Source organism: Salvia splendens, chromosome 5 (assembly GCF_004379255.2).
Source record: "Salvia splendens isolate huo1 chromosome 5, SspV2, whole genome shotgun sequence".
NCBI lineage: Eukaryota > Viridiplantae > Streptophyta > Magnoliopsida > Lamiales > Lamiaceae > Salvia > Salvia splendens.
In genome coordinates, this window is record NC_056036.1 from 12,345,738 (window position 1) to 12,400,848 (window position 55,111).

General features: G+C 38.5%; 2 protein-coding genes across 2 annotated transcripts; one reads left to right on the forward strand and one right to left on the reverse strand.

The window, feature by feature from the left end:
• Positions 1-23,064: 23,064 nt before the first annotated feature.
• Positions 23,065-24,069, reverse strand: LOC121803107 (lectin CPL-like). Its single transcript, XM_042202811.1, has one exon. The coding sequence runs from the start codon at positions 24,033-24,035 to the stop codon at positions 23,211-23,213; it is 825 nt and encodes a 274-aa protein (XP_042058745.1). The 5' UTR covers positions 24,036-24,069; the 3' UTR covers positions 23,065-23,210.
• Positions 24,070-26,204: 2,135 nt separating this feature from the next.
• LOC121803504 (protein SIEVE ELEMENT OCCLUSION B-like) lies at positions 26,205-27,312 on the forward strand. Its single transcript, XM_042203155.1, has 3 exons — positions 26,205-26,444; positions 26,519-26,623; positions 26,861-27,312. The coding sequence occupies exons 1-3, from the start codon at positions 26,250-26,252 to the stop codon at positions 27,137-27,139; spliced, it is 579 nt and encodes a 192-aa protein (XP_042059089.1). The 5' UTR covers positions 26,205-26,249; the 3' UTR covers positions 27,140-27,312.
• Positions 27,313-55,111: the final 27,799 nt, after the last annotated feature.

Genomic DNA, 55,111 nt, shown 5'->3' on the forward strand with positions numbered 1-55,111 from the left:
ACCCTTCACCCTTCCTAGTCAGTAGAGTACCATCTTAATTTCCCGTCTAGGTAGGAACTCAACCCAAGGGAGATGGCTGCCAACGTAGATGATGATCCAGAGATCGGAACGCTGAACGCGCATACTGAGGGAGAACCACCGCAAGCTATAGTAGTCACCCCGGGGCAGACTGCCTGTGATGCGAAGCCCCATGTAATAGCAATTCTACCTACGTACTGCGGGAAGAGCTATGAAGGCCCTTACGAGTTCCTTCATGAGTTTTGTAAGATTTGTAGGGCGCAGAGGAGGCCATCAGGGGCAACCGAGGATGACTACAGATTGAGGGCTTTGCCGTTCGTTTTGAAAAGGGGGGCAAACACTTGGTTCATGCGACTGCCTCCTAATTCCATCGAGAGTTGGGCCGACTTCAAGTCAGCTTTCCTAGGAGAATTTTTCCCGTCATCGAAGACGAGCGCGCTGAAGAGAGAGATCAGTAGTGTGAAGCAAGGGTACGATGAGCCATTGAGTGATTATTGGGCGAAGTACATGAGCCTCTTGGATGCGTGTCCCAACCATCGCATGGCGGATATAGAGGTACATCATACCTTTTATGAGGGAATGAACAAGGCAACAAATGACCTAGCAAACTCCTCTTCAGGAGGAAGCTTCACACAGTTGAGGATCAGCGAAGCTAAGAGGGTCCTAGGGAAACTTTTGAGCGCAAAGAAGGAGTACGACAATTCAAGAGATGGTTACAGCAAAGAAAGGATTGCCAGCGCCTTGTCTACTGACCAGGAGCAGAAGATAGAGCAGAAGATGGACGAATTGAAGAAGACACTCCTGAGCGCAATCGAGAAGAATGCACCACCGACTTCCCCAGCTGGGAACTACAAGGGTGCAGAACAGGGAAACCAAGGACCGAGCTATGATCAGCCTAATGACTTCGTGAATATGGAGCAAGTCAACGCTGCTGGGTATTACAATTCTAGTGGGCATTGGAACCAGGGGAGACAACGGGATGCACCATGGAGGGACCATCCGAACTTTCGATGGGGAGGTGGGGGCCAAAATCAAAACCAAGGTCCAAGTCAGAACCAATACCACTCTCACCCGAACCAGAATTTCAACCGGAGCCCAGAAAATCCAAACAACCAGTTCAACTGGTCAGGAAGGAACCAACCCCATAACCTCAAAACCAACACCCACAAAACCAGAACCAAAACCCTGTTTATGTACCACCCCACCAGAGAAACTTTCAAAATTACCAGAATCAGCCTAACCAGGGTCCGCAACATCACCAAAACCAAAACCAGTTCCAAAACCAGAACCAGATCCAATATCACCATGACCAGTACAACCCTCCTGGCCAGTATAACCAATACCCACCTAACCAGAACCAACAAAACTTCCAAAATTTCCAGCCCAACCAAAGTTCCCAGTATAACCAGCACCAAGGCCCAAATCAGTCACAATATCCCAACAGGACAAGACGATCCATGGAGGACATGATGGGAGAATTGCTCGCGTCGCAGCAAGGTATCAAGGGCGAGTTGCAATCCCAAAACGAAGTAGTGCAGGGGATGCAAAATGCCCAGAAGGAACATAAAGCGAACATGGATATGATGAACAGACAGTTGGCCCAACTGGCCAGTTCGGTGGGTGATTTGAGAGGAAATTCAGGGAAACTCCCTTCTACAGTCCATATACCCGAAAAAGAGAATGTTAGTAAGGTGACACTGAGGTCCAGCACCACCTATGAAGGACCCCAACCGAAAAAAGCTAATGGAGAACCGAGTGGGATGAAAAAAATGGGCAATACCATTTCGTTGGAAGAGCTATAGAAACCCATGCCTCGGATGCAGGATGCATTTTTCTTGGATGAAGAACCGTCGAGGAACAGTGAAACCGGAGGCATGCAGCCCAAGGTGGACTCATCTAAGGAGAAGGAACTGAAAAAGGAAACTCCAGCCCAGAATACGCCCGAGAAAGACTCCGGGAAGGCTGTTGAGGGACCGACGGAAGGAACTAAAGGGGAGAAGCCATTCCCTTTCCGTTTTGTTACCAAGAGAAAGAATGAAAACCCAGTGGACTACATGTCAATTTTTGGGAAGCTGGATGTCACCATAACATTCCTCCAAGCCGTGAAGTTACCCCCGCTTGGGAAGTTCATCAAAGAGTTCATAGCTGGGAAGGCCCAGGAGAATGGAAAAATCATGGTGGAAGGGATAGCGTCAGCAATAGTGCAGGAGAAGCTACCGACCAAGAGGGCCGATCCAGGTATGTTCACTCTACCTATAATTATAGGAGATGTAAAGGTTGAGCATGCAATGTGTGATCTGGGAGCGTCTATAAATGTCATGCCATTGTCAATCTATAACCGGTTGAAAGGAGTGAAGTTGACAAGTCCTAGGGTGTTGATCCAACTGGCTGATAGGTCATGCATAAGTCCTGAGGGTGTTTTAGAGAATGTGTTGGTTAGAGTGCATGATTTTACCTATCCCGCTGACTTTTATGTGATCAAAATGAGTGAGTCTAAGGCTAGGGAATCTAGTGGTATCTTGTTGGGGAGACCATTTTTGAGAACAACCAAAACAATAGTAGACATGGCTGAGGGGACAATTTGCATTGATTTCCATGGGGAGAAATTTACTTTTGATATCAATGAGGCCATGAAGAAGCCTATCGACTCTGAAAATTTATGCTATATTGATGTGATTGACCCCCTAGTCCAAGATTTTCTTGAGACCGAATTGTTGCAGGAGAAACTCCAAGCTTTAGATGTGTATGAGTAGGCTGACGTAGAAGCTGCTGCATGGTGTGATCTGATCAGTAGCCAAGGGTTGACTGATGAAGAAATAGAAGGAGCGATCAAGGAATTTTGCCAGAAATTGAAGTTTATAGGAGCCGCAGGGGCTCAGCTACCGGCCAGTATAGTGGAATCCTTAGGGGGAGAATTAGAAAAAGAAGGTGAAACTGAAAGAAACCCTCTACCCGAAGACACACTTCCACCCAAGTTGAGCTGAAGAAACTGCCATCGAATCTGAAGTATGCCTTCCTCGGAAAGGAGAACTCATATCCAGTGATCATCAGCAGCAGCCTTACAAAGGAACAAGATGTTAGGCTACTGACTGTGCTGAGCAAGAACAATAGAGCAATTGGATGGAGTCTTACAGATTTAGTGGGAATAAGCCTCGACGTCTGCATGCACCACATTAGGCTGGAGGGAGGAGCAAAGGCACACCGAGACGCGCCCTAACATGCGGGAGGAAATATTGAAGGAAATCCTGAAGTTGTTGTCGCTAGGGATTATCTATTCAGTGCCGGACAGCGAGTGGGTCAGCCCCATTCACATGGTCCCAAAGAAGTCGGGGATCCAAGTCGTTCAAAATGAGAGGAATGAGCTGATACCAACGAGGCTAGTCACGGGTTGGAGAATGTGCATAGACTACCGCAAGTTAAACAACGCAACCAGAAAGGACCATTTCCCTCTGCCTTTCATCGACCAAATGTTGGAGCAACTAGCTGGAAAGAAGTACTTTTGTTTTCTAGATGGGTACAGCGGATATTTCCAAATTTACGTGGATCCTGAGGACCAGGACAAGACCACCTTCACTTGCCCATTCGGAACCTATGCATACAGACGCATGCCTTTCGGCCAATGCAACGCTCCAGGTACGTTTCAACGATGTATGATGAGCATATTCTCCAATTTGATTGAGGACTGTATAGAGATATTCATGGATGACTTCACGGTCTACGGAGACTCTTTCGACTCATGCCTTCATCATTTGGACATAGTTCTAGAGCGGTGTCAAGCAAAAAGTCTGGTTTTGAATTTTGAGAAGTATCATTTTATGGTCACCGAGGGGATTGTTATAGGACACGTGGTCTCAGAGAGAGGAATCCAGATGGATCGAGCCAATGTGGATATTATATCCAAATTATCGTTCCCTACTGATCAGAAGGGGATAAGGGATTTTTTGGGGCACGCCGGATTTTATCGAAGATTTATCAAGGATTTCTCCAAGATCGCCCAACCCCTTACCCGACTTTTTCAGAATGAAGTGGAGTTCGTTTTTTATGAGCAATGCAAGGCTGCTTTCAACCTTCTCAAAGAAAAGATGATATCCGCACCTATCATACGGGCTCCTGACTGGGACTATCCTTTCGAAGTAATGTGTGACGCCAGCGACTATGCAGTGGGAGTTGTACTGGGTCAGAAGATCGATGGGAAGAGGTACGTAATTTTTTATGCATCTAAGACTCTGAATCAAGCCCAGCGGAATTACGATACCACTGAAAAGGAGATGCTGGCAGTGGTGTATTCTTTCGAGAAGTTCCGGCCATACTTGTTGGGATCCAAGGTCATCGTATATACTGACCATGCAGCGATTAAGTATCTGATTGCCAAGAAAGAATCCAAACCCCGTTTGATCCGATGGGTACTCTTGTTACAAGAATTTGATTGGGAGGTGGAAGATAAGAAAGGAGTCGAGAACAAGGTGGTAGACCATTTGAGTAGAATAGTGCAAGATGGAAACAACGAAGAGGTGCACGACAAGTTTCCAGAGGAGCATTTATGTAAGGTAATTTTTGAGGTCAGGAAAATTGACTGGGAACAAGTGATGAAGCTTACTGGCCAGTACGATACAGCAAAAGGAAAAGAAAAGGTAGGGCAAGAACCATGGTATGCAGACCTAGCCAACTACCTAGTGACTAGAGAGCTGCCAGAAGTACCGAGTATTACCAAGGCCCAAAGAATGAAGATCAAGAGTGAAGCAAAATACTACTTTTGGGACGACCCCTATCTGTGGAGAATGGGATCCGATCAAGTGATAAGGAGATGCGTTCCTGACTGGGAGCAAAGGGACGTATTGACACATTGCCACTCCTTAGCATGTGGAGGACACTTCGGTCCTAAGAAAACGGCAAGGAAGATTTTGGATAGCGGCTTTTATTGGCCAACGCTTAACAAGGACGCGTACGAGTTCTTCAGAAGTTGTGAGCGCTGTCAACTGACCGGTGGGATATCTGCAAAAGATGAGATTCCCCAAGTTCCGGTAATTGTCTGTGAGTTATTCGACACATGGGGAATTGACTTCATGGGTCCTTTTCCTTCGTCCTATGGCAATTTGTATATCCTAGTTGCAGTGGATTACGTCTCCAAGTAGGTAGAAGCCAAGGCCACAAGCACGTGTGAAGCAAGGGAGGTGGCCAAGTTTCTGAAGAGTCATATTTTCAGCCGGTTCGGAGTGCCAAGGGCGATCATATCGTACCAAGGTACACACTTCTGTAATCGCACAATTGAAGCCTTAATGAATAAATACGGTGTACACCACAGACTATCAAGCCCCTACCATCCACAAGAAAACGGTCAAGCGAAGATTTCTAACCGCGAGATAAAGAAGATTTTGGAGAAGACTGTCAACCCTTCGAGAAAAGACTGGAGTCCAAGGTTAGAGGATGCTCTATGGGCCTATCGTACAGCCTACAAGACCCCCATAGGAATGTCCCCGTACCGGATTGTTTTCGGAAAGATGTGCCACTTACCCGTTGGGATTGAGCACCGAGCATACTGGGCAGTACAGCAAGTAAATGTGGATGCTGCAGCCAGTGAAGAGGAAAGGAAGCTGCAGTTGCAGGAGTTGGAGGAACTCAGATTGGAATCGTTCGACTCAGCCATGTGGTACAAGGAGCGAACCAAATTGTGGCACGACAGGAATCTGAGGACCAAGGATCTCCATGTTGGGCAGAAGTACTACTCTTCCAGTCGAGACTGAAGCTCAAGCCTGGGAAACTCAAGTCGAAATGGACAGGGCCTTATATCATAACTGCATTCCGTTCTAATGGAGCGGTGGAAATTTCAGGGAGTCTTCCTAACTCTGAACCTTTTATCGTGAATAGACATAGGCTGAAAATATTTAGGGAGAATAGTGAGGTGGGTGTAGTGGATGAGATTCCACTACAACCACGTACTTTGGCCGCATACTGACCAGTAGGATAGGAATTTGGAATTCCACTGGGCAAATTCTTTTGAAAGTCTCCATATACTGGCCAAGCAGAGTTCCAAATTGCCTAAGAGATATGTAAATATTGTAAATACGTAGTTAATTTTCGCATGTAATATAATTTCTAAAAATCCCAAAAAATATTTTCGGGCCTTAATTATTTTGGAGTATGCATTGACCACAAGATTACTTATCTGGTGCAACTCCAATTTTATTTAAGTGCCTATTTTAACTATTTTCCGTATTAGGTAAGAATATGGGGAAATTTGAATTATGGCTTTTGCAGCTTTGCAGGTGAGGCAGCGAAAGGACGGGCATTGTCCAATCAGAAGGCAGCCCGCTCAACCGTCTCCGACACATGATAAGGGCGACCTGGAACCGCCAAATGCCGGTTGAAGTGACCTACAACTGCACTCTCTCTCCCAAATAACCATACCGTCTCCCATTCTCCCTCACAAACCCTCATTTCCATTTTCTCTCTTCCAAATTTCCTTTCCATCTCCACCAGAAATCGAACCCAACTTTCCACCACCCAATCACCATTTTCAACCATGGGAAGGAAAGCATTCACAACAAATATCAAACCCCCTTCAAACTGCAGGGAAGAGGTCCCAGAAACACAACAGCCGCGAGAAGAACCACCGTCCACCCAACCACCGCCGAACCCACAACCATCAGAGCCGGCTCCGCAAGCACCAGCGATGATCTCTTTAGATGCAATGGCGGAGTTTCTTAAGCTGCAAGATCCGACCAGAAATTGGGCGGTGGAGTTGGCAAATTTCAGCCGAATCGGAGGACAGGGAAGCGTGACCGGAGCAAGCCCGACAGTAACTGCATCAGAGACAAGCGCGCAGCCCACGGCACAGCCTCCATCTACCATGCCGACTTCCCCAACGACTCCACAAGAAAAGGAATCTCCCACTGAAGCCGCACCGTCAGAACCCTCAGAACCCTCTCCGAGCCACCAAGAGACAGAGCCCATGGATGTTAACCCTATTGCGGCCTATTACGATTCTGATCCAGAAGAAAGGAAGGAAAGACTGAGGAAGGAGAAGCAAGGCCAAGAGGGAAGAAGTGCAGCTGAGGAGACGCCGGTCGCAGAAAATGTCCATCACGAAGTGGCTAGAGGGGAGATAGATCTGAACGAATCAGCCCAGAAGCGGAACCTCATGACTGACGAGGAGTTCGATTCGATTGTGAACAGGGTGAACCAAAGAGAAGAAGGCACGGCCTCGATGGCTGAGGGTCTAAACCTCGCATTGGGGGCAGTAGGAGAGAGTGAAGAGACATGGGTAGTATGTGTACCAGAAGGCCCAGCCTACCAGCCTGGAGACCGAGCAGACGAAAGCCAAGCTAGGGAAGAAGAGATAATGCCGGAATCACCCCAGCCAGAAGCAGAGAGGGGTGATACATCTATTGAAGAACAGGAAACGGAAGCAAAGGAAGCAGAGCCGGAAATTGAAGTACCCGTCCCAGTAGCGCCTCCAGTAGTAAAACCAAAGGCCGTAAAGAGGCAGTTGATTTTGAAAGGCGATCCAAAGGCAGACCGGCCTAAACCAACAAGGGTGTCACAGAGATGCCTGGGAAAATGGGCAGCTAGCAAAGCCGAGGCAAACACAGCGGAAACTCCGGTAGAAATTGAAAGTGAAGGGGAACGGCCCACTCCCACAAAACCTGGGGAGGAGCTTCTACCTGCTACTGACCTGGAGAACGTTGATATGGAAATCGATGAAGCCCCTCAGGCACAAGGTGGCCAAGGCGAAGAAGCTGAGTCAAGTCCTACTGCCCAGGATGAGTCCTTAACTCAAGCGGAGGAGGAAGCCAGATATCAACAAGCAAGAAAGAGGAAGGGGAAGGCCCCAATTCAGAAGAAATCGGTCACCAAGAAGACTCGAGTAGTAAATACTAGTCATCAGGGAAGCTGCTCAGAGAACTCCGTCGAGCCGAAGGGAGTTGAGCGACAGCGAGTATACGGCCAGTGCCGAATCAGCCTCCGAAAGCGATGTTTCTTTGGAGGATGAGGAGTACGCCGAACAACAGCTTCTGGATGATCATCGGGAGTTAGTCCACCTACCGATAGAGAGATTAAGGTACCGGAGGTGGACAGTGGACTTCACTGACGAGATAGCGGAGGAGATGAAGCTTTTTGAATCAAAGAAGCTGCATGATGTTTTCGATAGCATGGATGATGGGAATAAGGACGTCAAATGCGGAAAGGTAATGCATTATCCCTCTTTGGATGAGTTGGGTGTCCGAGAGCAGTTTCTATCCTATTTGCAGGCATTAGGATTTGAATGGTTGTTGCCGAATGGAAACCCAGATATCTGTGTTAGGCTCGCAAAGGAATTCTTTACCACATTTCGGTTTAGGGTGACTACGGAATTGGATGTGGTTTATATAAGTTTTAGGTTGTTTGGAGGAGACATAAGTATGAGTCTGATTGAGTGGACGGTTCGGCTGGGGATGTGCAGTCTTGAGGAGGCCATATGGCCAGATCGGAGAAGTCGGGAACGGGGAATCCCCCGTAGACATGTCGATTTTGACCCATAGGAGGCTTGGGCAGAGTTAACTCATCCAGGTGCTGGGGAGTTTGTTTCAACCATTTTACGTCTAGTGCAACTCCATCTAGATTTCAACTTGTTGGGCCAGTCAAACTCAGCCATCCGTACCTCAATGACGGAGTTATATCTGCTTTGGTGTGCAAAGCATGGACAGAGATTGCATCTAGGTTTCTGGACTGCGTACCAATGCCATTTGATCGCCACCCATTCTGCCCGAAATCTCACCCTATGCAATATTTTGGGAGTATTTGTCGGGAATAACATCCTCGTCACAAAGGCTGAGGACTTATCCCATCTGACTATGGTAAGCCCCCCTGGGTTGTTTGACATACCATTCTTCGTCCGTACAAATGCCGTATACATGAGGGAAGGTGCCCCGCATTTCTACGCAATGGGACAAGAGGCTATACCAGCTGGTAGAGCTTCTGCAGGACAGAGAATGCAAGCTCAGAGGTAGGCGACTTTGGAGAGGACAGTGGCAGAGACGGGAGAGGAAAACCGACAGATGCGATCGGAGTTGACCAGGATAGCGTCCGTGATGGAGGAAATACTGAGGGAAGTAACCAAGGGAAAACAGGAAGGAGAAACCGGAACCAGGGGCCATAAAAGCCAGTATACTGAACCAAATGTGCAAGAGGAAATAGAATCAGGGAACAAGAGTGCCGAGGTGCCGGCGGAAGCCGATGAGCCGGCGAAGTCTGATGAGAACTAGTTCGAGAATGTAGAGCAACCACCGGAGAACCCACCTGCACCACCTGCACCGCGAAGGAGCAGGAGACACTGATGAACCCCCCTACTGACCAGTTAGTTTTCGTTTTAATTTTTAGTTTTTTTTTAGTTTTCCGTATTTTTGTTTGTGTTTTGGTGTTTGTTTAGGTAGTATAATTTGTGTATGTGCGCAAACCCCATTCATAACACTTAGCCTGTTCTATAGTCTAAGTGTGATAAGTAAAGAATTTGCCACTGTGACGCATGTTCTGTTGTTTTTATGTGTTCATAAGCATGTTGACTCACACTTAGCCCACTACGTGGTCTAAGTGTGAGAAGTTTATGTATATATGTGTTTTGTAATTGTTGGATTCTGCTTAGGTTTTAAACTCTCCCACTTAGCCTATTTTATAGTCTAAGTGTGAGAAGTTTTAGTTTTTAGCATGTCGTTTTGTTTGTCATGTTTGTGTGTCCACTGTACTGGCCATTACCTTTTCCACTTCACAGCCTTATCTGAGGGCAGACACTTGTGAAGTGGGAGGGGGGACGCAATGGCCAGTATGACGTATGTGTACATGCGTGGGTTGTGTTTGTGTTAGTGTTTTGTTAGGTCTAGTTTTTTTTCTTCTTTGATGTGTTGATTGGGCTTAAAACTCAACTGTCTTGAGCTGACGGTAAGGGGAATTGAGGAAGATACGACATGCTGGAAAACAGAAACCAACCCCGTTATTACCTCCTAGTCAGGATAGACGATGCAAGTATGAGAGAAAAGCCCATCCTAGAGTCAAACACGAAAGCCCTCTTAAAATGTGAGTTATAAGCTTAAAGTGGAACCACTTTCAACAATATCCAGAAAAGAAAAGAGTGGCTGCCACAGAATGATTAGGGCAAAGTGACCGCGTGTGGCAAACACTGAAGGTAGTAGGAAACCCCCCCCCCCTAAAAAAAGAAAAAAACTACCAGTAGAACCCCTTTTCCTAACCATATATACCCAGATATACGCCCCTAGCCACTGGGATTGTGTGTATGCAAGGCATGGAAAGCAACTGGCCAGAAAGGTGTGCAAGAAAGAAGAATTCAACTGGAGGGAAGATTGGGAAGCTCGAGAAGAAAAAAATGGTCAGAAATACTTGACCGCAAAAAAAGAAGGAATAAGGGTGGCGAAGCCACAAAAGAGAAAAAAAAGAAGAAGAAAGAATATGAAGAAAAATGGTCAGAAATACTTGACCACAAAAAAGACGGAATAAGGGTGGCGAAGCCACAAGGAGCTACTGACCAGTTGGAGGTTAATGCCAGAAACACAGGCCGAAAGAAGCAACAACCAAGAGCCCGAGTACACACAGTTCCCACGCACCAAATAAAGTGAAATTTTTTTTAACCTTAGAGCCTTAGGAACATCCACCCCAAACACTACAACCAATAGCCCCGTTACAAACCTTAAAGCCCTTCAGTAGCTGCACGTGAGATCTAAGTCCGAAGCATCTGTGGTCTCGCATTTAGAGAGAACAGTCCTAACATTCCCGGAGAGGTACGAGTGACTAAGTGAACCTAGTGTTTGGCCGAAAGTTTGGGCAATCTTGATGAGCGGATATACTGACTAGGAGAGAAAAGGGAGGTGCGGAATTTCAAGGATGTCTAAGGCCGGATTGCACCTGATCCCGAGGGGAGGGATGGTTGAAAATATAGCCCGATCATTGTGTTTTAGTTCTCTTGTGTTGTTTATGTGTTTTTGTGTTTTAGCCCGATCATCGTCGTAGCTTAGAGTCTAGTTTAGGATTGAGTCGGTCAGGGGAGGAACCAGGCTAGAATTCGACTTATTTCTTTTTGTTTGTTCTTCAGCTTGAGGACAAGCATGCGGTAAGTGTGAGCAGTTTGATAAGTCGTATTCTAGGCCTTGGTTACTGGTCAGTATAATGTGCATAATTGAATTATATCTGCAAAACAATTGCTTAAGTGTGCAGGTTGAGAGTTCTAGCCAGTAGACAAAGCTTCGGATACTTCAGGCAAAAAGGGCGCCAGGAGGGTGCAATACTGGCCAGGATGCATGCAAATAAAGGTTCGAGATGGAGAAGAAGGATAGCTGAGACTGGTCAACCGCAATTAAGGGCAGAGAAGTCATTTCGCAATGAGGTTTTACCCTAAAATCAAGGGCAAGCCTCCCTATAAAAGGAAGCCACTTGGGGAGATAAAAGGGGGATCTAGACACCATCATCACTCTTAGGTAGAAATCTCTCAGTAGTTCGGTTCTTCAGCCCAGTCCAGATTCTCATTCCTCACCACAGCCATGATTACCTGAGTTCCAGAAGTTCGCCGGAGTTCCAATTGTTCTCATTTCAGCCAGTGTGATCGTAGTTTAGCTGTTTCATCGCCTGGAGTGGCAAACAATCTTTAATCGCTTTCGTAGTTTATTTTCACTTGCTTTTATTACGTTGGATCTGTGAAATTTTCTCTATTTTCTGACTTGACGTATTTTGGTTGTGATCCAAACGTTTAATTGCTATGAATTTGCTTTTGATGTTTTCTTGCGTTTGATTTCCTTTCCTCCTGCCTAGATAACTTAGATTCAGCTGCATTAGTAATTTTCAAGTGTTACAAGCATGTTTTCATTCCCGATTGGTAGATCTGAGTTTATAAGTCTATTTTACGTGAGTTTCGCCACCTTGCATGTCAGTCAACCAGTAAGCATGATTTACAGTTTCACTAGTGTAATTTTTGGATTTGATGTTTAAATCGATGGATCTGAGTTGTGATTTGTTGAATCTGAAGTTGTTCATAGAGTCTGGATTGTTGTCTGCTTTTCGATCATATTGTTTTGAGAAGATGATGTCCACATCCTAGTTTTGGGACCACTTTTACTTTTTGGGTTACTTTATGTTTTTTAGCTTGTACCTTACAGATCTGTCAGCCCAGTCACCACAACTACCACTTATTCTCGGGTCTTGCGGGTTGCTGAGCGTGGTCTTCACGAAAGTCGATCACCTTGGGTAGATACCATCGGTGAGATAGTAACTCATGTGGTATGTAGTTCCGTTGATGGTGAAGTCGATCGTCGGTGCTACACCATTCATCACATCATTGAAGAGTGGTGAAGAATAGAGCAAGTTCAAGTCGTTGTTAGATCTGGCAACGCCGAAATATGTGTGCCAAATCCATAGGCGGTAGTCGGCGACTGCCTCAAGGATAAGTGTTGGGCCGTCGCCTTTGTGACCGCTTAAGTGTTGCCCCCTCCAAGCAGTCGGGCAATTCTTCCACCTCCAATGCATGCAGTCAATGCTGCCAAGCATTCCGGGAAAGCCATGGACTGATTCGTGAAGACAAAGCAACCGTTGGCAATCATCGGTGGTGGGTGCCCGAAGGAATTCATCACCGAAAGCTGTACGAACGCCCTCACAAAATTTTTTCAGACAATTGATTCCAGTGGACTCACCGACATGCAAATACTCGTCGAAGAGGTCGGACGTTTGCCCAGTAGCGAGTTGTCGGATGGCACACGTACACTTCTGCAACGCCGAGATACTTTGCCGACCGGCTGCATCTGGACCTGTTTGGAAGAATTCAACATGAGCGGACAATGTGTTGACAATACGCATAAACAAGCGCTTTGACATGCGAAAATGACACCTAAAGTAATATGCCGGAAACCGTGGCGGGTCGGCAAAATAGTCGGCAACGAGCCTTTCGTGGGCTCCCTCCCGGTCACGATGGATGTAGCGACGAGTTGAACTAGTTGGTTGAGGAGGAGGGGCGGGGGTATTCGCTGCGACATATGCTTCATAAGCGGCACGATGTTGTTCGTAGTATTCTTGTTCTTCGCGCTCCGCTTCCGCAATGAGATGAGTGAAATTCATTTGAGGTTTTGAGTGAGAGATGAAGGTGTAGATAAGTTGTATGAAAAATATGAATGAGTGATGAATGAGAGATGATTTGATGTGAAAAATGGATGATGAATATGTGTATTTATAGATGATTTTGGGGGAAAAAATACAGAAAAACAGGCAAAAAACGGGCATTTTTTTGGGATTGGGAAAATATTTTTTTTATTTTTTGGTATTATTTTTTATTTTAAAAAAAGATTTTCCAACGGAAATGCCGTTGGCCAATCACACGCTACCACGTCACCTGCTAGTTTGCACGGACGTGCTCGATGCATCGGACGCTGGCACGGACGGACGGACGCCGTCCGTCCACCGTTGCAGATGCTCTAACCTCATGACGATCCAACTATTAATATAAACAATCAAATCTAGAAATGGAGAATTTAGATTTAATTTAGATTCATATCATTTTTATGTAACTAAAATATCATTGCTGAAATATTTTTATATAGGTAGAAAAAATTACAATTAATTATATACTCCCTCTGACCCTAGTTATTAAAATCATATTCCAATTTAGGTTATCCTAAGTTATCTGAGTCATTTATCTTTATGACTAAAACAAAACATTTAATCTCACTTATTCTTTCTTACTTGCTTTCTTCTCTCTCTTACTTTATTTTTTCTCTTATATTATTTATCTCCTTTTAACATACACACATTTTTCGTTAATCACGTGTTGAAAACAAACATCTCAAATAACAAGAGACGAAGGGAGTATAACCTACAGTTTGGCCTACACGTATATTGCACTAGAGCGCATGTAAATGCACCTCTTATATCTAGACCAAGCTACTGTGTTTTATAGTTCGCCTAAATCACAAATTCTGGCACGATTGTATAATTATAGCAAAATTATCGAATGTATACTGATGCAAAAACTTGCCACAAGAATAAACGAACCGATAATGAAAACACACAAGTCTTATTTTTTTAATTCAAAATATATTGATAATGAAAACACACAAACCTTATTAAATATACTAAAAATTGAATACAAATTTCACTAAATTTAAAAGAAAAAACATTAAATATATTATGAACATTTAAAGATTACATAAAATATGTAGTACTACTAGCTAACATTATTATAAATATCATGTCATATATATAGTTTTATTTTAAGATCTTGGGTAATCACAAAAAATTCAAAATTAAACAGATATACAAAATTTAATCTAATTTTATAATAATGTAGATATTAGCCAAAATCAAATATGAGAGGAGAGGCAGTCCATGTAGCACATATTATATCAAAATATCCGTTTCAATTTTTTTTTTAAAATTAATTCCTATATAAGGGAGGAAATTACAAATGATGTCAAGAGGGCTCGAACTCGGCACCGAGTGCAATAACGTCTAAGCTCCTTGCCGTTAGGACAAAGGCTCTAGACAATATCCGTTTCAATTTTTCAATATGAACTATGTGTAGAAAAAATTATACCACTATGGAGGACTCCCTCCTATTCAAGATGTCCATCTTTCCTTTTTTGTTTTTCCTAATCAAGATGATCACTTTTCAATTTTGGAAATAACATCCTATCTCCTCATTAAAATATTCCACTACATTTTTCCTCTCCACTTTATTCCACCTAACATCTCTTCCTAAAATCCCGTGTCACTCAATAATGTGACCATCTTGAGTGGGACAGAGGGAGTATTTCATAAGAGCATCCACTACGCGGCGCGCCGGCGTCCCGCGACCCGTCCCGGAGAGACGGGTCTGTCGTGCGCCGCGTTGCAGCATCCGTCCCGTCCCGCGACCCGTCCCGGGTCCCGTGTCGACGAGACAAGCGACGGGTCGTCTCGCCACGCGCCTATGCGACGTGGCGCGACCCGGCGTCGTGCGTGACGCCCACTCGCCGGCCTGCGAGTGGGCGTCGTCACGTGCTGACACAATAAACATTTTTTTAAAAAAAATTCGAATTTTAAAAATAAATAAATAAAACTAAATTTTTTTTCAAACAGTAATAATACCATTTTTTTGTTTTTTTTTAAATTTTTTTTTTAATTTTTAAATTAATTTTTTTACTCTATAAATACCCCTACACTCATCCTTATTTCACACACATCTATTCTTCTATCATCTCAATTTCCTCTCAAATTTCCTCTCATCACAAGATGTCCGGCGAAGGCAACTACGGCGGCTCCGGCTCCGGCGGGTGGGATCTCAACGCCTTCGGCGATTGGGAGACCATGATCAACACACTGGGCGGTTCCAGTGCGTCGACGCCAGGGACCCAGGGTTCGGCGACGCCGGGGGGGTACCAACCACCCAACTTTGACGTTGATGCATATGCCCGTCCCTCCGCCCGCGGTATTCGCAGGGATTATCCCAGATCCGGGAGGATTTTCCCGTTGATCCAACGCCGGGTGTAGGCCGAGGCGGTGGAGGTGGATGAGGCGGTGTACAACCCCAGTCGGGCGAGGACGAGGAGGAGGAGGAGGAAGAAGAGCAAGAGGATCTAGGCCGGCATCCGTACAGCAACTACGAAACGCTGGCGGTGTACAACGCCTGGATCACCGTCTCGTACGATCCCATCGTCGGGAATCAACAACCCCGGAAGTGTTTCTGGGAAAAGGTCTGCGAGGTCTACCACCAGATAAAGCCGAAAGGCTCCCGCAAGTGCAAATATAAAATGCTCCGCTCTCACTTTGACCGAGTCGACCGACAGGTCAAAAATTCTGCGGCCTCTACTCGGCCGAAGCGGCGCGCTACCAAAGCGGCGCCACGGCAACCGACATTTTGACGTCCGCTTTGCGCGTCTACTACCAGGACACCCGTCAACAATTCAGATTTGTTGATGTTTGGCAGGCCGTGAAGGACGAGGAGCGGTGGGCCGGCGGTTTCCGCTCCAGCTCGGGCTCAAACTCGAAGCGCACGAAGCATACAACGAGTGGCCAATACTCGTCTGGTGGTGACACCGCTGAGGGCATCAACCCACATGAGGCTGAATCGCAGGAGTTTGCGGGTAAGGTCGGCGATGCTGGAAGATCCAGCCGTGGGCGCCGTCGGCCGCAAGGAACGAAGGCGGCGAAAGCGGCTAGAGCGAGGAAGGGCCGAGGCGAATCAAGCCAGGTTGCCTCGAGATCGGGCTCGCGGGGAGGCTCGGACACACTTATGATGGCGTACATGACCGCCACAATGGCGGACACTTCCCGCTTCTCGCACGCCCAATTCGCGGCACAACTTGGCCTTCCGACTCCCCCTCAACCTCGACCGCCTCCGGAGGATGATTAGCCGGCGTAGTAGTTTTTTTATTTTTTTTAAATTTGTATTTTAAATTATATTGTGTGTTTTTTTATGTTGTGTGTTTTTTAATAAAGTGTGTTTGTTTTAATTGAATTGGGTTGGAAAAAAAATAAAAAATTAAATTAAATGAATAGTAATTTAAGGGACGGAATAAAGGACGGTTAAGGGACGGAGGGTTGCAGGTTCCGTCCCATAGTTAAGGGATGAAGGAATAAAGTACAGTGGGGCCCTCAAATAGTAGTTTAAGGGACGATGGGGGGACGGTGGAGGGACAGCGTAGTGGATGCTCTAAATATCGCCCTTCTCGATAGTACTCCAATTATTTAGCCCAAAATAATGAAGCCCATGATGAAATCCTAAATCTAAAAACAATCGCTATTTTTTTTCCCAAAAATTTTATGCGTCCTCACTTTATCTTCTTCTCGATAAAAAGGTTATAGTCCAACCTTCAAAATTGAACCAAGTACAATTATCTTGCTCTATTCGAAACATACTCATACAAGGATGGTGCATACTCATTTAACCTGGCGCACCGCCGTCCCTCTTTGTCCACCCGCTTCCAGGATCTGCCGGGGATTCTGCCTATCGAAACGCACAACCTATACCACTTCCCGATCAATCCTCATGGATCATCAAATTGGATTGAGACAATCCGGCGATAGTGCTCGATCGATCACATTTCAAGTCCTACCCGAAGCTCTACGGTTTCTTAGACATTGGAGTAAGAGGATTGGGGAAGGAATACGATGCAGATGATTTATATAGAAATAGAACCAAAGCAATTTGGGTCGGTGCCATTGAAAATTAAAGTTGTAGCTTTAATATCTCTGAAATAATAATGCATGCGTTTCATTTAGCTCATCTTATGATTTAGTAATTGCTTATAGAGAGGGCCAAATCCTCCAAATATTATAGTTTATGGGATCATTGACTCTTTTGACTTTCCATTTCTTTGTAACCCCATTATCAGCTATAACTTAATTGTGATTAAAAGTTATAATATGCATTTAAAGTAACGACAATAGCATTTTTGTTAATTTTTCCAAAACTCCCCTTTTATATATGTATAGATGGCGCACCACACACACGCACGTATAAAATATAAAAAATTTCTACATATATATTTTGGATTTGGATGACATTTCTTTTCAATGCTTTAATAATAATATAAGGAAGAATATTTCAAGGATAAAATAGTTATGTAGATTCGAAATTAATCAATTCAGTAAAATAAATTATCGTTTATATTTTCTATATTCCATTATTACTTTTAAGTGAAAAGATAACGTAAGAATACATGAATTCGTAACTAAACAACACAAACTGATTGCATTCCAATCTCGTCTCTTAGTGAAGCTAATAAAGCTTAATTTTTGGACTTATAAACGTCCTCATTTAGAGTTTCCACAGTGGGGGCGCTGCAGCAGCCTCCAGGCGCCTATTGAACTGCGATATTATTTTTATATATTGAATCTGATATTATTTCAAAACTATCTTCTTCTTCGATCTGCCATCCTCCACATTAGTTCTTTTTTTTTCTCCATGACACTATGCATATCTTTTTTCATCCATAACACCATCCATACCTCGCTTCCTTTTCTTGTCATCGCTGCCGTCCATCCCTCCGCCGACGCTGCAGACGGTTAAAATCACACGCTTTGGCTGACAATTACTCCTCCCTCTGTTTCTTTCTCTCTCTAGCTAACAATTACTTCTCGCAAGCAGAAAGGAAGAATAGGATTCATGTTTATGAATGTGAAATTGGGAAGAGGCAGTTTCTAGCTTCAAAATTATTTTCTGTTGCATTATGTAGTATACACACACATTGTATACGTATTACGTACAGCGGCGGATCCAGAATTTTCATATTGAGAGTGCGATAAATAATTATATTGACCTGAACATGTAAAATCCAGTCGATCTTTTTTCTTTTATTATCTCAATTTTTCTATTAAGTCATTGCATTAAATAAATAAAAATTAGACTTATTACTTGAAAAAAATTTCACTATTAAGTTGGGGATTTTTAGATATTTATATAACTTATTTTAATTTATCGAAAGTTCAAAATATTTAAACTAAATATAAAATGCAATCATATTTTCGGTAGAATCTAAAATATGAGCATAATAGAAATCATAAACAATAAAGATATATTCAACCATGCCTGCTTTATTATGTTCCAACTGTGGAGTAAAGGAGAAAAAAATAATAAATAATTATATTTAATCAAATATTATTAGATACTATAAGCATAAATAAATAGACAGAAATGCACTTGCGGGATAGAGCTAAAAATGCGCCTTATGGGAATCAAACCTAGGTCACTGTTGTGAAGATGTGATGCTTTTACCACTAGGCTAGTTCCATTTAATTGTATCCGCCAGTGATTACGTATACCTTTAATTGAAAAAAGAGAGGGAAATGTTTTTGTAGTATACATACTACCCCTGTCCCAGATAATTTATCCAATTTTTGTATTTCGATCATTCCCACATAATTTGTCCCATTTCACTTTTTACCATTTTTGGTAATGGACCCCATATTCCACTAACTCATTCCTAGTCACATTTTGTTATAAAACTAATACATAAAAATATGACTCACATTCCACTAATTTTTTCAACTCACTTTTCATTACATTTCTTAAAATTCGTACCCGGTCAAAATGAGACTAATAATCCGGGATGGAGGGAGTATCTTTTTCTCATATGGCACCGGATTGCTGCGACATTGGGTAAGGATTTGACAATGACACGTATGAAGATGAAGTGGTGGTGATGGAGAAAAAAATGAAACAAGTGGGAAGAAAAGAATAATTTTGAAATAATATCAGATTCAATACTAACAACAATAATATAGCAGTGCAAGTAATTTGAAATAATATCAAATTTAAAAGGTGAAATTGTGAATGGGCCAAAATGTCCATCTCACTTCTGGGGGAATTTTCGGGAGAAAACAGTGCAAAAGTGATGCAGTATTGGACGAGTTGTATTTTTGGTTTTATTTTTTCCTAGTTAATATAATTAGTAGATGGAAAAATATTAGAAGTAATTGTTTTTCCTTCTACAAATTAGGTTTTCCTACTTTGCTTATTTTCCTTTTAGTTATTTTCCTTCTAGTTTATTTTCCATAGTTTAGGATTTCCTTTTATAGGCCTCATTGTTGATCTTTAAAGACAGACTTTGAACATTATTTTTACATTGAGTTTTTATACTCCAGAGTTCTCATCAAGTTGAGCTCTTTATCTACCAGTTCAGTCATTCTCATACTTCTCCGTACGTTTCTGCATTATTTGGTATCACGATCCAGGTTGATTATCAATGGCTGAACGTAGACATGGCGGCAGACTTGGCGATGCTCGTGGCTGCGGTCGTGGTGGGGGATGTGGAGATCTCCCAAACAAAGAGGTTGCACGACAACGTGATCTGCGCGACATGTTGGATATTTTAGTGTAATTGGATTAACTTGATTGATCAATATAATTATAACGAGACATCAAATAAGTTGGAAGTGCGGAGTTCACACTTATTTGAATTCGTTATGATTAGACGGGGGTTCGGGGGCAGCGCCCCCGAGAGCGGGGTCCAAGGGGCGGCAGCCCCTGGCGGGGTCCAAAGGGCAGAGCCCCTGGCTGGGGTCGAGCTGTGCAGAAATCTTCATCCGGAAATGGAATTTTCGATAATTGAAGGACCAAATTGCAATTTTATAACCCGCCAACAATCAGTTATTTTCGGTTGTGAAATGAAGGGATGCAACGTTTTATCCTAAACCTCTACATATTGATCGATTTCTGGTTCGAAAAGTAGAACAAGAAAAAGACATACGAAATTGTTTTACACCTGAATTGTATCCGATCAAATTTTTGATAGAACCGTCAAATATATTTGATATGAAAGTGTTTTTCACGCCTTTCAGTTGATCAGTCTGTTCACATTCTCTGTTTATCACTAACACGACATCGAGATTATGATCTGAGACAACAGGTTCGAGACCTCCAGCGCGACATCGAGATCGGTGATTTGCGACGACAGGTTCGAGACCTCCAACGACGGGAGAAGCGTCGGCGGAAATCCAAACCAATGAGGTCTGATGCGGCAGAGCCTCGTTCGATGGACGATCCATTATTCAGCGAAGTCTTCACATCATCTGATGCGGATGAACCGTCGAAGATTAGTAATAGCAATATATTTTCGATGTCAGTGTATGAAACGCCTGTATACGATGAGGATATATTGTCGATGGTGGTTTATGATAAGCCCGTATACGACGAGGATATGTTGTCGATGCCGGTGTATGATGAGCCCGTATACGACGAGGATATGTTGTCGATGCCGGTGTATGATGAGCCCGTATACGACGAGGATATGTTCTATGAGCTCCCTGTATTGATGAGCAAATCTTCGCCTCCTTCCGTAAAATTTGACGATGTTGCCGAAGATGAGGGCGTTGTTGTCTATGACGATGAGGAGTATGATGAGGCTGAAGGGGAAAAACGTCTTCTAGGGTTCATGTTTGGGAATGTTGACGGTGTTGGCGATGTAATTTTGAATGGCAGAAGGGATACTGGTATTAGAAAAAGGAAGGATGTTGATAAAGATGTTAGTCAGCAATTTACAACAGAAGAGTTAGATGTTAGACAACGAATGAGGAATACTCCTGACTTCTTCACCAATCTAGTTAATAGTATTGTACCAACAATTTTTGGTCACCAAGATATAAAGCGGACAATTCTGCTAATGCTCATGTGTGGTGTCCATAAAGTTACATATGAAGGCATCAACTTAAGGGAAGGCATTATTGACTGCATTATGGGTGATCCCAGCTGTGCAAAGTCCCAATTCCGCAAGTACACAGCAGACCTGGTTCCAAGATCTGATTATACTTCTGGGAAATCTTCCTCTGGATGGGTAAGCAGAGAATTTCTAATATGTTTACTTCCTCTGTGTTTAAGAAGGATATACACAAGAATGTTTTGTGTGATAGCATTGTTGATGATGTGATTGTGAAGTTTGAAGATGAGAATTTTGAACTAAAACATGATAAAGAAGGATATGGTTTGTCGTGGAGCGCATTCAAAGGAGGATATCTATTGAGTGGCTCGAATGATTGTAATATTTGTCGGTCGGATGTCTCTGCAATGTCCCTGGGGAAAGTGCTTGATGCAAAGTTTACTTATGAGGGTCATGAGGATGTAATTGGAGAAATTTTGAATGAGTTAAGATACTATTTCAATAAAGCAGACTTAAGGACGGACTCGAGGACAAGTCTTTTTCAAGAAGGGTATTATGCAGTATTGAAAGAGATATATTTTTGGTTTATTTATTTCCTAGTTAATATAATTAGTAGATGGAAAAATATTAGAAGTAATTGTTTTTCCTTTTGCAAATTAGGTTTTCCTATTTTGCTTATTTTCCTTTTAGTTATTTTCCTTCTAGTTTTATTTTCCATAAGTTTAGGATTTCATTTTGCCTATATAAAGGCCTCATTGTTGATCTTTAAAGACAGACTTTGAATATTATTTTTACATTGAGTTTTTATACTTCAGAGTTCTCATTAAGTTGAGTTCTTTATCTACCAGTTCAGTTATTCTAATACTTCTCCGTTTATTTGCATAAAAAAGGACTACCGATGAAATAAACCCTTAGTCCATGGACTACTGGAGATATTTTTAAAGTCTATGAACTATTGGCGACTTAAACCCTTAGTCCATGGAGTGTTTTTGTAGTTCACTTTTAAACTAATACTCCCTCCGTCCCATAGAAATATGTCATATTTCCTTTTTCGGCCGTCCCACAGAAATAGTCCATATCCATTTATGGAAACCTTTTTCTCCTTCTTTTTCCTTTATCATTTATGAGCCCCACAATCCACTACACAATTTCAACTACTTTTTCTCATTCTTTTTTACTTTGCCAATTACACATTAAAACCCGTGTCGTTCCTAAATGACCTATTTCTATGGGACGAAGGGAGTATATACAATTGGAATCCATATTCCATTATTTCTTCCACCCACTTTTCTTAAAATTCATGCCGAAAAGATATGAGACTCCTATTCGCGGACGGAGGGAGTATACACGAATAACACAATTTGGATAAATTTACGAGTCAATATTTTTATGAAGTTACAATTCTTTTGGGCTTCAATTTTCATTAAACAGTTCATATATTTTTAAAACTTTGGCCCACTTAGATATATTTAAATTATTGCAATTTTGGACTATTCAAACCACGATCTCCAATAATCCTCTCTTGAGCCCAACTTCCTAAATAAATCATGTTTCATCTATGAATTTCTTGCCTCTATCTTGTAATCAGTCCAACGTGCATTTCGTTAGGTTTTAAATTATTGATCCTTGAGATGTACCAATAATGTCGGTAAATTTATCAACGAATAATCAATCATTAATCTACGTACTGCGACTGCCTCACCGTTGGTAAATCCCTCATTTTATAGTGAATGACGCACAACGCACGCACGTATTAAAATTTCTGACACATTATATAATTGGATTTTGGATGATATTTCTCTTGAAAGCTTTAATAATATAAGGAAGAATATTTGTAGGATAAATAGTTATGTAGATTTCGAAATTAATTAGTTCAGTAAAATAAATTATCTTTTATATTTTCAATATTCCCTTATTAGTTTTAAATGAAAAGTAAACGCAAGAATCGTAACAAAACCACACAAACTGATTCCATTCCAATCTTGGTAGTGAAGCTGATAAAGACGTGATACATAATACATCAATAAGACGGTCATTAGCCTTATTTTTGGACCTATAAACGTCCTTATTTAGCTTACAATACTACCATGAAAATCACACATACTGGCGAATGTGATCATCCTCCAATTCACGGTTGGCACTGGTAAGCACAAGAGTGGAAGTGAAATACCACGATATGAGGTCGTGAACGGCGATTTGGCCTCCGGTGGCACTGGATATTCCGACCTCAACCTGCTGAGGGAGAATGGTGCTCAAGTCGAACATATAGCTCACTTCAAAACTTTGTGAGGCTGCCGTGACTTGAACGCTGATCAATTTGGTTGCTTGCTGGTAGTTGATACGGGCAGTCACCTCCTGCCCCAGAAATGCGTTGCCGACGTTGGTTGTGTTTTTGGAAACATTTGATCCAATGTCAATCCCAACATGACGATAATTCGGATCCACTCCGCCGTTAACGAAGATGTCAAATTCCACGGCAAAGACGGACGGATTTTGACCGGATGAGTCAAAGATTCCAAAGCTGCCGACGGTGAAACCGACTGGGGATCCAACGGGCTGGATGAAGAAGGTGAAGCCATCGGCGGGGTTTGAGTCGCCGCTTTTGGGGTTGATGATGAATTTTACGGTGGTTTCGAGGTCGACCTGAGCTCCTGCTTCCCAAAATTGGATCGGCTTGGAATACACGGCTCGGCCAACGCGGTATTGCAACGGGTTGCCTGAGCTGTCGGTGTTGGTCATGCGGAGGTAGGTGGAGTCGGAAGGGAAGTGAGCGTCGCCATGTAACAGTAGGTCGGTCGGCTGCTGGCCGTAGAAATCATATTGGAAGGAGGTCGTCTGCGACCGCGCCATGTTAGCGGTGGCAAGGAGCAAGGCTATGGAGGAAAGCACTGGAATTAGGGTTTGGAAAAGCTTGGCCATGGTTAATTACTTAGGTTTTGCTTTGGATGTGGTGGATGCTTGTGGCTTCTCGAGCTTCTATTTATAGTAGTCCAGGGTTAATAAAGTATTTTAAAAATTACAAATGTGATATGGGAGGTGTGGTCCATTGATAATTTTTTTAAGTTGCTAACTCTGTTAGCTCATTAATGCAGTGCATTAAAAATGTTAATACAAGCATAAACTTAGTTGATTTTTTAGCACACTGTGTTAACACTGATATTTAAAATATCATCATATATTTGTGTTAACATTTTAATATGATCGTATTGACATTTTTAATACACCGCGTTGATGAGTTAGCAAGTTAACAATGTAAGAGAAGTTAGTACTGTATGTTTTCGTCTTTATCAATAATATATAGCAGTAATTGATTACATTATTTGTCCTGAGTACACATTTAAATATATAGTAGTATAAGCACTGATATACGTGTAAATAACCTCTTAATTATTTTCATAAGGATTTTGTCGAAATCTCAATTATAAATTTTGATTGATAAAGAAATTTGCAGAAAAATGGAGTATAATTTATTGTCATGGGTTAATGAGGGACGGAGGAAGTTGTATATATTAATTATACCTAAGATTTATTATTTTTATATATTATTAAATAACATTTTTTATTCACTAAATATTTATATATTTTTTAATCTAAACTAACTAATAATTTAGGTCTAGTTATATATATTTTCTATACAAAATATTTTAAATTAATATGAACGTTATCTATTGTCTGTATAAAATATTATTTTTTTTGGGCTACACTAATTAATAAATTATTTAAGTATTTAATTATACTTTTGATAAAAAAAATTAATTACATTTTGTCATTCACTTATTTTTAATATTTTTATATTTATTTAGTATAAATTTAGTTAGATATAAGGTTTAATATTTTTCGTGATATACTATTATTAATTACTACCTTCGTCCCACATTAACTGTCACATATATTTTTCTGCACTCGTTTTGTAAAATTAATAATAAATAATTAAAGTGGAGAAATAGTAAAGTAAGAGAGAGAATAATGTAAAGAAGACTCTTCTCTACCTTATTCTCTCTCTGATTTTACTATTTCTCGACTTTAACTATTTATTATCATTTTTACAAAACGAGTGCAGAAAAGTAAATGTGACAGTTAATACGGGACCGAGGTAGTACTATATTGTAATTTTAACTAAATTTAATGTATTTATATTATAGAAGTAGCAAGTAGTTATATATATCTGCAATAATACAACAATTCGACTAGTTATTCAACTTGTGTAACCGGTTAAACTAAGTAGCTTCCTTAGCTTACTAAAATGGTCTGGCTTTTAAAACATCGTGTATAGCCCACTAAATTGTGCTGACCATGTTTGTCATTTCGAACAATATTTTTGTGCATATAGATACAGGGGTCAGTATAAAATCAATCCACGAGATATGCAAATCTTATATCGTACAATAAAGTTATTTGGGTGAATATAAAAATCATTCCACGAAAATATGCAAATCTTTCAGACTCATAATATAGTGACAAATTACTATTGTAATTTGTAACACACCACCGCGTCTCATACACGTCAATTTTTTTAACTGCAGAAAATTATTTAAACGTCGTGATTCTCGTGAAGTGCCAACTCATCCACCTATGCAATCATCCTAGTCTAATGCTAATTTAAGTCATATTTATGATATAAATGTTATTAAAAAATTACTTACTCCTACACACTCCCACTTTGTACTCAAGCGGAGTACATAACTTCAATTTCCGACTAATCAATGGACTCAAAATAAAAATTCGACCAAATTAAACTCTAGTTTTTTCTAAACAAAAATTCTACTCGAATTAAAGTCTACGTACAAATATAGTAAAAAAATTATTGTGTCGTTCTTTAAACCTCTCTATCTTGTTGGAACGGATGGAGATATACTCTCTCCGTCCATAAGAGTACGCCATCTTTCTTTTTTTGTCTGTACCACAAGAGCATGTACTATTTTCCCTTTTAGTCCGTTCTACAAGAGTATGCACGTTCTAATTTTGAAAACTATTTTCTTTTTATTGAGGTATGACTCATTTTCCACTAACAATATTTTAATTACTTTTCATATATATCTATTTTTACTTTATTAACCGAGCATTACAACCTATATTCAACCAAAAACATCACACAAAATCCTTGACAAAAAGCAAAATACATAAACGTAAACAATGTCAACCGCCATTGTCCCAGCTGGAAATCCGCAGCTCCTCCGCCACGACCGCCGTTCAATGTTTTCCGACGACCTGGCGCCGAGGAAGCAAATTCAGGCAACTCATGCTTACAATGAGCGTTCCATAGACACAGAATCAATTCTTGTCATAGTTAAGGATATCTTCAATGTTGTTACCCCTGGAATTCACAATGTAAGCACTTTTGTCCTTTTTTTTGGTACTTGGTTTGTTTAGATATGCCTTAAGTAGTTGCTGCTCATGACCAGGGCTCGATGAATCACACCGGAATACACGGTGAAACGGCCGCACTGACCAGCTCTGATTGCATCGGCGACGCATTAGCCTTTTTGTTGAACAAGATCTCTATTGAGGTTGATCTTTAATTTCAATCTTGCTATATGTTTACTTTTATTTAGATATATTTGATCATTTAAGGTTTGTTAGGGTTCAAACCATCCATGCAACTAATATATAAGTACAACCTCCATTAGTATTAAAATTATGTTCATTTACCCATAATAAAAAAAATGAGGCTTAGCCAAACCGAACAATATCATACAAATGTGAGTTTGGGTTGTCTAAGTAAATCTGGTGTTTCCTATGATCAGTTGTCCTGCAAGTGCTCGGGCGGAGGCGACAACCATACTCTGGCAGTGGAGATTCTGAACGCTCTGTCGAGCTACACTTGGGAGGCGAAAGCCGTGGTGGTCCTAGCCTCATTCGCCGTCAGCTACGGCCAGTTCTGGCTGGTCGCGAACCACTTCACAACAGAGCCGCTGGCAAAATCACTGGCAATGCTGAAGCTTGTTCCGGATATAGTTGATACGATGAAGTCGAGATTGGAGCCCATCAACATTAGCCTTTTTGTTGAACAAGGTCTCTATTGAGGTTGATCTTTAATTTCAATCTTGCTATATGTTTACTTTTTTATTTCAGAGAAGAAAATGATTAATGGTTATTATGGCACAGTTAATTAGTATTGCCTATGAAATGGGAATACTAATTAGTATTGCCTAAGAACTTGGAATCGAGATTCAACAACATAAATTAAATCAAACCAACTTAGGGAAATGGGGTGAAAGATATGAAAATTTTTTGAAATCAGAGAAGAAAATGAACGTGTCCGCACTTAACTGATTATCATTTAATTAATGGTTATTACGGCACAGTTAATTAGTATTGCCTATGAAATGCTCTGATAAAAAATGAGACAATGACAGCTACATCTAACCTTATCTTTCTTTTATAACACACCCATATGGATCTTTCATCTATAATCTATATCAGTAATAGAATTATGCTCGGTATAAAATATGATTAAAATTTTATTACTTCAGTAATATTTGCTGAGTCTCAATCTCTCAGTTTAAAATATGAGTAAAATTTTAGTACTTCAGTAATATTTGCTGAGTCTCATTATAAGTGATTGATTTTCTTTCTTTTATATCTTATTATAAACAATTAATTATTATTTTTAACAAAAAAACAATATACTTATATAATATTGATCACTTATTATACCGTTTCTTACTTTATTATTTATCCTACTTTATTGATCTATTTTTGTTTTTTAATTTTTTCTCCTCTGTTTCTTTCTTTCTCTTTACGTTTAACTACATAAATACACCTCTGTGACTGATTTTTCTTTTTTTTGTTGTTGTCATATGCTCTTACTATAAGTGAAAATGGACTGATTTTATAAGTGACGGATTTTTCTTTTTTTTTTGTTGTCATATGCTCTTACTATAAGTGAAAATGGACTGATTTATGTTGTCTCATTATAAGTGACTGATTTATTATAAGTGATTGATTTTTAGCAAAACATAATTCATTTACTTTTCTAAATTTTTTCTCCCTCATCATACTTTTTTTACTTTATATCTCTACTCTATTCTCTTTTCTATTTTACTTTTTACTTCTCATTACTTAAGTATTATCTTAAACTAGTATTACACCCGTGCTATGCACGGACTAAGATATTTCCAAAACATTGATTGTTAGTTTCTATATGATTGAAACAAAATTATAAACAATATTATTATTCAAAAATTATAAACAAAAGATCATAGCATATAATAACAATGAACAAAATGAGTAATAAAATTTTAAGTTATATGAAGGTAAAAATATTTACAAATCAATATTGGAACATAATATTCAAACATTAAATTATAGATAGAACTTTCAACCTCATCCTTGAAAACTAAAATCCTTATCAATTCTAAAACATTTTTTATGACAACCAAGAATGCTGCAAAACCACCACATGCAGCATATGTTGTTTTTCGGCCCACCTAATCGTTGCATATAATAACCGTGAGACTAAAAAATAAAGTAAATTTACATCACACAACACAAAAAAAACCTAAAGAATGTATAATTACCACTTCCCCTAATGAGATTTAAGATATTGTTTATCAAAAGCTATAATTTAAGATTGCACTGGACGATAACAAATTGGTAGTATTGCAAGTTTTAAAATTGGACGATAGCTTTTCAAACCTCAAAACGGTTTTAAAATTGTATTTTGAAGTATAAACGCGCCGACGCAGAATAATATTGTCACAAAATTGTGTGGAATCTTTTTTGTATTATGTATCCATTTAAATCAGTACTATACTTTATCATAGTCGAGCTTCATTACATTGTAATATAGTGACCCTAATACGCTAAAAACCCAAACCTTGAAACCTAAATCCTAAACCCTTAACGTCAAAATATAATCATCATGAACAACAAATGAGCCAAATATAAATAAAATCTTCCCTCTATCCCAGTTCAATTTTACTTTGTTAATCACTTTAAAAAAACTTTAATAATAGAAAAAAATAAAAAGAATATCATAACTTCATGTTAAACAATATGAAGAGTATTGGAAAATATGGAGTGGAAAACATGATGAAAAAAATATGTGAGTGGATAAATTACCAAATGTCATATATTTATAGTCCAAAAAATAGAAGATAACCCCTCAAAACCTTTTCACTTTCTTCACCTATTATTAAAAATTTTAAAACCTTTTAATTTCTCAAAAATTAAAAACTAAGCGTTACGTAAATGTTATCAAATTTTGGAAAATGAATGACAATAATTTCCGCCATTGTAATTGTATGAAATGAGTAACGAATAAATGTATAATAAATTGTGGAAAATGAAATGGAAGGCCATTGAAGCACTAATATCATAATTTACTTTACAACCTTTTGGTTAATCTGCATACTCATACAACAAAAGGTCTTTATTCCTCATACTTATAAATACCAATCAGTGGCAATATTAAATGTCCCTAAATATCATTATGAATTTTATATAATTGTACTTTTATACCAATGTAGAGACTTTGATATCACGGGGATCAGTAAAAACCAAAACTTTTCGCCCGCTTAGTAAAAACAAACGAAGGAAGTTAAGATGCTGCTAAAATATAAACACGTGGAAAATAATACTGTACATTATTTTTATAAAATGGAAAAATGACTCTGGCCGTGAGACTAAAAAATAAAGTAAATTTACATCACATAAAACAGAAAAACCTAAAGAATGTATAATTACCACTTCTCCTAATATGAGGATAAATTTTAAATATCAAATTAATAAATCAAATTGAATGATATTTGTTAATTACAACACTTATTAAGTCTCTACAACAAAGAAATATATTGTCATTAGTAACATACACACTTCTATACTAAAATACTATCAATACTAAATCTATCTGAAATATTAAAAATACAACAAAAAAAATATCATGAGGGCAATGATATCACCTTAAAAGATAAAATGATGAACTACAAAATAAATAAAAACGCATATACAAACATTAGAATAATAAAACAATAATTTGTACTATGAAAAAACTTATTGTAATTTGTAAACAACCGTAATAGTAAGAGTACAATAATAAGAATAACAAAATAAATAAAAAGAAATAGTAAAGCACAAATCTCAATTTACAATTACTCTGCCTCACAACCTTATTTTCCACGTTAATCTCCAAATTGATGATTTATACATTTGCGAGTAAACAATGTGAAATTTTATGTTCTACGTCTTCTTTGCTTCATTTTGCCATTTCGTTGGCTTTTGGTGTTTTCTTTGCATGAAAAAATATGGAAGGGTAGCGACGAATGTGCAAAGTTGTAGCTTCAAAATATTATAGATAGTTAGTTAGCTTATGTGATTTCTTATGAAAAGAATGTCTATAAGCTAAGACAAAAAACATTTAAATAAAACTAACAAAAATAAAACAAATTGATATTAAAAAAGCTTGAATATGTACTAACACCAATGAAATAGAGAATGCTCAAAATAGGATTTAAAATTGTTACTTTCCTTTCACCATATCTCACAGGATTCTCTCTCCACAACCTCAGACTCGTATCTTTGGCTCTTTGCCTTTTCACTCTTTCTTACAGGATTATATCTTTACCGCCTCTGTATCCGTCTCCATTTATCGTTGCAAGAGAAACCTTGTTGTAGGCCGCTGGTGTTGAATCCTTTGAGAAAGCGGTAATGAAATTTATTGTTGGATGAAACATACTTTCACAATGAAATAAACATATATTTATTGATAAATATTAGAGTTACCTACAAATTCTAAAACCTTTCAATTGTCCCTATACATTAAATGCATTTATATAGATAATCAATAATAATTAATTGATAATTTAAGTAAAAAAACGTTTAGAGAAATTAATGGTATAATCATATTAATTTCATGCTCTTAATTGGTTATTAATTATTATATAATTAATTTGGCAGTTTTATAAAACGCAGAGACGGACTACAGTATAGATTAAAATAAATATTAATAAAACTTAACTTTAGTAAATAAAATAATACTAATTCGTAAATTATGAAAAAAAGTATTGTAAACAACCCCAAAAGTACAATAATAAGAATAGCAAAATAAAGAAATTAAAATAATACATAGTCAATTAATGTCAATATTATATTCATAAATAAATTAGTTCAAGTAATTATTGTAGAATTAATTTTCAAATCTTAACTGAATCCACGAATACAATTTTGTAATATATAATTAAACTTTAAATGAATAGAATTTTATTTGAAAACTCAAAACCTAACACTAATTTAATTCCATAATTTTAGGGATAGATGCATAATTATAGTGGTAGATTGTAACTAATTTAGATCTATAATACAGAAAAATATAATTCAAAATATAAAAGTAATATGATATATAGATATTATACCGAACAATTATATTGCACATGGAAAATATCCCTACCGTTTTCAATATTAGTACTACAATTTTGCATACAAATGTTTATGTCCTAAATTCATTAGTTATTTTAAAATAAAACCTTTTAATTTCCTCAATACTAAAGCCCCACAAATTGGCAATTGTAAATTTTATATCAATACGTTATTAACTACGATTAAATTTTATTGGATTGTATTTTATATATTATTATTAATCAAAGTAATGAAATATAAAAGACGCTAAAAATGAGAAAGAAAATTAAATGATTGAATTAAATAAATTTGTATTATAGTATTAATTTTCTCACAAACCCTCAACTTTAAAATATACTCATCATGACCAACAAATGAGCCAAATATCAATAAAATTCTCACTCCGTCCCAGTTCAATTTTACTTTGTTGATCACTTATTCAATTTTGGGGGTTTTAGATCTGTATTCGATATCTTATACTGGGTCGGCCTGAGTGATAATTCTTATTGATAGTAGATGTTTGTTTACCTGAATCATGGTTGTAAATTTGTTTATGTTCTCATATCAAGAAAATGCTTTACAATAGGGCTATGTGAACGGTAAACAAAGAAAATCTTGCTTGCATTCATCAAAGCATCTATTCATCTAATGATATTATTTATTGGAGTCGAAGTAGTGTTTTGTTGAAGCTAGACTTGTATTCTATCTAATCAAATAATTGTGTTTCACAGGTGCAAGGAATATAATAGAAGGAATGGAATACTATACGAAGGCTCAAATAACTTATTATATTAGATGTTTTATTACTTTTGAATTATACATAATTTAACATTAGTATAGTTGTTATTTATAATATTAAACCAAACAAATAATTAATTTAAATAATAATTTTTACTAATTTTTAAGTGAATCACAACTAATTTATAAATAATAAAAAAATTATCAAACATGAATAATAGTGTATTGTTTAAAAAATAAAAAACTAAAACAAATTTGAATTTCTTAATTATAGTGTTTTGTTATAACTAATTTGTTTTATATTTAAAATTAAATGTAACTAAGGAAACTTAAGAGTACAAATCTCTATGTTGAAATCTCTAATTACAAAACTACAGCCAATCCTCTAATTATTATATTGATCAAGATTAATATTGACCATTCAAAAAGTGTACGAAATCTCCATTAACATTAATGATGGAGAATTGTTGGTTGATTAGCAATTTAACATCGATTATGATCAAATAATACATGTCCCTTATATCTAGGCCTAAAAATTGCTCCCAATATTGCATATATAAATTGTTATTTTAAAAAAATAAAATATCCCTATAATATAGCCTCAAAAGACGACTCTACCATTACATATATTTCCAAGAAGGAATCTATTCATATAATCAGCCACTAATTATAAAATTATACACGTTTATAATTCTAACGCATTTGTCCATATGTGAACATTCGATAACTTTATCAGCCGATATAACCTATGTGGCTTTTTTTTCTAGACAACAAACATCTTTCTACATAAGCTTTACTCGTCGGCCAACTAAATTAGGTACTTGTCTCCATTTCTCTATTCCACAAACAAAGAAGCAATAGTGTAAATGAAATTTGCAACATTAAAAAAAATACTCATTTGAGCTTTGTGCTATAGTTCAGCATAATAAACATAGATATTATATAAAAATAGCAAAAAAAATGAAATAGGATACATTTTGCAGAAGGGTTGGAGCTAATTCAATCTCAACAATTAGTTGAAGTATTGTTGAAGTTGCCCTAGCAAGAATGAATATCCCTCAATTCTTCAAGTTTCTTTGCTGGGTAGAACTCAATTATTTTGTAGAACAAAGTCGAATCAATCGAAATTAAACACATCACTGCATCCATTTCACAAATTAAATAGACCATGACAGCGTAATTATGAAACACGAGAATTCCAAATCACAATAATTAAAATAGATCTTGTCAACCATGTCACTACAAAGAAACTGTTTTAATACTATAAAAAATAGAAACCAAAACACCATATGCTTAAAATGCATGTTGCCAAGTGCCAAGGCGACATCCATTTCACAAATGAAATCTATCAATCGTGAAATCTATCAATATTCATTACCTTTGACAATAAGAAAATAACAGGAAGCACAACAATGAAATTCACAGAATAAATACATTATTTATTTCACTACTCGAATCAATTTTGAGTAACTCAACGGCAACAACCATACTGTGACTTAATATAGCAATTGTGTAATCGAGATAAATAGCGAGACCCACTTCCGGCTAGCGACAAACTATACAGATTCAAGACATACTAACTAACCAACTGAAATGAGGAGTCAAAGACATCGTTGGAAGGGGTTTAATTTCGGTTGTGGCCAAGCCGTGGAGACAGCCGATTCGAACATTCGATTATAACTGTAAAGAGTAAGCAAAAATGTGTTGATAGTAATCAAGCTTCCAAATGTTATATCTATATATAGGCCAATAAATTAACCATGACGCTACATATTCTAAAAACCATTCATATTATCCACTCAGACTAAATTAATTGTGATTAACGGTTGTTTGCATTTTTTTCATATTAACCGTTTCTACATTTTAAAATTAATTTGATCATATGTTGAAATCATTAATTGCCTTGGGATGAAACCTTTCCTATTCCCCACTTCGGATAAACTTAAGTGTGAATAACGATTAATTGCCTTATAATTAGGGAATATGTAGTGTCATGTTTGACTAATAAAATGAGGTAGTATAATTTTATGCATGGCATGTAAACTGTACCTTTAAATATTGTAAACGTTTGGATGAGATGTGTTCATTTAATACACAATAACTATGGAAGTTATTTTTTTTGTTAATTAATATACAATTATGAATGAAATGTACGTGTTGACAAACATTAAGGAAGAAAATTGTACGCCCTATTTGTCTTCAAGTTTGCTTTAATTATTTTGCAATATTCACTACATTTAATGGAAGTTTTAGTAACAACCAAAAATCAGTCTTAATTAAATAATAATTATATTTAGCAATATTCATTACATTTATTGGAAGTCTAATTAATTTCCATGAAACTGCAGTTAACCCTAAACAAATTCACAAACAAAAATTAGTTTTAATTAAATTATAATTTTAATATAAAATGGCAATCTTGTAAATATCTCCAAAACTCCCCTTTTATATATGTATAGATTTGGTGGTTAAAAAAATCAATAAATAAGAGGGAATATGTATTATCATGGGGGTCGAGATTAATAAGATAGATTAATTGCACCAAACCAACTTGGAAAATGGACGGAAAGATATGAAAATTTTTTGATTGACAAAAGAAAATGAACGTGTCCGCATAGAATTGATTATCATTTAACTAATATTATTATGGACTGATTTTTGTTGTCTCATTATAAGTGACTGATTTATTATAAGTGACTGCTTTTTAGCAAAACATAATTCATTTACTTTTCTAAATTTTTTCTCTCTCATCATACTTTTTTTACGTTATATCTCTACTCTATTCTCTTTTCTATTTTACTTTTTACTCAACTCATTAATTAAGTATTATCTTAAATTTCGTGGTTAAAAAAATCAATCAATAAGAGGGAATATGTATTATCATGGGAGTCGAGATTAATAAGATAGATTAATTGCACCAAACCAACTTGGAAAATGGAACGAAAGATATGAAAATTTTTTGATTTGACAAAAGAAAATGAACGTGTCCGCATAGAATTGATTATCATTTAACTAATATTATTATGGCATAATTAATTAGTACTGCATGTGAAATGCTCTGTTAATAAGACATAAAGACAGTGACTTTAGATCTCAGCTACAGCTAATTATTAACCTCATGATAATCCAACCATTAATATAAACAATCAAAGCTGGAAATGGAGAATTTAGATTTTAGATTCATATAATTTTTATGAAACTAAAACATCATATACGTAAAAAAAATATTACAATTACTTATATACTCCGTCTAATGTAAGCTATTTGAGTCGTATTTCATTTTGAGTTATCATAAGTTATTTGAGTCATTTCTCTTTAGGGCTAAAACAAAGCGTCTAATCTCACTTAGGGCATTAGCAATGAGGACCGATCGCAAGGGCCGAGCGATCGGTCCCCCCACCGGCTCCCTTTGTGGGGAGGGAGCCGATGAACACACCCAATCGCCTCCCGCCCAGGGCCGCTCCATCGCCTCAACCGATGGGCGATCGACTCTTCATGGGCCCTGCCATCGGCTCCCATTGCAGGGAGCCGAGGCTGATAATTTTTGTTTTTTTTAATTTCTAACCCCTACTATAAATATCTCACAATCCCATTCATTTGAAAACACTGTTGAACCAATCCACGATGTTGCAAGCTAGTCTCATCGTCAGGGTCTACCATACAATGATGATAAGCGTCTTCAGGCATTTGTTGACATGTGCCAGGCCAAAGCCCATCGTGCACTCCAACGTGATATGATTGAACAACTGTGGTCACATAGGCACTGATGTTTTATTGTAAGTGTTTTGAAATTTGCTTCTCATTATAATCTTTTTTCCAATATTGTAATACATCGAAGTATTAATATATTCACGTATTTTAACTTAATTAAATTATTTAGACATTGATATAATAAAAATAAAGTAAAATAGTGCTGATATGGAAATGAGATGGGCTCTGAGATAGGCTATGAGATGGGCCTGCTGAAGTGGCAGAAGAAAATGGAGATAAGCCATGCGATGGGCTCCGGAGAAGGGTCACCATTTTATCTTCTTTCTTAGCAGTACTTATTTTCTTTTCTCTCCTACTTTATTCTTTCTCCTATATTATTTTATCTCTCTTTAAACTACAAAATACAACATTCTTTAATCTCGTGTAAAAAACAAATGTCTCAAATAATAAGAGATGAGGGAGTATAACCTACAGTCCTACATGTATATTGCACCAGAGCGCATGTAAATGCGCCTCTTATATCTAATATGTGATTTATAGTTCACCTAAATCACAAATTTTGGAACAATTGTATAATAGTAGCAAAATTATCGAATGTATATCTTAGCATCGTTGGCTGATAAAGGCAGATGCATGGCAGAGGTGCATGCATACGTATGGTGGAGCTGCGGCCCATGGTGGAGCTGCGGACCACTTGATCAAGATGCATGGTTTGTAACTAGCCGTTGGAGTTAGTTTCAACCAACTTAACAAGATCTTGTGAAGATCTCATTCACTTGATCTCTAGCTTAAATAGTTAGTTAGATGAACTCATTTGTGTGTGTAATTCAGTTGTAAACATTCACTACTCTCAATAAGATTTCTTCTTCGAATTTTTCCATAGCAGAAAGTTCATCTTCTTCTACAAACTTAAGTTTCTTCATCTTGTTTTTCTTCATATACCTTGTATCATCAATTGGCATCGTCCGGTGGGAAGATTCGAACGATCTCAAAGGATAGCAATGGCGGCACGTCTTGATGCCGAAAAATTCACCGGCAAGAATGACTACAGCTTATGGAAAATGAAAATGCGAGCCATTCTTGTGCAGCAGGGTTTGACTACCGCCGCTGGAATTTTGAAGAAGCTTGATGAGGTATATCTGGCAAAATCTTTGGCTAATCGTCTCTATATGAAGAGAAGGTTGTATTCTTATAGTTTCTTGGAAGATAAGTCAATTCTTGAGCAGCTAGAAGACTTCTGCAAATCTATAGATGACCTTAAGGCTGTTGATGTCAAGATTGCTGATGAGGACAAGGCCATTTTAGTGCTCAATGCTCTCCCCAATTCATATGATCAAATGAGGGATGCTATTTTATACGGGAGAGATAAGGAAATTACCTTTGCTGAAGTCCATGCCGATTTTTTATAATTTCATTGTACTTTCATTAGATAAAAATCTATATTTAAAATAATACTATTCCCTTTAAAAAAAGTCCATGTCGTGCTCATGGCCAAGGAATTATAGAAGAAATCAATGGCAAGATCAGATCCACAACCAGGATCTCTACACATCAAGAAGTTTAGTAAGAAGAAGTTTAAAAAGAAGAGTGAAGAATCAAAGGCCGAGGGCTCTGGATTTAAAGAAACTCGTTCTTGCTATTGGTGCAAGAAGCCAGGACATTTAAAACTAGACTGCTATGCATGGAAGAAGAAGCAGGCTAGTGAAGGGAATTCTCACTCAAATAATGTGAATGGTTAGGCTGATGAGGTGCCTGAAGTGATGAATGTGACAGATAAATGTGAAAAAGGGTTCTGGATAATGGACTTTGGTTGCTCATTTCATATGTGTCCCACAAGAGATTGGTTTCAGAATATGAGGGATGCACAAGGGACTGTGCTTTTTGGAAACAATCAGATATGCTGCATCAGAGGGATAGGAAGCATCATGTTAAGAGTTGATGATGGATCTATCAAGGTGCTATCAGATGTCAGATACATTCCTGAAGTCAAAAGAAACTTGATTTCTCTGGGGACTTTGGAGCAGAAAGGATATTCCTTCAACATGGTGAGATGCAGATATGTAAGGGTTCTCAGGTCAAGATGGTTGCTAGAAGGAATGGTAGCCTATACTATCTTCGGGCTGCAGTCATTGAAGGAGAGTCACACTCAGTCACCACACCAGATTTAAGAATTTGGCATCAGAGATTAGGACATCCAGCAGAGGGAAGTCTGAAAGCATTGGTCAAGATGGGTATGATAGAGGCCAGTGCAGAGGAAAGAATGGAGGTTTGTGAGGATTTCTTGCTGGGAAAGTCCAAGAAACAAAGCTTTCCAAAAACAAAGCTTTCCAACAGGTAAACACACATCCACATCTCCTCTAGACTATATACATTCAGACCTTTGGGGTCCTGCACCAGTCAAGAGTTTAGGTGGGGGGAGGTATTACATGTCAATCATTGATGATTGGTCAAGGAAGGTCTGGGTGTACATATTGAAAGAAAAATCTGATGCATTCAAAACATTTAAAGATTGGTGTATAGAGGTTAGTAATGAGAAAGGCTCTACACCAAAAGGTCTTGAGAACAGACAATGGACTAGAGTATTTGTCCAGGGAGTTCGATCTTTTTTGTCAAGAGAAACACAAGGCAGTCCCAACACAACAAAATGGGGTTGCTGAGAGAATGAATCGAACTTTGCTTGAGAGAGTAAGGTGTATGCTAAGTTTCTCTGGTGCAGGCAAGCATTTATGGACAGAAGCAGTCTCCACTGCTGCTTATTTGATCAATAAATGCCCAACATCTAGAATAGGTGGAGCAGTTCCAGATGAAAGATGGTATGGTGGGAAGTCAGATTATAGCAGATCAAGCCTTTTGGTTGTACAGCTTTTTCACATCAGAAGCAAGGGAAATTGAGTGCTAGAGCTCTCAAATGCATCATGCTTGGATACCAAAAGGGTGTGAAAGGATATAAGCTCTGGTGTCTAGAGCCTGGTAATCAAAAGATATTGGTGAGTAGGGATGTGGTCTTCATTGAGCACAAGATGCCTTTTCTGAACAAGGAAAATCGGCTTGGATTTGTTTCTGAGGCTATGGAAGATGATGCTCACTTTGAGGTGGAGAGTGCTCACCTTGCTGGGAATGACTATGTTAATCTCCCTGATGCACAAGATGATGGTGATCAAAGTGAGATCACTGGTCCTATAAATGAAAGCCAAGAACATATTTCTACAGAAAGCTCAGATTCACAAGAAGATCTAAGAAATTATCAGTTGGCCAGGGACATAACTAGAAGAACAAATGTCAGGCTTCCAACTAGATTTAGAGACACTGAGATGCTTTTCTATGCTCTTCACATTGCTGAGCAGCTGGAATATTCAGAGCCTAGCTCCTATGTAGAGGCCATTACCAGTCCAGAATCAAAGCAGTGGATCCAAGCCATGAGAGAGGAGATAGACTCTCTACTCAAGAATAAAATATGGATTCTTGTGGACAAGGCAAAAATGAGAAGGGTGATTGGATGCAAATGGGTGTTCAAAAAGAAGATTGAATCAGCTCAGGCAGACAACATCAGATTCAAGGCAAGGCTGGTGGCCAAGGGCTTCAATCAACAAGAGGGAGTTGACTTCAATGAAGTATTCTCACCAGTTGTCAAGCATAACTCTATCAGAGTTCTGTTGGCTATAGCTGCACAGAAAGATTGGGAATTGGAGCAGCTTGATGTCAAGACAACCTTCTTGAATGGAGATTTGGAAGAAACAATCTACATGGCACAACCCCAGGATTTTGAAGTCCCTGGATCAGGAGGAAAAGTTTGCATGCTCAAAAAGAGCTTGTATGGTCTCAAACAAAGCAGTAGACAATGGTACTTGAAGTTTGGAGAGAATCTGTCACAGCTAGGATTATGTAGATCATTATATGACAGCTGCGTTTTTGTGAAGAAACAGAAGAATAAGGAGCCCATATATCTTCTATTTTTTTAACAAATAAACTCCTATACTATAGATAGGAGGAAATTACAACTGATGTCAAGAGGGCTCGAACTCGACACCTCATGCAATAATGTCTAAGCTCCTTGCCTCTAGGACAAAGGCTCTGGACGCCCATATATCTTCTATTGTATATGGATGATATGTTAATATCAGGCAAGGATATTAGTGAGATCAGAAAGATCAAGGGCCAGCTCAGTTCCATTTTTTAAATGAAAGATCTTGGAGCTGCCAAAAGAATATTAGGCATGGATATAATAAGAGATAAAAGTAATGGGAAGCTGTGGCTATTCCAAACTGACTACATCAACAAGTTTTTGAAGAAATTCAAGGCTGATAACATGAAGAGTACAACCACTCCTCTGGCAGTACACTTCAAGTTGACAAAAGATCAGAAACATAAAGATGAGGTGGAGAAGAAGGAGATGCAGCTGATTCCTTATTCCAACATAATTGGAAGTATGATGTACATGATGATTTATACACGACCAGATATTGCTCATGCAATAAGCTCTACAAGCTGATACATGGTTGATTATGGAAGACAGCACTGGAATGCTTTGAAGTGGATGATGAGATATCTGAATGAAGCTCAAAATCTTGGAATCCTATTCACTTCAGAAGGTGGAGCAAAGGGAGACCCTCTAGTTAGGTATTGTGACTCAGATTATGCAGCCAACATTGATACCAGAAGATCTCAGACAGGATATGTCTTCACTTTGTTTGGTTTGTCAATTTGCTGGAAGTCAAGCTTGCAGAGTGTAGTGACTTTGTCTACAACGGAGGCCGAGTATATGGCTCTCACTTCAGCCGTAAAGGAGAGTAAGGGGTTGCTTGGTTTGGTCTCAGAGTTTGGCATAGATCAGAAATCAGTGGCTGTTCATTGTGACAACAATGGGGCGATTTGCTTGGATAGGCATCAAATGTTTCATGAGCGTAGCAAGCACATCGACGTTCGACTCCATTTCATTAGAGATGAAGTTGAGAGTGGCAGGGTTAGGGTGATAAAGATTGATACAGCCCACAACCCTGCAGATATGCTCACGAAACCACTGAGCAAAGAGAAGTTTGAATATTGCTGCAGGCTTGTAGGCTTGCGTAATATGAAGTTTTGAGAACATGGAGCCATGAGTAGCCAAGGTGGAGATTGTTAGCATCGTTGGCTGATCAAGGCAGATGCATGGCAGAGGTGAATGCATACGTATGGTGGAGCTGCGGACCACTTGATCAAGATGCATGGTTTGTAACTAGCCGTTGGAGTTAGTTTCAACCAACTCAACAAGATCTTGTGAAGATCTCATTCACTTGATCTCTAGCTTAAATAGTTAGTTAGATGAACTCATTTGTGTGTAATTCAATTGTAAACATTCACTACTCTCAATAAGATTTCTTCTTCGATTTTCTCCATAGTAGAAAGTTAATCTTCTTCTACAAACTTAAGTTTCTTCATCTTGTTTTTCTTCATATACCTTATATCATCATTATACTGATGCAAACTTGCCACAAGAATAAAAGAATCGATAATGAAAAACACATAAGCCTTAATTTTTTAATTTAAAAATATTAAAAATGACAAAAAATTATTATAAAATAACGAAAGACACTTATTTATATGTTGCTTCAAACCTTAGGCCCTCAAAAGGAAATAAAACGAAATTACAAAAATTTTAAATATTAACCCAAAAATAATAAATTGACGATATTGCCCCTTTAAAGATGTCATATACCCGAAATCCGTTGTACGCAAAGGCAAAGGCAAAGGCATTGGGTTTGAATTGTCAGCCCGTTTCACAATCATTGCATGAATTTTGCATCATTCCAATATAATTGACGTTTTCGGCGTCGTCAATGTCAACTAGTGGAAATTTTAAATAAATTTTGGGTAATTCAGTACAGTGAATAGTTGTCTTGAAAAAAAAATCTTTGTAAAGCCTATTAATTAAATTAAACCACCAATAGGTTGTAACTAATTATCGGATATTAGATATCTTAAAGACAAGAAAATAATTTAGAATGTAGCCCATATTATCCGTAATTTATCACTAAGTTGTGAGTTCAGCTTTAATTTCAATAGTTACACAAATTAATGTTCTATTTAGGTATAACTAAATTGTGGCTCAATTTAATCAAATGTTAACTTGATGGATATATAAGCCCGAGCTCAAGCTCTTTTGGTCCCTGATGTGTCCAAGTCTGTGCAGACTAAAGATGGGTTAACTATGGTTGTTGTTGGCTACCCTACTAAGCCAACCCAAGGTCGAATCCCACGGAGAATGGAAGTGTTTGCTATCTTGGGGTTTTAGCGATTCCATGAACTTTGGAGTTGGGTTTGGAACTAACACCCATGAGCTGGACAACTTAGGTGAGGGAACTAACTAACTAACTAACCTAGATAGGAAGTAAACTACAGCAAGTAAATTAAACTAGGCATGGCACACAATTCTTTAGACATTTTTACTCGAATTGTGAATTACTACTTTCTAACTAAAGGTTGACTAGACAAAGAGTTAGTGGTGACATTCTCAAAAGATATTCTAAAGAGTCGGTGATAATATTCTTATAAGATATTCTAGATTGTATCTTGATATTATTTTATCTTGAAAATTGAACACCACCTAATAGAATTAAGCTCAACTTTATTAGTTTAGGAAGTCCATTAAGGAAGCCCAATCCATATCGCCTTGGATTCCTAGCCTAAAACATCACAAAGGAAAATACTCCCTCCGTCCACCATTTAAAGAGACATTTTGGCTCGGTACGGGTTTTAAGAAATTGTTTGACTTTATGAAGAAAAGTAAAAGGAGAAAGTGAGTAGAATATGAAACCCATTTAAAGTATTAGTTTTATATTGGATTGTGAGTGTAAATGGTTGGTTGGATGTGGGATCTTCATACTAAAAGTGGAATAAAGTAAATGGTTCTATAAATTATGGACAAACTAAAATGGCAAAATGGTTCTTTAAATCGTGGACGAAGGGAGTAAGAATTATAGAAAACACAGGCATCACAATTAGGGATTAAACTATCCTTTTTTTTATGATATTTATGGCTTTCATGACAAATGAGAATTCAGACAGCTTCTTTTTTAATTTGCTGTTCACTAAGCAATAAGGATCCGTCCATTCATTCACAAGAACATTTTAAAAGATGAACTTATTGATGAGCAACCACTTAAGAAACAATGATTTCTTAATAAACTCGACATAAATAAAATAAACACTCATTAATCTTAATAAGAAGAACAATCCCTTTTACATCAAATATAGTATAATTCAAACAACAGCAACATGATCAACAAATAACAATAGCACACCAATAAACTAGACTGATCAGAGGCAACCAACCAGTCTTTATTACCACAACCTTAGACAGTAGAAACCAAAAGACCTCACACACAAGGGCAAGCATGTCCATTGCCTCGAGGAGGAAGGGGTGGCGGTCGCTTTGTTTGACTCCCTGGTGGACCTTTGAGTAGAGCAAGCATTCGATTCTTTTCCAGAAGTTAATGGATGTGCTCTTTTCCCATATTTCAACACTAGTGGTTGATAGAGTTTTTGTAATTTGTGTCATGTGATCTTCTCTCGTATTCTTCTTGTATATGTACACCATGTGTAGCTCGATTTTTGCTTCACTAGCAACTGTCGTTGCTTCTTTTACGAAGCTTTGTATCCAGTCATAGTCATCACCACCAAACAAGCAGATGTACTTGTTTTCTTCTACCTGTGCAATAAAGAGAATCAAAATTACTACTGTAATATTTTCTATTTTGTTTTAATTGAGTAATTGGTTTAGTTAGTTACCCATTTGGACATTTGTGGAGTAGTTTGTTGAACCATAAACTCGAGGCTCCAATCCTTGAGAATCTTCCATTGTTCCTGCTCACGCGTCTCACTGAAGAGGTAGGCTGCATTACCCCATGTCCACATCATGCTAAACGCATCTTTATGAACCAGTCTTCCTCGGGGATCTATCGACACCATTATCGACTTCTCTGAATAGCGCCACTCCTCTCACCAAACCCGGTTTCACATAGTTTGGATGCTCGATTGCATGCCATGCCATCTTGCACTTCCACTCTTTAAATGTATTCTCATCATTTTCATTCATCTTTTCCACGATCGGGACCCACACAATCTCGATTGTTCACTATAGAAAGTGCCTATTTTCGTAATTTCTTCTTCGGAAATTTTAAGACCCGAGATTAGTAACAGCACTGTTTTCCCTTTCAGAACTTCCACTTCTACCTGTAATTTTTCAAGCACTAATTTTAATTACGTACTCACAAAATTTGATTCATAATTACTACTATTACTATTCACTCAGAATTATTGGTTGCACCTTTTTGCCACCTTCAGAATCAGGCCCACATAAAACCAGATGGGATTCTTTATCTTTACTTCTTTTTAGAATAGTCTGTAATACACTCTGGTTGCCCATATGGGTTGTGTTCTGGCGCAACATCACCTTTAGCTTCTCAACATATCTGATCCGTTTCTTCTCCTCTGCCAAGTTTTAATTTCCATCAAATTATGGAGCTAGTACTTATAATAATTAATTACTCACCTATGTGTATGTTGCACGCATCAAATTGTGTCTCGAATGAGGTATGAATTGCGTTCATCTGTTGCTCCAATTTAGTAATGCTCCATGTTTCAGTGTACGAACTTTTTCTGCAAAATTTACAAGCAAAGTGAGTAGTATATGATAGATGATGCATTTTTAGTACTCCACTTGAATAGCTTACATTTCAGTAGTCTTTCCAACAATTACTGAATACTGAGATGCGCAGGCGACGACTACTCTTGTCATCCAATACACAGCAATTGGGATTTGATTCCATGCATCAATCATCACTTGTGCCTCATTTGTCATGTATTTTGTTTTGAAACTCCTAAATTTGGCAATCAACCTTGTCACCTTAATTGAGACTCTCAATACCCCCATAATAGCCTCGAAGCTGGATTTCCTACTTTCGAAAACATCACCACTGTAGTCCGGAATCTGCTTGAGCAACGCCACTAATTTTGTGAGTTGATCGCTTTTGTCGAGCTTGGCAAAGATACAGTAGTGGCCATATTCTACTACAAAAGATGCTAAAATTATCACGATTTTAGCCTCCCATGTGTAGTTTGCAAGCAGTTGCAGAATCTCCAGCGATGTTTTGTAGCTATCCCCTTCCGAGCACTTGCAGTTCAACTTAACCAAAAAATGACATTTTTTTTTCAGTTTCCCAATTATACCATTGGTGAGGTGATAGTAGTACATATAGTAAAGAAAAGTAAGTAGTGAAATTAATAGTAGGGCAAACTAACCACACAAGTGATCTGGTGTAACAAATAGGGTAGATTGTCTGGAAGGCTATCGAGTCCAGATATAATCTTCTTGGCCTCCTCACTCGGATCTCTTAACGATGGTAATCGAGAGAATAGGATAGGCTGCGCATATTGGATGTTTTAGGGAGCAAAAGAATCATTTATTGCTTGTTATTAGATACAATGATTCATCTCCTTTATATAGGGAGGAGTACACTTAATTTAGGTAGTGTATAATTCTATTCTAGGACAATGTATTTCCTATTAATTGTGTATATTCTCCCTGTAATGACTCCCATGATTATGGTAATGCAATCTTCTTTGATTCCAATAATGGCTCCTATGATTTTGGTATGGTTTGACACTCCCCCTCAAGTTGAGCAACGGTATCTCCGATGCTTAACTTGCCCAATATCTCTTTGAAGATTTTTGGTTGAACCGCCTTTGTCAATATGTCTGCGAGTTGTTCTTCCGAGCGGACAAAAGGAAATTCAATGACACTTCCTTCCAATTTTTCCTTGATGAAGTGTCGATCTACTTTCACATGTTTGGTTCGGTCATGTTGCACTGGATTCTCTGATATGCTGATGGCGGCTTTGTTGTCACAGAACAACTGACTCTTTCGAGTAGGTGGGAAGCCAATCTCTGTGAGTAACCTCCTTAGCCATAGGATTTCCATGAGTCCACTTTTCATTCCTCGGAACTCGGCCTCGGCACTAGACAGAGCTACAACCTTTTGCTTCTTACTCCTCCAGGTAACCAAGTTTCCTCCGATGAACATAAAGTAGCCTCCTGTAGATTTCCTGTCCACTGGATTGCTTGCCCAGTCAGCATCTGTGTATCCATCCACCTCCAAGTCGTCCCTTTTTGCTAGGAATATTCCATAGCCTACAGTGCCTTTTAAGTACCGTACAATTCTTAACGCGGCCTCCATGTGATTAGCCTGAGGTTGGTGCATGAACTGACTCACAATACTCACAGCATATGCAATGTCGGGTCTAGTGTGGGAGAGATAGATAAGTTTTCCGACTAGTCGTTGATAGCTTTCTCTGTCTGTTAGTTCTGCTCCTTCCTCTATTTTTAGCCCATGTTTTGGAATCATCGGAATGTCTGCAGGCTTGCAGTCAAGGAGACCTGTTTCTGCCAGTAGATCTAACACATACTTCTTTTGCCTTAGGAATATCCCGTGTCGGGATCTCAATACTTCTATTCCCAAGAAGTACTTCAGAGCACCTAGATCCTTCATCTGGAATTCTTTGAATATATTTTCCTTCAACCTCTGGATTTCTTCTACATCATCTCCAGTAATGATCATGTCATCAACGTAGATAATCAGGCATGTTACCTTGTCGTCCCTTCTTTTCGTGAAGAGCGTGTGATCGGAATGACTTTGTTGGAACCCTTGCTTAATCATAGCCTGGCAGAATCTTCCGAACCAGACCCGTGGAGACTGCTTCAAACCATACAACGTTTTTCGCAACCTGCACACTTCTCCTTCTCCAAATTCTTCGGAGAATCCCGGTGGAACTTCCATATATAGTTCTTTATCATGTTCTAGCTCTCCATGAAGAAATGCGTTGGTCACATCGAACTGGTGAAGTGCCCAATCTTTACATGCCGCTACTGACAGTAGTGTCCGCACAGTTTCCATCTTAGCCACTGGGGAGAATGTCTCTTCGTAATCTACTCCATATACTTGAGTGTATCCTTTTGCCACGAGTCTCGCTTTGTATCTCTCGATTGAACCATCTGCTCTTCTTTTTATGGTAAAGATCCACCGACATCCAACTGGCTTCTTCCCTTTTGGTAGTGTACATTTTTCCCAAGTGCCATTGTTTACTAGGGCGTCTATCTCCTTCTTCATGGCTTCTCTCCAGTGTTTGTGTTTACTGGCTTCCTCAAAAGACTGTGGGATGTTTTCTTCCTCATATAGGGCAGCTTCAAAGGCCCTTGCCATTTCTGATAAGTGACTGTGGGCAACGTTGGATACCGCATATTTTGCCTTCTTTCCTCTCCAGTCTGGTGAGTACCGCCGCGGAGGGACTCCTCGTGTTCTTCTCGGAGGCAACTCGTATAAGTCCCCTGTATCTCCACTCACTCCACATTCCTCATTAGAGACCCTAACATTGTTAGTATTTTCCGAGGGTGTATTATCAAGTTCTGAACCGTTTACCTCAGGAATCAAAGACGAGGTTGACGGTTGGTCATTGTCACTTTGTTCTTCGTTCTGTACTACAGGATAAGACGGCTCGGCGGTGTTACTAGCTTTCTCAGGTGGACTAACGTCTGTGACAGGGCTAGGCTGTGACTCTTCCCCTGTCTGATGTTTTTCCGGAAGTGGTTCTCCCCCTAACTGATGATTTCTAATATCTGGAAGCCAATCTAGGAAGTCATTATTTGGACTATTGTCTGAAGTCTCCCCCTGACTACTGGATTGGCTGTAGAAATACTCCCCTTCCACAAAGTCGCAATTCATGGTGGTGTGGATTTTATGGGTTTTTGGGTCATAGCATCGGTATCCCTTTTGATTTTTTCCATAGCCAAGGAAGACACATTTCAGGGCGCAAGGATCAAACTTGGTGCGTTCATGTTTGGGAATATGGACAAAGACCGTACAGCCGAACACTCTGGGCTCAAGGGATAGAGATGAGGGGATGTCGAAGTGTTGGGAAAAAATGTCTAAGGGAGTTTTGAAGTTAAGTATTTTTGTAGGGAGACGATTGATGAGGTAGACTGCGGTAGCTATGGCTTCTGGCCAAAAAGATTTGGGGACTGTGGATTCAATTAGGATGGCTCTAGTGATTTCTAGGATATAACAGTTTTTTCGCTCGATGACCCCATTTTGTTCTGGATTGTACGCACATGAGGTTTGATGGACCATCCCTTTTATCCTAAAAAATTCTTGCATTTGATTGTTGACAAATTCCCCCCCATTGTCGGATCGAAGAGTTTGGATGGACTGGTTATACTGAGTTTGAACAAGGTTATAGAAATCTACGAACTTATCAAACACGTCATGTTTATTTTTCAGGAAATAGATCCAAGTCATACGGGAGTAATCATCAATGAAAAGCACAAAATAGCGAAAAACTTGTCCCCCTTTGATTGGAGCAGGACCCCAAACATCGGAATGTACTAAAGCAAAAGGTGATTTTACTCTTGTATTGTTTAACTTAAAAGAATGCCTATGGTTTTTGGCCAACACACAAGTATCACAATGAAAAGAGTTCAAAGATCTAGCTAATTCAGGAAAAAGAAGTCGAAAATATCCTAAAGATGGGTGTCCTAACCGACGATGCCAAAGCCAAGCCTGTCGGTCTGTCAGTCCGGGAGTCAGCATCATTGCAGCACTCTGTTGAGCTATCTCATCCACGTAGTACAGTCCGCTTCCCTCAGTGCCACGCCCAACTATCGTCCCCATCTTGATATCCTATAATATGCAAAATTGAGGTTGCATTAGTAATTTGCAGCTCAGTTCCTTAGTCACATGACTAATTGATAGCAACTTATGAGATAAAGACGGAACAAAAAGGCAATTAGAGAGGCAAAAAGTGGGTGAAATGTTAATCGTGCCCGCCCCCATGACTCGTGCCAGGTCCCCACTGGCAGTTTGGACGTAGGATTTTTTGGACGGGATAATGGAGACAAAGTCGGAGGCTTCAAACGAAATTGTATCTGTCGCCCCACAGTCGAAAATCCAATGAGGATCTTTTGGGCCGGGAGTGGACGTAGATGAACAGGCTAAGGCATCAAAGGAGTTTCGACACGGGATGTTGGGCTGATTTAGGACGAGTATGGAGGGCTGGGGTGTAATTTGCAATGTTTTGGCATGTGGAGGGTCCAATTGTAATTTGGCCGTAGTTTGGGGTAGATTTCGAGATGAATGTAATTGGTGGGGGTGGGTTTGATATTTACGGGAGTGCTAGGGTACATTGGAGATGATAGTTCTGGGATGGGGGTTAATTTCTGATATATGGGAGTTCGGGGGTGGTTTCTGTGAGATAGTTTGGCAGTGGGGGCTCTTATGGGGTATGGCAGAGATTTGGGGTAGATTAGCGATTTCGGAGAGTTGGGGATTTAGATAAGGAATTTGGGGATTTTTCGGAACCCTAGTCGCTTTCCTTCTCTCGCCCGTGGGGACCCTTGCGTCTCCGGTCGTCACGTTACCTTCCGACCACGTTCTAGCCATGGCGACGGATGCGATTGGAGACTTTGTTTCGGCTCTGATTTCTCCGCCACCGCGTGCGTTGGTGTTGACACCGCTGTCGCCCGCTGGATTCTCGGTGTAGGTGGCGCGGTCGAGAGCAACGGCTGCCGAGGCTCTCCCGCCTCCTCTGCCTCCGCCGTTTCGGTTTGCATACCGGGCTTGTCTCGCCCGTTTCATCTCTTCCCACCATTCTGGGAATCCATGAATATGGAAACATGTATCCTTGGTATGTCTTTTTCCTCCACAATGGTTACATACGAGCTTGCTCTTGTCCTCATCCTTCTGATTGCTGGGATTCCTCTGTGGTTGATAATTTTGTGATGTGGTTCGACTCTTGTCGAATACTGCAAGGCCGACCCCTATTCCTGGTTCTGGGTTAAGCAATTTGTCGTTGACGGATTCCCGTCGGACTAGGCCATATGCTTTCCTTGCCGATGGGATTGGGTCCATATTCAGGATCTCCCTCTTAATCTTGCTGTATCGATGGTCGTCCTATGCCCAGACAAATTGGTACAACCTGTGCCTCTAGGTATTGTGGTTATATTTCTCGATGCTTGACGGAGTATCCATCGGGTTTGGATCTCTGGTATCGATTGATATCCAGAGGTCTTGAAGTTTTTGCCATAAGCTTTCTAATGTTAGCTCTCCCTGTTTGATGGTGTAAGCCTGTCTGTGCAGGTCTGAGATCTGGAACTGATCGGCGCCGCTTCCATACGTCGTGGCCAGACTATCCCACAAGTCGAAGGCCGTTTCGTATTGGGAGACCTCGTTTATGAGGCTCGCGTCGATGTTGCTTCTAATCCAGTTGAAGCAACAATCATCCCGCTGTTGCCACCTGTTGTAATTCGGATCTGTTGATGGTGGGGGGTCTGTAACTCCATCGATGTGAGAAGACAGACCCTTTCCACGAATCCCCCTTCGCATCAATTTTATCCACAGGGGGTAGTTGTCGCCATTGAGTTTCTCGGCTAGGCGTATTTCGCCTAATGATTCCATGGATGAAGGCTGAGGTTGTTGGTTTTTCTGAGACATGCTGAGCCTCATGAACTCAGCAAACTGATCGGCTGAGAGGGTTACTCTTTGATTGGTTTTGGGTGGATTTTCGGAGTCTGACATGATTTCTGTTTGTGGTTGTTTTGCAGGTTTCAAAAGGCCGGGGAAGGTATTTGAGACAGTGATGACATTTTTCTGAGTCTCAAGCCCGAGGATACCTGCTTTGATACCATCTTAACGATGGTAATCGAGAGAATAGGATAGGCTGCGCATATTGGATGTTTTAGGGAGCAAAAGAATCGTTTATTGCTTGTTATTAGATACAATGATTCATCTCCTTTATATAGGGAGGAGTACACTTAATTTAGGTAGTGTATAATTCTATTCTAGGACAATGTATTTCGTATTAATTGTGTATATTCTCCCTGTAATGACTCCCATGATTATGGTAATGCAATCTTCTTTGATTCCAATAATGGCTCCTATGATTTTGGTATGGTTTGACAGGATCTATCTCCTGTGGAATCATATATATATATATATAGCCTCATCATTTGAAACTCAAAGCTACGTACTTTTTATGAAATTGGAGATAATTAAACTTACATCAACTTTGTCCTTACTATCATGATTGATGATACATTCGACCGAGTTAAGAAGAGATTCATTGTCGAAGAAGCTGTCGCCATCTTTATGATGTTCTAGAAGCTTCTTTCTGAGAGCAGTGTCGTCCAATGAGAAAGCTGATATCTTGGTTGATGCAAATTCCATCTCGCCTCCTCTCTAGTCTCTGCTATGTATGTTTTGCTTGTTTTTAAGTGTGATTCTTGATTGAGAAAATGCTCTCTTTAAATAGCGGAGAATTCAGATGAGGTGACGTTTTAGCATGTACGTAAGCATGTAGAACTACACCTAATTATATAAATTGTCCTACTAATTAACCTATAATATGTAGTACAATGTACATGATCGGTCACTTCTTTTATTTTACTAGCTTATTACTACGTGTTAATTGTAGGTGATCATAATTTTATAATTAGAACTTTAATTTGGTTAGAAACTACTCCAAAAACTTGTTATTTATTGTTAACATCGCTCTATAATCAAATAATTATATCGATTCAAAGGCAAATACAAAATGGCCCAACTTATAGGAGTCTATGTTATCCTTTTATATTTTCTGCTTACCTTAATTTTGAGTTTTGCGAGAAGCTTCAACTTCTGCAATTGTATACGCTAAATAAAACATGATAAGAACATACAGTATATATTGTAGGTCATTTTATGTCATATAATTTTATAATAGAGGAGTTATTTATTCCTACCAAATTGCCCCAATATTGTAAATTTTAGGCCTAATATGGCTGTAAGAGATTCATTGTTTGTGATAATTCATTTAATTATCATGTGTTTCTCCTACACACTAATTCAATTCTTAAAACGTCGATATCTCGGCGGTGGTACCAAATTAATTAAGCTTTTATATGAAGTAACAAATCAAACATTATGTTAATTATTCTTTCAAATACTCTAAATTTTGGGGCGTATATTATTTAGAAGAAATTGGGCAACCAAAAACGTTTGTTTCATAGTTAGTCAACTAGTTGTAACAAACTTATAGTCGCAAAAAGGCCATGTTACTTATTGTTATAGTTAAATTAATTAATTAAATATTTCATAACAACCTAGTTTTGTTTGATTTGTCAAATGACTATACAAGGCGACGTAGAAACTTTCTGTTTTATACATTTATCAATTCCACAGCAACATGGCTACGTACACCGTTCCCACGTATATATACATTAAATAAAATCCTTACAACTTAGAATCGAACAAGTAAGAATTTCTTTAATAAGCTACATAGTTCTAACATTCCTATTGCATCTTCCTTTAAAAATTCGCATGAACTAGTAATTTTTATTTTCTCTTTTCTGTCTTCTAGAATTTGATCAGAAATTATCAAAATTAATATTTGTTGTTTTTCGCTTAGCTGGCATGCATAGATCTAATCGATTCCTTTAGCAGCATCATATGATAAATATGTAGACAAATTCTATTGCACCCAGCCACTATGTAGGTTGGTTGGGTTAGTAATTAGTACAGACCTTGACCTTAACCCAACTCATATTCAAAATTTTACTATTTTATAAAAGTAATTAACAACTGTAATAATCACTTGACTTTTGTGTGAGTAACTATTAATATAAATAGAAGTAATTATTATTACAAAATTTAATATGAATAAAATTAATTGCGTTCAAAATTTGATATTATCATGAGTATAGATTGGTTGTCGCTTCATCGAACTAAGGTAGCTTATCATGTAAAAAAATGGTAATATAATCATCGAGATGAGATCGAGTGATATTTAATGGTATCGACCAATTGCAACTTGTCTTATATTAGCTACATCGGCTTTTCAATTTATTCGAAGTGGAAATCTCTCTTGATTATCACCTGATCAGGAGACAAACTTCACTATTGAGTTACTACCAGGTACTGTATCTATTTCTATTCATCCATATCAAATGTCTTCATTAGAGTTTCAAGAGTTGAATACATAGTTACAAGAGTTGTCAGACAAGAGATATGTATGACTCAATGTTTTACTTTGGAGAGCACCAATATTATTTTTGAAGAAGAAAGACGATACACTGCGACATTATATACACTATTGGAAGTCGAATCAAGTGACTGTGAAGAATAAATATCTATTACCAAGAATAGAAGACTTATTTGATCAATTTCAAGGTATGCAACTGTTTTCGAGTACTGATTTTCGATCAAGATACCATCAGTTGAAGATAGCTAAAGAGAATATTGCAGAGATACCATTTTAAACTCAATACGACCATTATGAGTTTTGGTTATGCCTTTCAAATTAACTATTGCACTACAATTATTTATGGCATTGATGAACAAAATCTCTCAACCATTCCTATATCACTTAGTGATTATTTTTATTGACTTACTAGTATATTTCACAAAGTTCAGATGAGCATGTTAATCACTTGCAGTCAGTATTACAAATTTTGCGAGATAAACAGCTTATTGCAAGGTTGGGTAAGTGTGAGTCTAGCTAGATCATGTGGTATTATTGGGATACATGATGTCAGGTTGAAGAATAGAAATGGATATACATAATATTGAAGTATTTGTCAACTGAAAATGATTCTCGATTATGGTTGAATTGATGAAGATGTTATTACGGAAGAGTTCTTCTCTTATATGGAGTGAAGCATGTCAAAACAGTTTTGATTAGTTGAATCATTGAATGACTATGTCACCTATATTGGTTATTTCCACAGGTACATGACATTATGTTATCTACAGTGATGCTTTGCAATAGGAATTTGGTTATCTTTTGATGCAAAATGGAAAGTTTACTACTTATGCGTCATGACAATCATGAGTACATGAAGTTTCTTATTATGTTCATGATTTGAAATTAGTAGAACTATTTTGCTTTGAAGATTTGGCATCCTTATCTTCATGAAGAGACTTTTTGGAATTTCTGCCAATCATGAGAGATTGAATTATTTATTGAGTCAGAAGGAGTTGGATATGAGAAAGAACTATCCACATCTGTTTACTGGTTAGTGATTTTATTGGATGCATTAACGCATGGGGAAAGCGAATTTTGCGGACAAAATTCTTAAAGAGGGGAAGAATTGTGACATCCATAGCCCGAAACATGCATTACGTTGAATATTAATATATTTTATTATCATTGTGTATCATATTGCATTAGATATACATTAAATAGATTCTTGGAAGGTTTCAAAGATGTATATATACGTATATTACATGCATGCAAGTAGATATGTAGTGTGTATATATATATGTTGTGTTAACATGCAAAATATAATTCAAATAAATAAATAGTACATGCAAAATAGAATTGTAACATGTGTGTGCAATAGAATTGTAACATGTGTGTGCCTAAAATATTAATATAGAAATGAAATAATGATAGGTGTGACAATAGTAGGTGTAATGTGTGTCCAATTTTCTTAATCATCACTTTTCTAATTTAAAAGAAAAAAAGGAAAGAGAATGGAGAGGCAGGGAAAGTAGCCGAGAAAGAGGAAGAGAGTTTGTGTACAATTGTTTAGTGAAATCTTAGAGGATCAAGGAATGTAGATCGGGAATCAAGAGCTAGTGTTTGACCAGATTACCTATCGTGATAAGGTGTGTATAAATCACACTTTTAATTTTACATGTTTTATTTGCTTCCTTGCTAGGTGTTAAATAAAATGAATGATTTGATTATATGATGCGATCCAATATGATTATGTGTTAGGATCAATTCTTTTTTTGGTAAAGGACTTTAATTGAATTCCATTTTAATGAAGAGCATTACTTGTATTCCGCTTCAGGGAGTGACGCATAAGAGTTATGCGTCACTAACAGAAAGACGCATAATAATTATGCGTCGTTAGTTATTGACGCATAATCGTTATGCGTCGCTAATAAACGACGCATAAGGGTTATGCGTCGTTAGATATTGACGCATAACCATTGTGCGTCGTTCATTAACGACGCATAACTCTTATGCGTCTTTATTTAGCGATGCATAATTCTTATGCGTCGTTCGTTGAGTTTTAAACTGGGCAGAAGGCAGAACCAGCCAGAAACGAACGCGCAGAAGCAGGGGACGAAACCAAACGATGAAATCAAGCGATTTCCGACGAATCCGAGCAAAATCCGGCAAATTTCCACCATTTTGCAACCA

What these genes read in the sequence shown, in the direction of transcription:
- LOC121803107 (XM_042202811.1), bottom strand. Translation starts at nt 24,035, where the DNA reads ATGGCCAAGCTTTTCCAAACCCTAATTCCAGTGCTTTCCTCCATAGCC.
- LOC121803504 (XM_042203155.1), top strand. Translation starts at nt 26,250, where the DNA reads ATGTCAACCGCCATTGTCCCAGCTGGAAATCCGCAGCTCCTCCGCCAC. An exon ending in TTACCCCTGGAATTCACAAT is followed by an intron (nt 26,445 to 26,518) that starts GTAAGCACTTTT and finishes GCTCATGACCAG; the next exon opens with GGCTCGATGAATCACACCGG. An exon ending in TGAACAAGATCTCTATTGAG is followed by an intron (nt 26,624 to 26,860) that starts GTTGATCTTTAA and finishes TCCTATGATCAG; the next exon opens with TTGTCCTGCAAGTGCTCGGG.